This window comes from Pituophis catenifer, unplaced genomic scaffold (assembly GCF_029215685.1).
Source record: "Pituophis catenifer annectens isolate HBS135680 unplaced genomic scaffold, rPitCat1.0.hap2 SCAF_13, whole genome shotgun sequence".
NCBI lineage: Eukaryota > Metazoa > Chordata > Lepidosauria > Squamata > Colubridae > Pituophis > Pituophis catenifer.
In genome coordinates, this window is record NW_027256893.1 from 7475845 (window position 1) to 7532787 (window position 56943).

The following is a 56943-nucleotide window of genomic DNA, read 5'->3' on the forward strand; positions in this document are numbered from 1 at the left end:
AATTTCCTTGGTGAAGCTGGACAAGCTGCCAGTGTAATACTGGTGTGAATAAACCACTGGTATTTATTTATTGGCAGATATAAAATATTTACCCAGCATCTGCTTATATAGATGCAAACAGAAAGAGTGCACTCGTGCAAGCAAGCATGCCTTTAAGTTTCAACAGCAAAGCTTTCATTCCCGAAATAGCAGCAGTGGAACAAAACTTAATAGTTGTGTTTACATCTGCAAAGGAAAACTGTAACATCTGGACCCACAGCTGCACAAACAGAATCGGCAGCCCCTAATGCGATTCGCATTACTGAATTTCCATTCCAAGGTCTACAATCCTAACTATTTCGTTTCAGTACATCCAATGGAGGGTATTGTATAGAGTTACCCACACCCACTTCAACAGCCTCGGTATGCTCAAAAATGTCATCGTTTTACTGGCACAATTCTAGAAAAGTGGACAAGTCTATCAAAGTGAAGGATCTTGGAGGCAAGGGGCATGATAACTGTCTTCCAGTACTTGAGGGGCTGTCACAGAGACGAGGGGATTGACTTATTCTCCAAAGCTCCTGAGGGCAAGACAAGAAGTAATGGGTGAAAGATCATTAAAGATAAATCCAACCTAGGAGTAGGGAGACGTCTTCGGACAGCGCTGGCTCTTCGGCTTTGAAACAGAGATGAGCACCGCCCCCTAGAGTCGGGAACGACTAGCACATATGTGCGAGGGGAACCTTTACCTTTACTTTTAACCCATTCAAGGAGGAGGAAAACTCTTAATTCTGCTAAAAATTCTTATTCCTTGTCTCAAAATCCTTACTTTCTAAAATTAATCAAAGTAAGTTAAGGTGAAACTTTGCCTCACAGTTTGCAAAAAAGAAGTGGGCAAAGAATGAGGGTATTGCAAGAGAACTTCTAAGGTTCTCATGCAAAGTGCTTTTACTCTCCTGGAGTATTAAGAATGGAAGGGGATGGATGGCAATTGGAAGCAAAGAGAGGAGGACACAATCTGGCGAGCCACAAACAGTCTTGGTACCGGTAGTCCTCGCTTAGCGGCTGCCTCATTACTGACCGTTCGGTTTATGACAACGATGAAAAATAACTTCGCAACCAATCTAATAATAATAAATAATAATTTTATTTCTATACCGCCCTTCTCCCGAAGGACTCAGGGCGGTGTACAGCCTATTTAAAAACACAAGACAAAACAGCAATTTAAAATTTAAAATGATTAAATAATTTGGCTCAATTAAAACCCCAGAAATTTAAAATACCCCAATTTAAAACTAACTAAAAAATCTGTGCATTTATGAACTTTGCAGATCCGTAACGCAAAGGAAACCTGAAGGAAGATGGTAAGCACAGTCATGGTTTCACTTAGCCACTGTTTCACTTAACAACCAAGTTGCTGGGCCCAATTGTGGTAACAACTGGAGGTCTACTGTAGTAGAAACCAGTTGCTTTCAGTTTGCATTTTGTAATCTCTACCTCCATCTAGTGTTGGCTTTGAGTATCTGTCACTGACTGCAGATCCTGAAGATGAAACTCAAATACTTTGGCTACCTAATGAGAAGGAAGGACTCACTGGAGAAGAGCCTAAAGCTGGGAAAGATTGAGGGCAAAAGAAGAAGGGGACGGCAGAGAACGAGGTGGCTGGATGGAGTCACTGAAGCAGTAGGCGTGAGCTTAAATGGACTCCAGAGGATGGTAGAGGACAGGAAGGCCTGGAGGAACGTTGTCCATGGGTTCATGATGGGTCGGACACAACTTCGCAACTAACAACAACACTGACTGCATTGCTTTGGTCCAGCTAGTTCTTCATGAATACAGTCAATGATGCATTTATAAGAAGAAGATGTGCAAAGGGAAGAGAAGAAAGATGAAGACCTATATAAATTTATAAATTATTCTATATGTATATCATTATATTATTTATATCACATGCAAATTACAAGGATGAGGAGGTCAACCTATTCTTGCTGTGGCCCTCCAGCAGCCGAATCAGAGGAGTGGGGGGGAGGAGGCTTGGGAGTCAGGATCAGCATCAGGGCAATAGGGGGGAAGAAGGAATGGAGCTGTCAGAGGGAGGGAGGGAGGGAGAGAGAGAGAGAGAGAGAGAGAGAGAGGGAGGGAGGGAGGGAGGAGGGAGGGAGAGAGAGAGAGAGAGAGAGAGAGAGAGAGAGAGAGGCGGAGCCTGTCTGTCTGTCAACCCACAGATGGAGAGTCAACAGCCCCCAGGTCTGGAGGTGGCTAATGAGGAAGAGGAGGAGCAGCTGGGTCCAGTGCCTGATGCGAGGATATTCAGAAGGCAGAGGAGAGGAGAGCAGTGGAAATCTATGGGCTGGTCCTTGGGATGGAAGAGCCACCACTGCTAGCAAAGCCCCACCCTAGCTCTGGGGATAAAAGGCAGGGGGCGAAGATGAATAGGCAACTCTTCATCTTCCAGGTGGACGGACTTGTTAGCCTGCGGTGAGAGAGAAACTTTTGCCGGGGCTGCCGTCACTCCTCATTAAACTTCAGAGGGTTTGTCGTGTTTGGGGAGCTGGATCAGAACAATTCTCCAAAGCACCAGAAGGCAGGATAAGAAACAACGGATGGAAACTAATCAAGGAGAGAAGCAACCTAGAACTAAGGAGAAATTCCACTGTTACTCCCTTCCTTCCAAACACTAACCCCCCCGCCCCGTCTCCTTGCTCATTTTCCTTTTACATCAATTAATCAGAGGGTGAGGTTCCTACTTTAATAGATTTCACCCAAGAAGCAATCAAAGGAGGGCCCTTGTTATTTTTTTTCCTTTTTTTTTAATTCAGGTAAAACTGACAAGAGTTCAGCCACTTTCTTATCTCTTCATTGACCAATGAAACTTATAAGCCCCACCCTCCCCACCTCCCATACACACACATCTTGAAAAGTAAGACATCCTTGATAAAGCTTCTCCTTCCCCAATTTAACACGGTTGTCTGTGAAAACACCGCTGCAAAGAATGGAAGAAGGCCAAACATCGCTGTATATTTTCAGGACTCGATAACATGCAATTAAACTGGTCAAAGGGATAAGATTTTTTTGTATCCCATGTCAGAAAAATACCCTTAATCTCTTCTAATCGGATGATCCAGAAGGGCTAAACTTGAAAAGCAAGGCAGTTAAGCTGATGAGAGGGAGGGAGGGAGGGAGGGAGGGAGGGAGGAAGGAAGGAAGGAAGGAAGGAAGGAAGGAAGGAAGGAAGGAAGGAAGGAAGGAAGGAAGGAAGGAAGAAGGAAGGAAGGAAGAGATGGTGGCATCTTTTTCTAGAAAGAGAAAAGGGAAAAATATCCAATTACCGTATTTTTCGGAGTATAAGATGCACCTTTTTTTCCCCTAAAAGGGGGTGAAAATTTAGGTGCGTCTTATACACCGAATGTAGCCCCGCCCACCCACTGACCCCCACTCTTTGGCCTCTGCCTCCCAGTAGTTTATCTCCTTGCAGCAAGCAGCAAAAAGAAACAGCTTCAGCACAGCCTAATTAGGACAAATTGATTGGATCGGCCTCCCCACTCTCAACTGTTTTGTTCTCAGCTCTTTTGCGCAGGCCTCTGCAAGGAGGTAAATTGCTGGGAGCAGATTTTTTTTTTTCTTGTGCTAATCAAGCTATGCTGAAAACGAAAATGAAAGTAAAGCAGGCTGTTTGCTGTTTGCTGAAACGAGGCAAAATTGCTGGGAGGCAGAGGGAGATTTTTTTTCTTGTTTTCCTCATCAAAAAAGGTAAGTGCGTCTTATAGTCCGGTGCGTCTTATACTCTGAAAAATATGGTAGTCCAATCTCTCTGTATAGGGACTATGACTATCCCTAAGTGTTGTGCCTTATGATTCTTGATGAATGTATCTTTTCTTTTTATGTACACTGAGAGCATCTGCACCAAAGACAAATTCCTTGTGTGTCCAATCACACTTGGCCAATAAAGAATTCTATTCTATTCTATTCTAAAATTCAGAAGATGGAGCAACAGATTGTCTAGACGACCAGATTTAATAATGTGGGGAGTCAGGCCTTGGTGGTCTCTGAGTTCGCTGAGACAAATATATTCATCCAGACATTTCATTACCTGACTAGGTAACATCTTCAATGCTAGAAGAAACTGAAGTTTCCTCTCTGTTGATATACATTTTCTCCTTGGTAGTTCCTTGATTAGGCTGTTGTTTCCTGCTCAATTATTTATCTAGGTTGGTAGTTTCCTTGATTAGGGTATTGTTTTCTTCTTGATTGTCTGGTGTCAATCCTCACTTATCTGGGTGTCGATTGTTTAAGTTGTGTGGACATGCTGTCTGGGGAATTTTGGGAGTAGAAGTCCACACATCTTCAAGTTGTTGGGGTTAAGAAACACTGGTCTAATAATTCAGAAACCAAATTCAGAAGTTCAAGATGGTTGAGAAATAACTGCTATCAAATAGCTTCCATATCCCGATGGTACATTATGGGACAGTAAAGAACGGACAAAATCTGACAAATGCCTGATGAAATTTACTGAGACTGGTGCTAGCTAGTATCCCTATTTACCGCCACAAGTCAAGCCATGAGTGAGAAAACTGAAAATGTGGGAAAGGCCCTGGGCAGTAAGGAGAGACATCTGTCAATTTCAATTTTTCTCTATTTCGCCTTTCAGCAAGCTGTCAACTTTAGCCTGTCAAGCTTGCAAAAAAAACCAAAAAAGCATATTAAAACATTTGCACTACTAAATTTTTAATGTACTTTGCTATGCAGTTCTTGGAGCGCGAGCGCGTTTGTCTAACATACCTGAATTTTGCAAACAATTTTGCCTAATGCAATGTTTTGTTCAGTCTCTTGTTGAGAATTTCCTTTCTGATATAGACTCCCTAGGAGGCATATTTTATTGATAGATGTGCCACAAATACCAGAGAGGAGGTCTATTTCTTGAAAAGGCAAGATGACGTATTCTGGTTTTCAAGAGAAATGTCAAGCTATAAATATAGAACGTAGAACATGGAATAATAAGAGTTGGAAGGGGCCTTGGAGATTTTCTAGTCGAACCCTTTGCTCAAGCTGGAGATTCTATACCGTTTCAGACAAATGGTTGTCCAATCTCTTCTTAAAAGCCACCAGTGATGGAGCATCCACAACTTCTGGAGGCAAGTGGTTCCATTGCTTAATTGCTCTCACCGTTAGGAAATTTCTCCTTAGTTCTAGATTGCTTCTCTCCCTGGTTAGTTTCTATCCATTGTTTCTTGTCTTGCCTTTTGCTGCTTTGGAAAATAGTTTGACCCCTTCATCTTTGTAGGAGCCCCTCAAATATTGGAAGACTGCTATCATGTCTCTCTTAGTCCTTCTTGTCATTAGACTGGACATACCTAGTTCCTGCATCCATTCTTTACAGTATATGATTTAGCTTCCAGTCAAGGGGTGCTGTTCAGCAGGTTCTGACAGGTTCTGGAGAACCGGTAGCGGAAATTTTGAGCAGTTCGGAGAACAGGCAAATACCCCCTCTGGCTGCCCCCAGAATGGGGTAGAAATGGAGATTTTGCAGTATCCTTCCCCTGGAGTGGGGTGGGAATGGGATTTTGCAGTATCCTTCCCCTGGAGTGGGGTGGGAATGGAGATTTTGCAGTATCCATCCCTGCCATGCCCACCAAGCCACACCTACCAAGCCAAGCCCACAGAACCGGTAGTAAAAAAAAAAAAAACCTGAATTTCACCATTGCTCCAGCCCCTCTAATCATTCTTGTTGCTCTTCTCTGCACTCTTTCCAGAGTCTCAACATCTCAAAGGTATGATACATTTCAAAATATGATTTATAAAAAAATACAATTTGTAGTAAACGTCAAAAGTGCCGGGATGAACCTCACACTACTCATGTCACAAATGAACAGCACATGTTCAAAAAGTTGGCCAAGAACGATGTTTTTTAACTGACAATTTGGCGGGAGAAAGATGGCGGCCACAGCCATGCCATCAAAGCCCCACCCTTTTATGCATCCGCATTTAAAAGGGGAGGGACTTCGGTCACATAGTTGTGGTGGTCATAATAACTATTTTTTAAGCCTTCCCCTCCCACTCCCCTCCTCCTAGGGGACACCCTATTCAAATCTGTGAGCAACCTAAAAATCAGGGGCTCAGATCCCATTTAGAAATAGGAGATTTTTAAATAGGATTCAGAATACAGTGCGGTGTGGGATAAATGGTACAGGTGGATTAATAACCGAAATAAAAATAAATGACTAGAAGAAAGTTAAAGATGTGTGTGTGTGTGTGTGTGTGTGTGTGTGTGTGTGTGTGTCTATATACATACATACATACATACATACATACATACATACATACATACATATATATATATATATATATATATGTTTTCTGAGGTTTTCACGGGTATTTGTATGTAGGTCTTTGGTTATTCGGGTTTTTTCCCGCGTAAAATTGGAAGTGTCTTGGCAATGTTTCGACGAAGTCTCATTCGTCATCTTCAGGCTGGTGTTTTCGGCTTCGTGCTTCTAGGAGCAATGTGAGATCGCAGCTGTTTCTTCCTTTGAACCAGCTGCGATCTCACATTGCTCCTAGAAGCACGAAGCTGAAAACATCATATATATATATATATATATATATATATATATATATATATATATATATATATATATAATTTATATTTCACTGATAAATTTGGTATAAAATGGTTTATTGCGAATGCAACTGCTTGAGGGCTTCTGGATTGGAGCTGAAAGGCGAAAGGGAAGCAGGACGCTCCCTCCCACATGCTGCGGTAGACCAGGTGTCTCGATAGAAAAACACTTTATACATACACACACACACACACACACACACACACACACACACACACACACACACACACACACATATATATATATATATATATATATATATATATATATATATATATATATATATATATATATATATATAAAAAGAAAACCATAATAAAAATATACCAAAAAAATAGGAGATTTACCTGATCTTTTTTTTAAAAAAACAACCACTTAAATTTAATGAAGTAAAATCACTGAATTAATTAACTGGGTCGGATAGAGAATTTATAGAGAGGTGAAGGGAGAATCACCTAGTTCCCCCTTCCCATCCAGTTACAGGTCAAATATATTCCTTTTGCGGACTTTCCTTTTGAGATTAAATTTAGCCATTGAATACACAAATTAGTATGCAGGTGTCTCCTGTTTTAAAAATACTTCAAAGCCAAGCCCCATTATGATCAGTCTCAGAGACAGTCGTTGTTTCTATAGCGATCTGCCAAAAATCTTTAATTAAAAAAAATTGGTGTATGCGTTGATTGGCCCTGGAGATCAGAAATTAACATATCTAATCCTGCTTTTGATCCACATTTGCAGATGCTTTGAAATTTTAAAAGAAAAATGCTTCTCTATTTAGCTAGAATAGGCAAGTGGCTGACATGTCACAAAATGTTTTTTCATCTGTACTATACATGTATATGAATATGTATATGTATATGTATATGTATGTGTATGTGTATATATATATATATATATATATATATATATATATATATATATATATATATATATATATATATATATATATACCTTAGGCGCCCCCGACCCGAGTGACATCAAGCTGGCCATGCCTCCTGGCCACGCCAACCTGTCCCCCCCAAGATCAAACACAACCCTCAATGAAATCAAGGCTGACACCCCTTGACTAGAAGGTCCTTCCAACCCTATGATACCATGGTCTGTGTTCTATAATAGTCCTAGCTCTATCTTAATTGTAAGGTGTAAGGATCGCCTCTCCTTCCAACTTAAGAAAGTACGAACTCTTGAAACGTAGTTGTTCAAAAGGATTGTTTTATTAAGCAGAAGTGAAAACCATCCAGCTAAAGCACAATCTGAATGCCCTTAGGCAAAGCAGTAGGATTAAAGTGGTAGAGACCCCTCCCTTTAGGTCAGAATGCAGATTTCAGCCAATACACAAGTGTGAAGATGTTTTCTTTACTATTTCCTTTGAGAACCTGAACAAACATGCATTCCCACCACTTCCCTTTAAAGTGAGACAACCCACATGGCTATCATATAAATTCCTGCAGGTAAAAGGAATCTCAGGCTTGCTTGGCGCCAGGATATAGGTTGTAAAATATCTGATGACACAGGCCATGCTAGTAAATCGAATCCACGTCCCCCCTTCCTTCACTTGAATGGCAGTATCACTTTTAGGGATCTGACATAAGGTTACATTAACAGAATCTTGCAAGTCTGAAATTACATCCTTCTCTCTTTGCCGTTACATTTCAAGAAATTAGGCAAAGTCCCTTCTCGGACATTTGCCAAGCCCCACAAGCTCCTTCGGTGGATTCAGCTGCCACTTGCCTGACGTTTGTCTAATCTGCAGTTCTTCCTCCTGTCTCCCAAGGTCACCCCCACATACCATTAAGCATCCAGAGCCATCGTCTTTTTTTATCTTTTCTGCAGAACGGTTAACATTCATTGACCAGGTTTGCTCTGAGCACGATCAAAATCCAAGAAGATAGGAGCTGTCAGATCTGGGCTGCAGAAAGCCCAACTTTCCTTGGTATTTAATTAATCCTTTGAAGAAGTCAGGTCAAAAAACAAGCCCAGCGGAGTTTACAAGGAATTTCTTTCCCAGTGAAAGGTAGAATAACAGAATCTGAAAAGCCTGTTTTGAGTTTCTCTCTGCCCCATCTTCTGCTAAACAAAATCAAAGTGAGGTTCTTTTGTATGCCTTTCTCACAATTCTTTCTTTTTTTTAGGACTGGGTAATCTTTTCTCCCTTTAATGGCTCTCTCCTTCCTTTCCTTTATCTATATATTTTGAGCTAGGGAACAGTAAGACTGGGGAATAAAGAAGCAATGGGAGATGCATATTGTGGCCCGCCAGCAGCCAGCAGAGCTGGCAGCAGATTCGGACAGTGAGGAGGTTGGGGAGGAACATGGGCCAGTCCTGGAGTCTGGGGAAGGCTCGGATGAGGGCGCTGAATCGGAGGCAGAGAGGGGCCAAGGCCATCTGGTAGTTCTTTGCTGCCTCCAGAGTCTCCGGAGTCTGACATCAGTGAGGCAGAAGAACAGCGGGAGCCTGTTCCCACTGTGCGCATGCACAGAGCTTCCAGAAGACAAGAACAATTAAGAAAACAGGGTCGACTTGGGGTTAAGGCTTGGAGATGATTGTCCCCTCCCATAAGACATAAAAGAGGAACGAACAGGACATGAGCTTTTGCAGGAAGCAATTAGTTCATCTGGTCGATTCAAGTTTTGGAAAGTTCTGTTTGACTCTGTGCTAAGTTTGGCCGTGCCCTGCGTTTGGCAATTAGTTCTCTGGCAGCATTCCAAGGAAGATAAGGTGGGTGTTTATAAACATTCCCCTGAAAGACTGTTTCAGACTGTGAATGACAATAATTCACAGCCATATGAATAAAAGAGGTTTGCCAGGACTAAGATTGTGCTGTATGCTTTCTAAGGAAGCCTAGGTCAGAACAATGCATCAGCTCTACCAGCAAGTCCTCTAGAAGGAAATGATGGAAGTTCTCTCTTGCAGAAGAGAAGGTGGAGAAGGGACATGTGTCAGGGCATATACATGAAGATCCAGTTAAACTGATTTATTGCGCAGCACCGGCTTGGAGTTAGATAAGAGTCAAGGGAATTCAAGGGAAGCTAGACTTTGTTCGCTTGTGGCTACTTAGGGATTCTAGGCTGATCCCTCTTTTAATTCCGCCCCCAGCTTCTGCCACTCCTTCTCCTACGACATTATAGTGGTCTTCAAATACCTGAAGGCTGTCACCCTCTACAGCAATGTTTCTCAATCTTGCCAAACTGAAAATGAATTAACTTCAACTCCCAGAATTCTCTGCAATGGCTATGCTGCTGTGGGATTCCAGGAGCTTGAAGTCTATGTACCTGGAAATTGCCACGGTTATGAAACCTTATTCTAGAGGGTTTGAAAATTTCTTACTTGCTCGAGAGGTAAGTCTAGGACAAATGGGAGGAAACTTCAATAATGTTGATGCAGATGAAACAATTCCTGACCCCACCCCACAGCCTGTTTTTGGGCCCAGGAGGCTGCAGGGAGGCCTGCTAGGCCAAAAATGGGGGTAGGGGGGTCAAGGGTGCATGCACGGGGAGAGCAGGGGGGTCACATGTGCATGCACAGGGGAGTGGGGGTGTTTCATGCACACATGCGCAGGAGGGGCACGCATTGCATGATGAGTGCTGGCACACACGACAGCATGTGCGTTTTTGGCACACGATGAGAAAAAGGTCACTGGTATAGGATCTCCTACTTTAGTTTAGTTTAGTTTAGTTTAGTTTATTTGATTTATATACCGCCCTACTCCCGAAGGACTCAGGGCGGTGAACAGCCAAACAATAAAATACATAAATACAAAAAATTTAAAAACCAGTTAAAATCAAATTAAATCATTTTGGCCCAGACAAATTAAAACACCCCAATAATTTAAAAACAGATTAAAATTTACATATTAAAAGAGGGAGGAGATTAGGCCAAGCCTGCTTGATGGAATAAAAAAGTCTTCACAGCGCGGCGGAAGGTACGCAGATCCGGGATCCTCCGTATCTCTGGGGGGAGCTCATTCCAGATGGTTGGTGCCCCCACAGAGAAGGCTCTCCCCCTAGGGGTCACCAGCCGACATTGTTTGGCTGACGGCACCCGGAGGAGTCCCTCTCTATGAGAGCGTACTGGCCGGTGGGAGGCTATTGGTGGTAGTAGGCGGTCCCGTAGATAACCAGGTCCTAAGCCATGGAGCGCTTTAAAGGTGGTAACCAAAACCTTGAAGCGCACCCGGAAGACCACCGGGAGCCAGTGCAGCTCACGCAGGAGAGGTGTCACATGGGAGCGCCATGACGCTCCCATTACCACCCGCGCGGCCGCACTCTGCAAGGAGTTCAACTAGAAGACCTTCAAGTTCTCTCCAAACTCTGTTATTCTGTATTCTAGTCTATCCTGAAGTTGGAGTTCACTTGTCGCTCATCCTTTCGTCCCAGAGGAATGTATCACATATAGGAAGCTGGATACCCGAAAACGAAGAAAAGAGCTGGGGCGCCCCAATACTTCGTGCAACTAAAATATCTTGGCAAGTTAGAGATCAGCAAATCTCTTGGCAACCAAGATAGGGCAATTAAGAAAGGAGAAAGGGTTGTGTAACGGCCAAGAAACAAAAATGAATATGCTGTGTTTAACAGCCAAAAACAAAATGGTTATGCCGTGTTTAACAGCCAAGAAATAAAAATGGTTGGTTTAACAATAAAGATAAAGATAAAGATGCTGGGTTGTATAGCAAAAATAAAATGAGATGGGATAGCCAAAATAAGGAGGAGTATGTTGAGATTAATAGTTAAAATGAAATGAATAAGTTAGGTTTAATAACAAAAATAAAGATTATAAATGTTGAGCTCAATAATAAGAATAAAATGATTATGTTGGAATTCAATATTTATTTATTTATTTATTTGTTTCAATTTCTATACCGCCCTTCTCCAAATAGGACTCAGGGCGGTGAACAGCCAAAGTAAAAAACAGGACATACAAAATTTAAAAACAGTTTAAAATAATTAGATATTTTGGCCGTAAATTAAAACTATAATATAAACTATAATAACTAAATATATTATGAGGGTTTATTATAATTGTATGATTTATATTTTAAAAATATATCCATCTAAGCAAATGAAAGAGAAAAAGGGAATGATAATTGGTCAAGATTTAAGATTTAAGTAACGGGTTTTTGGGGATAACGGCATAGTTAAATAATAGATTTGAGGGAAATAACTGAGTAAAACATTAAGTTGTATTAATTGAAAATTAAGATTTGTTAGTGATTTGTATGAATTTGTGACCAGATCAAGAGCTTTGTTTTGAAAAGATGTGTTTTATGTTTATGTTTTAAAATAATAAAAAACTTTAAAAAAAAAAGAAAGGAGAAAGGGGAGAATCATCCCTCTTGTCCTGCTGCAATGTCACCTTTGTTTCGCTATTTTGTTTTCGTTTTCTTTAAGCTCCAGAGATTCATTAGCAAGGTGTTTTTGCTTGCGCTGTTTCCCCGGCAGCCTCTTTAGCGCAAACGGCCTTTTGGAGCAAACTGTCAGAGCGCTGGAAATGCAAAAAGAGTGAGAAAAGAGAGACAGGGAGGAGAGAAAGAGAGAGAGAGAGAGGGAGATGCAAGGGGAGAACTATTTGTGATAAAAATAATTGCCTTCGCAGCCCGTGCAAATGTCATCTGTTTCGCTCAGTGAAGCATGACTCACACCGTCTTCGCTTACCAGCAAAATAAAATAATGATAATAAAAGATAAAAAAATGGCCTTGTACATATTCTCTTCCCCCTGTTGCACTTTTAATTAACTTAAATCTTCCTGCGAGATGGGCCTGACAGGAGCGTCTGGAAAGGGAGCAGCTGAGGACATTTAAACCTCTCTCGCAAACCCTTGTTGGGGTGGCACTGTGGAAATCCAGCAGGCCGCTGACTGGAGCTACTGTAGTGATAAACGTAGAGGGGGAAAATTAATATTTTTTTTCCCCTCCGAATCAGGAGAGAATCAAGTTCTTTCCTTATCAATTAAATGAAGCTTCTCCTCAAACTTCCTTCAAGAGCAACTTATCACAGAAGCCAGCTTGACAAACAGCAGCCATCAATCAATGAAACAGCAGAAACGGTGACAGAGCAAATACAGGGATTTTTTTTTCACCCAAGATGAAAAGTTGTCAAATCTGGGGTGTGTAAAACAGGACAACCAATAGGAGGGGCAACCAAACATGACCCAAAATCTAAACCTTTGCTCCCATCTAGTGGTGGAATTTTGTAGTACATATATGTCCCCGACAGCATTTTCCTTTCTTTTCTTTTCCTTTCCTTCTTTCCTTTCCTTTCCTTTCCTTTCCTTTCCTTTCCTTTCCTTTCCTTTCCCTCTGTTTTCTTTTCCTTTCCTTTCCTTTCCTTTCCTTTCCTTTCCTTTCCTTTCCTTCCCTTCCCTTCCATCTTCCTTTCCCCCCTTTCCCTTCCCTTCCCTTTTATTTTCCTTTCCCTCTCCTTTCCCTTCCTCTTCTCTTCCCTTTTATCTTCCTTTCCTTCCCTTCCCTTCCCTTTCTTCTCATTTCCATCTCCTTCCTTCCTTCTCACCTTCCTCCTTTCCTTTCCTTCCTTTCTTCTCATTTCCATCTCCTTCCTTCTCTCCTTCCTCCTTTCTTTTCCTTCCTTTCTTCTCATTTCTATCTCCTTCCTTCTTTCTCTCCTTCCTTCTTTCCTTTCCTTTCCTTTTTCCTTTCCTTTCCTTTCTTTCTTCTCATTTCCATCTCCTTCCTTCTTTCTCTCCTTCCTCCTTTCCTCTTCCTTTCTTCTCATTTCCATCTTCTTCCTTCCTTCTCACCTTCCTCTTTTCCTCTCCTCTCCTTTCCTTCCTTTCCTCTTTCCTTTCCTCTCTTCCTCTTTTCCTTTCTCACTCTTCCCCTTCTGTTCCTTTCCCTTTTCCTCTTCTTGAATTTTCCAATTTCTTTCCAAATTTTGACCACATGACTGCACAGAAGCTGTGACAGTTGTAACTGCGGAGACCACTCATAAGTCACGTTTTTCATTGCCATTGTAACTTTGAACAGTCATTAAATGAATACTGAGAAATCAAGGACTGCCTGTAAATCCATTCTTAAAAGGCACATTTTGCATTTAAATCAATTCAATTTATTTTGGTCAAAGACTAGAATGGGGAGGGAAAAAAAACAATCACCTACCTGTTTAAAAGTAGGACATGTATAAAATGTAATGAAATGGGATAGAACAGAAGATTACCACAACTTTTACAATATAAAGTATCCCTCTAAAGCTGCAAAATAAAAGGTGATTTCTTTTAAGTACATGACATAAACTAAGATTCGAAGACGGGAGTAGGCAAAAAGTATTATCTATCTATAAGTAACAGTTTTGCTCTAGAAATGTTCTTTGATTTAAAGTCAGACACTTAAGAAAGGATTGTTTAATGATAGCCTGGGCAAAAAACTTTGGACATTCAATTGAATTGGATAAATGGCAACAATTATGGGAAAGAAATTATGAATTAACAATGTCCACTGCATATAAGGAAAATCTATATAAAATGTTTTATAGATGGCATATGCCCCCTGAGAAACTGGCAAAAATGTTTAAAGATAAATCAGCTAAATGTTAGAAATGCCACCAGTTACCAGGTTCATATTAGCACATGTGGTGGACATGTCCTGAAGTGAAAAACTATTGGAATAAAATTAAGTTATGGGTGGAGGAAATGATACAGCAATGTATAGATTTAAAACCAGAGCTATTCCTATTGGGTATTTTACCAGAGAAAACTAGTAAAGATAGTATATATTTGATTATACATGTAATAACAGCAGCAAGGATTGTTTATGCACAAAAGTGGAAAGCAGAGAATATACCTTCGGAGGGAGAAGTAATTAAAAAATTTTTAGATTGTGCAGAAATAGATTAACTATGATGATAAAGGAAAGAGAAGATACAGAATATTTTAAGACATGGAATAAATTTTACTATTGGTTAGAAAAGAGATACAAATGTTTTTTAAAGAGATTTTTTAAAAAAATTTGGTGGTAATTAGAATAATATATTAGTAGAAAATCTTTGTAATGGATTTGGTGAGCTTGAAGACAGAAGAGAAGAAACTTTTGAAGATAACACCGAAATGTCATATGGAAAAAATGAATGATGTACTAAATGTTTGTTTGTCTTAAAAAATAAAATAAAATAAAAAAGAGGAAAAGATTGTTTAGGGTTTAACCTTATTCCTTGATGATAAGATACCAGAGTGTGACCCCAGAAAAACTAGTTTGGAATTCAAAAGATCATTATGATAGGATGATCTGTGCTTTTCAGATCTTCATATAATCACTGAAATGTGATGGCCATTGCTAAACGCAAGTGTGTGTTTATTTTAAGCTCTATCTGCGGTTAACACAGATGTTCTGCCCTCCAACAATATATGGAGAGAACACTAACCCTAACCCATCTTCTGAGGATTGTCATGCATGATCTCAGGATCCATGTATGAAAGGTATTTTATATTCTGGTACACATTTTTATGTGCTGTTGTTCTGAGTTTTCTGCATTCGTGCTGTTTTCTGTTTTGCCATATGAAATAATAATAATCTGAATAAATATTAGCTTCTGGACTGGAGTGGGACGGTTTTGAGAGAGAGAGAGAGAGGGGGGGGAAAGAGAGAAGGAAGGAAGGAAGGAAGGAAGGAAGGAAGGAAGGAAGGAAGGAAGGAAAGAGAAAGAAAGAGAGAAAGAAAGAAGGAAGGAAGGAAGGAAGGAAGGAAGGAAGGAAGGAAGGAAGGAAAGAGAGAAAGAAAGAGAGAGAGAGAAGGAAGGAAGGAAGGAAGGAAAGAGAGAAAGAAAGAGAGAAAGAAAGAGAGAGAGAAGGAAGGAAGGAAGGAAGGAAAAAGAAAGGAAAAAGAAAGAAAGAGAGAGAGAAAGAAGGAAGGAAAGAAAGAAGAAAGAGGGAGAGAAAGAGAGAGAGAAAGAAAGGAAGGAAAGGAAGGAAGGGAGGGAGGAAGGAAGGAAAGAAAGAAAGAAAGAAAGAAAGAAAGAAAGAAAGAAAGAAAGAAAGAAAGAAAGAAAGAAAGAAAGAAAGAAAGACAGACAGTTGTGGCCTTTCCAATGTGTTTGGAGCCGATTGTGGGCGTACAAATATGCCTCCATCTCCTTTTGTCTCTTGAAAAAGGAAGGCTATGAAATATGTTGCTCAGTCATAATTTTTTTAGCCTTCTGACATGCTGGGTTTTTTGCCAATGTTTGATTTTACACTTTGTCAGAATCACTGAGCCAGAAGGAGCAGAAACAGAAACTGATTGGAAGAGAAACTTCCCGGAGGACCAGCCCTCCTGGTTGGTCTGTTGGACTACGTAACGTTTGCCTTTTGTAGCAGTTTTATTTTTAAAAAATACCCCTGAGCTGTAAAAAAAAAAAAAAATAAATAAAAACAGGTTTGGTTTTGTTTTTTTCACAAGAAAAATGCTGGAGGGCTGCGATCTGGTGCTTTCTGGGAAACGTCGCCCATTTTCCTAGAAGAAAAGTCCAAAAATAAACTGGAATAACTGTGGACATTGTAGAGTCCTAGGCGCCCTCTGATCTCGGTTGTTTGCTTGCAGTTCGTTACCCAACTGGGTATCATCTTCATCTTTGTTTACCCTAGTTGAGTAATGGAATGTCTGCAAGAGAACCAAGGACTCCACAGTTCAACCCTGAGTTAACATCAAGATCGCGAGAAAGCTCTAGTACCGGCTACTGAGACTACGCTCGAAATACTCCATCCCAAAATGAGGATGATCCAGATTGTTAGGGGGAATACACGGACTCTGTAAACTGCTTAGAGAGGGCTGTAAAGGACTGTGAAGCAGTATATAAGTCTAAGTGCTATTGCTAAGAGAAATTTGGAAGAAATTATTAAACACACTGAGAATATGGATAGGCTGAGAGGGAAGGACGCCCCCAAAAAATCAGCTTCCATGGTTGAGCATTGAATCTGAGTCTCTGCGGCCCCAGTTCAACACTTTAACCCTTAGGCAACATCTGCTGTTACCTAGTGTGCAAATTCAGGAAATCAGTAAGAAATTAGGCTTTTAAAAAAAACACACACACACACAAAGGATCTGAAAGCAAAACTATTGAGTTCAAGATAATCCTTGATTTACGACCATTTGTTTGGTGAATGTCAGGGGTGGGCTCCTACGGGTTCGGCAAAGTTTGGGGGATCCGCTAACCAAGGATCGCTAGGGTTCAGCGAACCCCCAAATGCCACCCCTGGCTAGCCACACCCACCCCACCCCTCCCACCCCACCCCTCCCAGGAGTCTCCAAGCAGCCTGTTTACATTCCAGGTAAGTGCAAGGGCCGCGTGGAGGGTCTGGGAGAGTGAAAAATGGGCCTCCAAAGGTTCCGGAAGTCCAGAAACGGGCCTGTTTCTGGCCTCCGGAGGGCCTCCAGACCCCGGGGGAAGGAGTTTTCGCCCTTCCGGAGGCTTGAGGAAAGCCTCCAGAGCCTGGCGAGGCTGAAAAACACCCCCTTCCGCCATGGTGCAGCCGGCCGACTAGGCCACGCCCACTATGGCCACACCCACCAAGCAACAGGGCAGCAAACCCATTGCTAAAGGATCTGAAGCCCATCCTGGTGAACCTTCAAGTTTACAATGGTACTAAAAATAGGTCCAGTCTTACGACCAGTCTTGGCACATATGACTGTTGCAAAGTTGTTGCAAGCAAAGTTAGCAGGTGGATTCGCTTAACGACAGTGGCAAAAAAAAAAAAGTTGTAAAATTGAATACGGTTATGTGATGATTTATTTAACAACCTCATCACTTAAAGTGTTGGAAGTTCTAGGCCCAATTGCAGTTATAAGTCGAGCGCTATCTGTACAAAGAACATTTATGGAACATTTGTGTCTTTCAGTTAGCTGAAAGCCTTTATTGATCTTTAATTTTTTAAAACAACAAGATAAATATATATATATATATGAAGATTGGCTTTTTGTATTCTAGAATTTGGAATCTAGGATTTTTCTTTCTTGTGGTTTCTCTTATGGGGCATTCTTTCTGAAAGGGCATGTCTACAGTTGAGGCATGCATTTATTAATTTTTGGACAGAAGAAAGAGGTAGGCACAACATAGATAATATAAGCAGTAATCTTGACACTTTTCACAGCTGAAGGTTGAAAAAGTGAGTTGTTTGGATAGCAAACATTCCAGGAGAAGCCCTGCCCTCTGCTGGCTAGAGAAGGAAATTCATTTTAGCTACTGATTAAACCAAGTTTAATTCTCTCTGTTTATTTCCAGAAGGGAAAAAAAAATCCCAGATCAAATATAGCTCTTTAGGATCAGAGCTATGATCACATCTTCGTGGTCATGTGGCCGGCATGACTCAGCACCAAAGGCGTATGGAACGCGCTTACCTTCCCACCAAAGGTGGTCCCTATTTTTCTACTTGCATTTTTTACGTGCTTTCGAACTGCTAGGTTGGCAGAAGCTGGGACAAATAACGGGAGCTCACCCCATTAAGCGGCATTAAGGATTCGAACCGCTGAACTGCCGACCTTTCGATCGACAATCTCAGTGTCTTAGCCACTGAGCCACCACGTCCCTGCACTTTCAGATTAGTTCCTGCCATTATTGTTAGTAGGAAAGAGGGCATATTTCCTCTTCTTTTGTGATGCATAAGAAGTCACTGTTGTTATTGTTGCACAACCAGGTGTCGAGTGTGAATCCAAAGAGATTTCAGCCGATCAAAAACTGTAATCTCCTCTTGGAGAGGTTCCTAAGAAACAGGAGAGTGTAACACAAGCTTGACATACCCCAGAAGAAAGTGAGAACATTGCATAAAACAATTATGGATGTTGGGCAGGTGGTGTTGTGGCCCGTCAGTGGCCTGTGCAGTTTGTAACTGAATCTGACAACAAGGAGGCTGGTGTGGTGCTGTGCCAGCAGCCTGTGCAGCTGGCACTCAAGTCAGACAATGAGGAGGCTGGAGAAGATGTGGTGCCAGAGGCGGGGATTCAGCCAGGGCCTTCAGAACCTCCAGAAGCTCCTTTAAGTGAAGAGGATGAAGAGGAGCCGCTTCTCAATGCACGGGCGCGCAGAGCTGCCAAAAGGCAGGAGTGGCTCCTCAGGAGGAGGTCTCCTCGAGAGTAAGGCTTGGGGCCAATTGGCCACTCCCTTAGCCTATTTAAGGAGGAATGCCGACTGAAGCAATTTGTAGGGAACAACTTTAGTTCAATCTCCTTCGTGTCTGGATTCTCTGCAAATTGCTTCTGGGCTTTCTGCCAACCATAGTAAGATTGTGATTACTTTATCTTTGGTTTCTTGTAGGCTGTTAAGAAAGTTTATTAACAGCCTTTGTTTGAAAAAGACTGAATTATTTTAGTAAATTAAGTTTTATACAGACTTTGTGTGTGCTGTGTTCTTTGGGGTCCGTAGCTGGGGCAGAACAGGTGTTGTGAGGTTCTTGCAAGATTTCCCCACTTTACATAGATGCCACATTGATGTCTGGAATCATGCAGATTTGTCACACTAAGCCAGAGAAGATCTTTAGCTGGATTGAGGTTCTACTCAAGTCCTTGTGTCTAATCGAAGAACTTCATGTCTACCAATTTCAGTGAATTACACACACAAACCCTTTATTTGGCCAACCCAGGGGAGGTCCACATGGGTGCTTATCTCATCTGAAATCTGATTTTAGTTGTTTATCACAGGTCAATCCTCTACTACACCCAGGCCCTCCATATTCACTTTACATCCAAACACAAGAAAGCCATAGCGAGTTATCATCCTTGAAAATCAAAACACATTGGTGTAATCCGTAGCACTTCAACTTTTATTAAGTTATTAAAATACGACAAATGTGGAAAAAAGAAATCTACTCGTTCATACACAAAAAGAAACGGTTTATAAAAACAAGGAGCCTTGGCAGACAGCGTTCTGTACAAAATACTGTTAAACCGAAGAGCAACGTGGTTACTCTGCTTCTGAAACTCTCGAGTGTCTCAACACACCCAACACAAACAAGCTTAATAGCAAGAACTCTCTCAATTTGCACTTATTGCTTCTTACACGGAGTGACCTCTGAACTTTGCTGCAGCAACACCTTAAGTGAGGGATCAACTCCCATTTAGCATCTGCACAGTTATGGTATATACCAGTGATGACTAACCTTTTTGCCGTCACGTGCCAAAAGCGGGGGTAGCACCGGGGGGGGTCACGCGTGAGTGTGCCCACCCCAATAATTCAATGCGCCCACCCCCTGCACCTGCGTGTGCAACCCCACCCCCCCCCGCGCTCCCACCATTTTTGGCATGTGATGGCACAGTGGGCCTGGTAGGCCTGTTTTTCGCTCTCGAAGTGGGGCGGGGAAGGCGGAAACGGCCCTCCCCACTCCCCCGGAGGCCCTCCAGAGGCCAGAAACAGCCTGTTTCCCAACTTCCGGTGGGCCCAAAAGGCCCAAAAATCAGCTGGCTGGCACGCGCATGCACACTGGAGCTGACCTAGGGTAACACTCACGTGCCCACAGATATGGCTCTGTGTGCCACCTGTAGCATGCGTGCCATAGGTTCACCATCATGGGTATATACATTCATACATCTACATACATACATGTGGGTATATGTACATATATATATATACATACATACATACAAATGTACACATACATATACACACAAATATATACATATACACACACACACACACACACACACACACACACATATATATATATATACCAGGAGTGGGATTCAGCTGTTTCGGGCAAACCGTTAGTGCCAATGATCAGCTGAGAACGAACCGGCTCACTCCAATGATCAGCTGGACCTGCCACCTGCCCCTGCGTTATACTGACCTATATTTCCTTTGTTTGAAGCCCAGCTGATAGGCGTGGCAGAGCGGATTTCCACGCCTCAGCTGTTTTACTCACCGGGGCTGCAGTAAAAGATAAGTGTTAAAGCTGTTTCCAAACATACTGCGCGCGCGCGGAGTGTGTGTTTGGCGCGCGTGCTTAGCGAACCAGTTTTTGCACCGGTTGAATCCCACCATTGATATATTCATATATATATATATCTATAAACACACATACACATTCGTTCATTCACACACACATACAGATGCTGGATTATATATATAATCTCAGTACTATATTTGGTCCTCAGAAAGTATTTGGGTTTTCAAAAAGCCAAATATCTGTGTGGATTAAAAACTGTTTATAAGCACTTGTGATTTGCAAGACACACCTTGAGCCTAGCGAGGGAACCCAACCCTCAGATGCTCTTGGTAACTAATAAAACCAAGAAATACATCCTAGGGCGGGGCCTGCAACCAAAATCATCTTTAGCCAGTGAAAAACATGATTCTTGAGTACTTAATTCCATAAGCTATTAAAAAAGCCATTGTGGCTGTTAACACTTGGTTCGGAAAAGCAAGTTTTGCACAACTAATCCGCTACTTGAGGTTCATTTGTGGCCGTGAGTCACGGATAAATTAAGACACGGGGCAAGCTGGAATCTACTTAGAGGTTACAAGCCAACATAATTCTCAATATTAAGTGGTAAGGACAAACACTTTTTCATTGATCCTGGATGGCCACATGTATAAACTGTGGGTTGTCAGAGTAAGAAAGACCACATAAATGGCCCAAAGATGAATTTTCAGAGGATGACACCAAAAAGGCACCACATTGACAAGAGTAAAATTTCTTGAAAGAACAAAAAAAAAAAAAACCCAACAACAAACATTTATAGAAGCACCAACAAGATAGCTAAGGAAGTTTTGCCTAATCGTATTTGACAGCTAGCAGTGGATACAAACATTGATATGAAAACTGTCACTTACCTGGCAGGGAAGGGCCCAACCTTGGCCACTTTCAAAACCTGTGGACTTTCAACTTCCAAAATTCCACAGCCAGCATGTTGGGAAATTCTGGGAGTTGAAGTCCATAGGTCTTAAAGTGGCCAAGGTTGAACAGCTCTAGCCTATATGGATCAAGGATCAGAGGGGAAAATTCTGACAGCACAATGAAATTGGATTGAGGCACGCACAGAAGTCTCGCTTGGTCTACCGAGCAACCGATTCCTCTATGGACATGTGTGCAATCACTGGATTAATATTAGGATTTAAGTATCAACTGAGATTAGCGGTGGGCATCTGCACATTTGGGGAGGGAGAGCCACTTAGATGCCCGCTTCCTGCGCCATGCATCTTGTAAACAGTGTCAAGAGAGGCAAACACTGAAGGAAATTTCGCATCCTTCTGCCAAGCATGGAGTTTCATATCCCATTCTCGGCACCAACGAGCTCAGCAGAATTTGCTATCGAGGCCAAATGAAGGATCTACCCTTAAAAGGAGCTTAGAAAAGTGCATTTTTTTTGGCCCCAGTGCTTCACCTACCACTTAATGGTACCTTGAGGCTTTAAATGTAGGCTAGACAAGATGCAATGATTCCTATGAAACATTTCACTCTCTAATCAAGGCCACGGGAAGGTGGCTTTTCAGGTTAAAGGGCCACTGTGATCCCAAAGAACCGGCAATTGTAACTATATTAAAAAAAGAGAAATTTCCTGACAATGTGGAGAGGCGTGGCTTCGCAGAGTTCTCCTCACAGAAGAAAGTGGTGGAAAGTTCGAGAAGTTGTAAACCCGTTCGCCGCGATGCTCAGCAACCTTTCAACAAAGTACGGGCATGATTGAACAAAGAAACCAACACCGATTCGATGCTAAAAATGCTTTTCTCGACTTGGATAATAGGATGGGTTATAAACCCTGATCCCCTTTTGCAGGCAATCGGCTTGCGAGTCTGTCCTTAAAACATAATGAACTGAACAGCGCAAAATTTTACAATCTAGGAAAAAAAGGCAGAAACATATTACATGTTAGTGACAGAGCAGATGTTTTGTGCCAATTCCATGGGTGTGTTTTCTCAGGCCCCGCAGGCCAAGGTCTTAGAATCAGGAACAATAATACCATTTGCTCAAGGAGTCTTCAAGTGGTGCTCCGCATTCCGGTCAGAGAAGGCCTGATTTGAAATCACGACGTGGAAACATTACAGATTTGTTCTGATATTCCAGCTGGGAGGTTTGGCACAGATCTCAAGGTTTTTTGTTTTGTTTTTTTTGCATTCAAAGCATTCGATGAAACCACCAATTTGGAAAAGGTCCAATTTATCATTCAAACGTCCGCAACTACATTCAACAGACAGGAAGTCTGGGTGGAATAGGACAATGCAAGCTGAAACCAGCAATGAGCTTGCATTCCTCTAAAGTAGGAATTCAACTTCGGCAGTTTGTGGACTTCCAGCCCCTAGAATTCCCCAACTAGCACTGCCGGCTGAAGAATTCTGGAAGTTGAAGTATACAGGTCTACCAAAGTTGGACGCCCCTGTTGTATAAAGAGACTCGGGTTATTTGCTATCAATCAGATGACTACAGATGACTACAGCTACAAATACCAAATGGCAGCCTTTGAAACATTCGTCTTCTCCAGCCCCAGATAATTTTAGGTGTCGTTTCTTCAAAGGACTTCCTCGCAAGCGCTTGCTGCAGATCCGAGGGATGCCCTTCAATTTTATTTTATTTTATTTGGGCTTTATGCAAGACGATACGATCAAAGGAATAGGCTGGAGAATTGACACCACCAGGAGAAACACCAGAAGAAGAAAAAACATGTGTATCGAGTGTACATCTGGATTTGAGGAGCTGACCCCAGTAGCAATATGTGCAACAGCAAAAAAATAGTGGGATTAGTATCTCACTTCAAAAAAAACAAACAAACACAAAATGGGTTGTTAAGAGAATCCCTCCAGATCTCAAAAGCGAAAGGCATCTGGCTAAAATAATTCTTATCTGAACACTGGCCCTTTGTGACCATATTGACGCCGTCAAAAAGTATTGAAGTCGCAGCTCCTGTAATTGATGATCTAGATCACCGGCTTAAAATATAACGTGAAAGTCATTGATGGCGAGCAACTTTGGCCTTCCTCTTGTCAAGTAGGAATCAAATGAATACGCTCGTCTCATTTTAGGAAACCTTGTTAAGCTCCTGCGTTGTCTTCAAGAACGGTTCACATTTGGGCTGGTGAGGCCAATCTAAGGTTAAACCCATGCCTGTCTAGTCAAACACCCTTTGCAGGGGTGGGGGGGGCTTCACAATTCCCAGGTTTATACTGGCAACAACGACCCAGCATTGGTGACCTTTTGACGAGGACATCCTAAGGCCCTGTCCGTGACATTCTAGCTCAATAAATATAGAAAGAGGAACGTTGTTCTCTGCATCCCAGAGAAGTGGCACACCGCCTTCATACAGATGGGCACCGAGACGTGGCACCTTGTGCATTTTGTCAGGCCTGTTACCAAAGTTACTCTAAAAAAACAAGTAACCCTTAACTGATTTCCAACAAGATTCGATAAGCTCGGGGGAAAAGAAAAAAAGAAAAAGAAACAGCAGCAGCTTTAAAAATAGAATTCCAAAACATTCTTTTGTGCTTCCCCGTTGGAAAAGGAAAAAAAAAAGGGGGGGGGGGAAAGAGTCTTCAATCCTCTTGGAGGAAAAAGTGAAACTCTTACTGCATCACGAGCCGAAAAGAACTTTTTTAACGTAGGAAATGGTTAAGTTATTATAGAGCATCTCGATATGTTCACTTCCTGGCAGCTCGTAAAGCATCACCTTTTGTTCCTGCTGATCTATCCACTTCTGGCACTGTAAGGCACTTTCTAAGTTTACTGTTCCGTCTCCGTTCCCGTAAAAGATCTTCGGCTCTTTATCTGGTAAGCTGTCGTAGAAAAACGAGTCTGGGGTATTGACCCCAGTGCCGTAAAGGCAGTGCGTGCGTACGCCCGGGGGATTCATGCTGTAAATCAACGCTTCCGTAGCTTTTCTCATCAGCCAACCATCTTCGAAACCGATGTCCGTATAAAACTTCTGGAAATCCCGAATTGTGTAGTTTGCGGAAGGTGTGCTGACGAAGATCTTCCCCGGGGACCAGGTGTAATTGTAAGGAAGCAACCAGTTGGTGGAAACGGCGGATCTCTGCTGGTCCCTGATCTTGAAGGAGCTGATCACGGGGATCCGGTTGTTGTCCCCTGTAACATTAAAGCAAGGACTCGTTAGGAATTCAACTGATCATATAAACACGTTAATTCCAGTTTAAGCAACCAGAAAAGAGAAGGAAAAAAAAAAAGCACAACTTGGAACTTAAGAGTATTTTCTAAGAAATTACATAAGGACCCTTTTCCTCAACAAATAATGTGGAGAGGAGTACTCATATTGCAAAAGTTGGAAATAACAGCTTGAAGCATGTTAAGAAAAGCTGCTCTCCTTCAGTAACAGAGTTGGAAGGGACCTTGGAGGTCATCAAATCCAACCCCCTGCTCACGCGGGAGACCTGTACTAGGGATTCGAACCACCGAACTGCCCACCTTTCTGATCGACAAACTCAGAGAGATTATATCAGATGAGTTTTGAAGATATTGTTTGATAGCGTTTTATTGAGACCATTTCTCAACATGGACAGGGCAAGCCATTAGTACATAAAATGAGAGGGAAACCCCACCCCCTTCTAGTACTGATGATGTTGCCTAGTGTGCTAATAAAACGTCTGCAAGAAAACAACCAACTCAGAGAGCCCCAAGGATCCCGCATGATGTTACCTGTGTTTCCTAATCTCTTAAGATTAGGAAAAGCACCAATGGACCTTTAATTATCAGTCAACTTCTCACAATTACGGAATCCATCAAGAAAAACTCAAAAGCATTTTTGTTCTCTTGAGATCTATTCATTCTTTTTATGGGTGTTTCTGGGCAGTCATGGAAGTTGCTTTTTCGTACACAGCTAATTTCCATCTCTGAGGTACAGATAGTTCTCAATTTACAACAGTTCATTTAGTGACTGTTTGAAATGGTGGCTTCCATTTTCAGTACATGAAACACTATTCCAGGCACAGGACGTTCTGGTTTAATTCTGAATCATACTTATGTTCTGGTGGTACTCCACACGTCAATTTACCGTATTTTTCGGAGTATAAGACGCACCTTCCCCCCCTCCAACCCAAAAGAGGCTGAAAATTTGGGTGCGTCTTATACTCCGAATGTAGCTTTTTCGAAGCTTTTTTTTCCAGCCCTAACGAGGCGCTAGAGTGAAGTGATCTCCATGCTTTGCTCCGACTCTCAGCTGTTCTTTAGAAGCTTTTTTTCAGCCCTAACTAGGCGCTAGCTGAGTGAAGCGATCTCCCTGTGCTTTGCCTGCTTTTCTCATTGCTGCTTCCTCTCAGCTGTGCCTTAGAAACTGTTTTTTTTATCCCCAAGAAGGGGATAAAAAACCAGCAAACTAATGTGCTGAAGCTGACCAGATTAAGGATGCTAGCCAGATGAATACCTGGTAGGCAGATTTTTTCCCATTTTCCTCCTCAAAAACTAAGCTGCGTTTTATACTCCGGTGCGTCTTACACTCCGAAAAATACGATACTTGGCTAGGAAGATTTCTGTCCCATTTCAGACTTCATCCTCAACCGCACTGAATTTTCCCAGGCTTGGTGTTTTGCACACAATGACATACAACTAAATGTATGTTTTCCAAGGCTACAGTGTGTAGTATTAACCTCATGGTGAGAACAAAACACCCTTCATTCTAAATGCAGATTGTCTGGAGTATTTAAATCCCACCATTATTATTTGGATAACTAACTCGAGTTGGTGTATATACTGAATAGTCCCCTCCTCCTGTTTTCCCCACAACAACTCTGTGAATTGTGTTGGGCTGAGAAAGAGAGCAAGAGCAAGAGCAAGACAAGACAGACTGGCCCCAATTCACCCAGGCTTTCATGGCTAAAACGGGACTAGAACTCCCAGTCTCCTGGTAATTGACCCAAAGTCAACCAGCTGGCTTTCATGCCTAAGGTGGGACTAGAATTCCCAGTCTCCTGGTAATTGACCCAAAGTCAACCAATTGGCTTTCATGCCTAAAGTGGGACTAGAATTCCCAGTCTCCTGGTAATTGACCCAAAGTCAACCAATTGGCTTTCATGCCTAAGGTGGGACTAGAATTCCCAGTCTCCTGGTAATTGACCCAAAATCAACCAATTGGCTTTCATGCCTAAACTGGGACTAGAATTCGCAGTCTCCTGGTAATTGACCCAAAGTCAACCAATTGGCTTTCATGGCTAAGGCGAGACTATAACTCCTAGTCTCCTGGTAATTGACCCAAAGTCAACCAATTGGCTTTCATGCCTAAAGTGGGACTAGAATTCCCAGTCTCCTGGTAATTGACCCAAAGTCAACCAATTGGCTTTCATGCCTAAGGTGGGACTAGAATTCCCAGTCTCCTGGTAATTGACCCAAAATCAACCAATTGGCTTTCATGCCTAAACTGGGACTAGAATTCGCAGTCTCCTGGTAATTGACCCAAAGTCAACCAATTGGCTTTCATGGCTAAGGCGAGACTATAACTCCTAGTCTCCTGGTAATTGACTCAAAGTCAACCAATGGGCTTTCATGCCTAAGGTGGGACTAGAACTAACCATCTCCTAGTGATTGGTCCAAAGTCATCCCAGTCTCGTGATGATTAGCCCAAAGCCACCCAATGGGCTTTCATGCCTAAGGTGGCATCTCCAGGTGATTGTCCCAAAGTCACCCAGCCAGCTTTTTAAAGGCAGGACTAGAGCTCCCAGTCTCCTGATAATTGGCCAAAAAGTCCCCCAGCTGTCTCCTGATTTCTAACCTGGTGCCTTCATCACCAAACAAGAATTATAGTATTGCCCAAATTACTCTTTGAGGCTCAAAGTATGCTGAACATATCCAGCTGTACCATAGTCCCTCATATCCCTCTAAACCCACCTACCTGATGCCAACACTCGGAAAGCTTTAGCTACTCCTCCCCACGGAGCCCCCAAGGAGACGAAGTCCCTGATGTATTTGTCTTTCCATTCCTGGGGCTGACGGCTGAGGAAGTACAGAGAATACATGTTCCCCATGCTGTGGGCAATTAGGACCACCGGTTCGCCATACTCTTCGTACATGATCTCAATCAGCTTCTGGAGAGCTTCAAAATAGTCGCTATTCTCATCTGCAAGGATGAAGACACAGGAGTTATTCAGCGGAAAGAAAGAAGTCATTGCCTTCGTTCAGTTGACCTGTCAATAGATTACTAACTTTCAGATTGGCTATTGCACAAGCTGAAACTGCCAGGGAAAGGATGCAAGAATTATTAATAGAGTAATGATTTATTTCGGGGTAGCTTTATACGTTAACGAACAGGCTCTGCCCAAGGAAATGTAAGAAAGGTGAACGGTTTAATCAATCAATCAATCAATCAATCAATCAATCAATCAATCACAAACACTTCCGAGGGATGTTGCTCAAGTTCTGAATTGGTTATTTGCTAAGTAATTCCTTTTAATTAGGGAGATGTCTTTACCTGAGGTTCAAGATAAAGGTAAAGATTCCCTTGCACATATGTGCTAGTCGTTCCCGACTCTAGGGGGCAGTGCTCATCTCCATTTCAAAGCCGAAGAGCCAGATCAGCTATTTTCAGAGTAGTTATGGACAAACCAAGGAGATATAGCCACAGATTTAAATGGTATTAACCAACAGAATAGAATATTTTATTGGCCGAGCGTGATAGACACACAAGGAATTTGTCTCGTAGTGTACATGCAAAACAACAAAGTAATAATAATTATAATAATGATATCAATAAGAGAAGGCAGTGGAACAGATGAGAAGGATAAAAGTAATACAGCCATAAGATAAAGGTAAAAGTACAGTGTTCTGTCCCCGTCTCCACACACACACACACACACAGCCAGCCGAGGGTTAAAGGAAGCACTTGGCACGCACAGTTTGTTATCAGAAACTTGGCAGCAATACGAGCACCGACTGCCAAGTGCTTTTACTTAATATCCCTTCACCAGATAAACAGAAATACACACAGTTTGCAAATAGTCCAGTTCAAAACAAGAAACCTTCGGCAGATTTAGGCATTGTTCAAAGTGACTAGCCAGAGTTAGTTTTTGTCCGTCACAGAGTCTTAAATGGCCACCACACTCTCTTATATAATCTCTGGGGTGTGGTCCAGTGACTCAGCCTAATCCCTGGCACGCCTCCTCAACTGCTGCAACCGTTTATCATGCCTTCGTTGGCGTGGATCCAGGAACGACAGATCGCCTCCATCGCTATCATCGGAGACACCTGGCTCCTGGCTAATCTCCTCTTCCTCGGCCGGCACCTGAGACAGTGCCAGAGAGGAGGGGCCTGGAGAGGGAGGCCTGGCCGACTCCTCTCCTTCATGTTCGGAGCCTTCTCCCTCCGATAAGATAGGCTCGGAGGACGGAGCCACAACATACAGGTAAAGGTTCCCCTCGCACACATGTGCTCGTCGTTCCCAACTATAGGGGGCAGTGCACATCTCCGTTTCAAAGCCAAAGAGCCAGCACTGTCCGAAGACGTCTCCGTGGTCATGTGGCCAGCATGATTCAACGCCAAAGGCGCACGGAACGCTGTGACCTTCCCACCAAAGGTGGTCCCTATTTTTCTACTTGCATTTTTTTTTTAATGTGCTTTCGAACTGCTAGGTTGACAGAAGCTGGGACAAGTAACGGGAGCTCACCCCATTGTGCGGCACTAGGGATTCAAACCGCTGAGCTGCCGACCTTTCGATCGACAAGCTCAGCATCTTAGCCACTGAGCCACTCCATCCCTCAAGAAAGGGATGAGGCTCAAGAAATCCCATTTAATTATCATTCGAAGAAATGTGTTGGAAGTTTAAAAGATCCCCTAAATCAGGGGTGTCCAACTTTAAACTTGTCAACTTTAAGCTTTGTGGACCTCAACTCCCAGAATTCTCCAGCCAGCATGGGGAATTTTGGGAGCATGTTGGCTGGGGAATTCCGGGAGTTGAAGTCCACAGCTCTTAAAAGTTGCCACGGTGGGACACCCCTATCCTAAATGAAGGAATCCTTTCCTCCTGTGTCTCACACTTTTGAAAGGACCCAAATATTCCTAGGGTAGATCCCATGATCTGAGAGTAAGATGTTGCAACTGCAAATGATATAATAACTGCAACACACCCAGAAAATACATATATATATTTACACAATGATTTTATGAAGGATATGCACTCTGGCACATTTTCAGGGAGGCCCTAAAGTTAATCTTGATTTCAACAATATTTATAAAACTATGAAGACATACTTGCATTTCAACTTCTGATATAATCACAGAATAAGGACTAAGTCTGGCTAAGACTTCAGTGCTGTCCTTATTTTCTGACACTCCTTCAGCGAATAACAATCACAGAAGTGAAACCTGACATTTCTGATGAAAACTAATTTTGAAAATTCTTTTTTAGAACTGCAAAATTTTTATTCTTTACATGACCGCCTTTAACCAATTTAGCATTAAAGCCCAACAGTTTGAGTTCAGTGTTGAACATCTATTTTAAAAAGAACGATATTTATATACCTTGTAGATGATTTATTTAGTTTTGTGTTTAAAAAAAAACCTTGTCCTTGCTTGTTGTGCGATATTTTAAAGCAGGAATTACCATATTTTTCAGAGTATAAGACACACCTTTTTTCCCCCCAAAAAGAGGGTGAAAATCTGGGTGCATCTTATACTCCGAATGTAGCCCCACCCGGCTTCTCAAACGGAGGTTTCAGAGGCTGAAAAAAGCGTCAGAAAAAAAGCTTCAGAAAAAAAGCCCCCAAACAGAGTTTTAGAGGCCATTTTTCTGAAGCTGTTTTGGAGGCTTTCAGAGGCAGGAAAAAAAGTTTTTTCTGAAACTCTGTTTCAGAAATTTCAGAGGCAGAAAAAAAAGCAAAAAAAAAAAAAAGCAAGGCACAGAGCTCACAACCAAGGAACCTATTGCTAAAATTCACCTCTGGGAACAGCTGATTGGGGATATTCCAGGAGGCTGATCCACCTACCAATCAGCTTTTTTCTTATTTTCCTCCCCAAAAACTAAGGTGCGTCTTATACTCCGAAAAATACGGTATCCATCTTTTTGTTAGTAGCACTGCACATTCTTTTCATTATTTCTATTATTGCAGTGTGTTTGTTTAAAACTGTAACAGTTTACACCAAAAAAACTGACAGGAGTTTTGTCAATGGACTCAGTTTTCTAAAAGTTTCTGCCTGAAGTTCATAAATCCAAGTAAAAACTCATGTAGCAAGATAAAATATATTCTGGGCTTCGGTTAAAAAAAGTCTTGGTCTTCCAAATAAAGGGAAACCAACTTCTATAATCTGTCATAAACAAACAGCCAAAAGCACGATTTGGATCAAACGCTTGCAAACTCCATATGTAAGATCAGCAACAGACTGGGTAAAATAGAGAGGAGCGTTACTTTCCACTGTTGGGATGATTTTTTTTTTCAGCTGTTTTTATGTTTTTATCAGACTCTCTCTCTCTAATATTTTATCGGCTTTGGCTTTCCTGCAGCATCCGATCAGTGAGGCGAGAAGACTGATTGGCAAACAGTCTCGTGACATTCGGTTGCATCAGAGGCTAAACTGCTCAAGGATATTTGCATGCAGTTCTTAGGCTCTCAAATTCCTAAGGTTGCTTAAGTACAGATTAGGCGAAACCTGGTTCAAAAACAATAACTGTGAAAGGGACCTTGGAAACTTAAGTGGACAATCACTTAGACATGAGTCAGCAGTGTGCGGTAGCAGCCGCCAAAAAAGCAAATACAATCCTCGGTTGTATGAATAGAGGCATAGAATCAAAATCACGTGAAGTCTTAGTTGTGAAGTTTCCGAAAGATGCCCTAATTAATTCATGAGCCATGAGCCGAACTTCAAAAGAAATACAGTCATTTATTAAGAGCACCATTTCGGCAATATTCGGATGCAGTTAGAACTAATCCCACGTAGATTTACGTTCCCCTATGACCCTGTCTTTCCCCTCCTCTCTGACCATGTCATAAATCACATTCTCCGATTAACCACTTTGGCTGGCTGTGAAATCCAACACCCTCCTTCTGATTGCGGTCAGGAAGAATGTATGGAATGCACTTCAGTTAGGGAAATCAATCAGCTCTATCAGTTCTCCCTCCGTCCTGCTCATGGCAACTTGAAAGCTTTGCAAGTTGACATTAGTACTGTTTTATAAAGCCTTAGTAAGGCCACACTTGGAATCCTGCATCCACTTTTGGTCACCACATTACAAAAAAGATGCGGAGACTTTGGAAAAAGTGCAAAGAAGAGCAACTAAGATGATTAAAGGCGTGGAGACTGAAACATATGAAGAATGGTTGCAGGATTTGGGTTTGGCTAATCTAGAGAAAAGAAGGACTAAGGGCAGTGTTTCTCAACCTTGGAAGATTGAAGATGGGTGGACTTCAACTCCTAGAATCCCCCAGCCAGCAGCGCTGGCTGGGGGATTCTGGGAATTGAAGTCCACCCATCTTCAAGCTACCAAGGTTGAGAAACACTGACTAAGGGGGACATGATAGCATTATTCCAGTATTTGAGAGGCTGCCACAAAGAAGAGGGGATCAATTTATTTTCCAAAGCACCAGAGCATAGGACAAAGAAACGATGGATGGAAACTAATCAAGGGGAGAAGCAACCTGGAATTAAGGAGAAACTTCCTAACAGTGAGGACAATTAACCAGTGGAATAGCTTTCCTTCAGACCTAGTGGGTGTTTCATCACTGGGGGGGGGGGTGTTAAGACGACACTGGACAGAAGACAGAAGAAGCCACTTTTCTGAAATGGCAGAGGTCAGTGATGACTAACCTTTTTGTCGTCGCGTGCCAAAAGCGAGGGGAGCACAGAGGGGTCTGGCGCAGATGTGCCCACACCCATAATTCAATGCACCCCACCCTCCCATGCCTGCACATGCGACCCCCCCCCCCTGCGCTCCCACTTCTTTTGGCACGCGATGGCACAGTGAACCCAGTAGGCCCGTTTTTCGCTCTCCCCAGGCTCCAGGGGCTTTCTAGGAGCCTGGGGAGGGTAAAAACAGCCTTCCCCACCCACCCGGAGGCCCTCCGGAGGTTGGAAACAGCCTGTTTCCTGACTTCCAGTGGGCCCGGAAGGCCAGAAAATCAGCTGGCTGGCACGCACAATGGCACTAGAGTTGAGCTAGGGCAACGCTTGTGTGCCCACAGATATGATTCCGTGTGCCACATGTGCAATAGGTTCTCCATCATGGGTATAGGTTCTTCTGCTTGAGCAGGAGGCTGGACTAGAAGACCTCCATGGTCCCTTCCAGCTCATTCTGATTCTTAAAAGCAAATGCAAAAGCAGACATGAATTATCCCTAAAGAGTTTCAGGCATTTTATTTACAGGTATTCAGAAAAGCCACTGGAGAGAATAAACTCCGCTCTATTCTAATTCTGAGGTTTTTAAGCACAAGCAGCAGTATGAACCGGTCAGAAACATGCAGGGTGGATTAAAATCAATGATTTTTTTAAAAAAAAATCAAAAAAATCAGCTTTTTTTTATTTAAATCAGATTTTTTTTGATTTTTATCGAATTTATTTTAATAAAAAACTTTTGGGGTAAAAATCTATCGTAAGATAGTTTTCTATTTAAGATACATAAATAATTTAGTTTATTCAGCATGAAATGGAGCTTAGTTGTGTAGCATGAGGCTGTGTATTCTGCAACACTGGGACTATCGGTGAGTCAACAGTGGGTCAAAGGAGTAGCAGAGATGACAGTTGCTCTTTAAAAATTATGATTTAAATCGAGTTGATTTAAATCAAGCCTTTTTACTAGTGATTTAAATCATGATTTAAATCAAATCCACCCTGGAAACATGTGATATTTTTATTAGGCATTTTACCAGAAATATATAACAAAGAACTGCAGTATTTAATTGTGAATCTTCTAACAGCAGCTAGAATTGTATTTGCTAAAAATTGGAAAGAAGAAATGATACCTACGGATGAAGAAATTATTAGGAAAATGTTGGACTGTGCCGAAATGTGTAAACTGACATTTGAAATAAGAGAGCAGGAAGAAAAACAATATTATTTGATATGGGATCTATTTTACCATTAGGTAGATAATAAAAAATGGTGATATGTAAGTAAATGTTGAAATACTTTAAATGATGATACAACCGATATATATTATATAAGAATAAATTTTGGATATGTAGTGATATTGTGAAGAGAGGAGAGGGCACTAGGGATGCAAACCGACCAATGTACTGTCTGTCCTTGATTGAATGAGTGATGTTTATATGTTTTCTTTTTTTCTTTTTTTTTTTGTTTTAAAATAAAAAATGATTTGGCAAAAAAAAGAAATAAAATAAAATAAAAAAAGAAACGTGTGATTGCCTGAATCCCTTGTCAGACTAGCAGATTAAATGTCTCGCACAGCAACAGAAATATTGGGCTCAATCGTGGTCATAAGTTGAGGACTACCTGTACTCTAGTCCTCTTTTATGTTTTTGGCTACCGTATATTAACAAGGAAATTCTTTTCCTCCTGAACAAGTTGGAAAGCTTCCACGCAGCATATCCAACGTTCCAAATTCTTATGAAATCTAACCCTCACGATCTTGTTTTGCAAAGATAGGTAAAGGAAGCAGCACTTTGCAAGAATGAAAGGAAGGTTCTCTCCTACACACACACACACACACACACACACACACACACACACACACTGGGGAAGTTGTTGGGGTTTTTTTTTAATTTATTTTTTATGTTTTGCTCTTTAGCGGTTGAAAATAAAACCTGACAGGCGAGGCAACAAAATTACAATCTCAAATGCAGCTGCCAAATGCCGAAGAAGGAACACAACCAGCAAAAATAGCATCACATCATGTGCCAAAGGGACATCTTTCACAATGGGCTGGGATTGGTTTTTGGGAGACAAATCGCAGAAGCTTCCAAACAGGGGCGGGAGAAGAGATGAGCAACGCAGCAGAAAACATCCTAGATCAGTGTTGGTGAACCTTTTCGGCACCGAGTGCCGAAACTGGAGCGTGCACATGCCGGAAACTGGAAGAGCAGCCGCCCGGCACACACATGCGTATCGAGCCGCTGTGCTTCCATTTTCCGGCATGCATACACGCATGAAGACCAGATGGCCAGCGTGCATGAGCACACTGGAACGCAAAAGAGCAACTGCCGACAGCGCATGTGACCAGAGAGAGATGGCTCTGCGTGCCACTTCCGGCACATGTGCCGTAAGTTCCCCATCACTGTCATAGATCAATGGTAAAAAGCAAAATTTCTTAGGACAGAAAGCGGACAAAGTTTAATTCATGATGTTCAGGGGGCTTAATTATACCACCAAAAAAAAAAAAAGATGGAATTTCAGTTGCACCATAATGATTTTTTTGGAGAATAACCTGAGAACACCTGGTCACTGTATACAAACAGAATAACAAAGCTGGAAGGGACCTTGAAGGTCATCTAGTCCAACCCCCTGCTTAGGCAGGAAACCCTACCACCACTTCCGACAAATGGTTATCCAATCTCTTCTTAAAAACTTCCACTGTTGGAGCATTCACAACTTCTGGAGGCAAGTTGTTCCACTGATGAATTGTTCTAACTGTCAGAAAATTTCTCCTTAGTTCTAAGTTGCTTCTCTCCTTGATTAGTTTCCATCCATTGTCCTGTCCTCAGGTGCTTTGGAGAATAGTTTGGAGAATAATACCCTCTTCTTTGTGGCAGCCCCTGAGATATTGGAAGTCTGCTATCATGTCTCCCCTAGTCCTTCTTTTCATTAAACTAGACACACCCAATTCCTGCAACTGTTCTTTATATGTTTTAGCCTCCAGTCCCCTAATCATCTTGTAATCATTATCCTTTTTTTTTCCTCCCCATTTATGCATTTGAAAATTTAAAGTCAAAAGGACCGGGTGATTCATCCATTGAGAAAATAACTGCCAGGGGAGATAAAACCCCACATCAAAAACAGAGTTTTTAAGTACCAACAACATTCTGATTCTATGTCTTCTTACCTGCACAGGCTACATATGCTACTCTGCCTGCTGACATGTGACCATTTGAGGGGGACATGGGACATTTCACAACGAAGTGCCAGGTTGCCCATCATCTCGGTGGCGCAGTGGTTAGAGTGCAGTACTGCAGGCTACTCCTGTGGACTGCCGGCAGTTTGAATCTCACTAGGCTCAAGGTTGACTCAGCCTTCCATCCTTCCAAGGTGGGTAAAATGAGGACCCAAATTGTTGGGGGCAATAGGCTGACTCTGTAAACCGCTTAGAGAGGGCTGCAAAAGCACTGTGAAGCGGTATATAAGTCTAAGTGCTATTGATACTGCCCTTCGTGCGTTCGTCCTCCCTCCCTCTCCTTCACCTTCCTTTCCTTGGTGATGCTGGGGTTAGAATGCAGTAATGCAGGCTAACTCTGCCCACTGCCAGGAGTTTGATCCTGACAGGGTTCAGGATTGACTCAGCCTCCCATCCTTCCGTGGTGGGTAAAATGAGGACCCAAATTGTTGGGGGGCAATAGACTGACTCTGTAAACCAGTTAGAGAGGGCTATAAAAGCACTGTGAAGCAGGATTTAAGTCTAAGTGCTATTGCTATCTTGCTTTTTAATTGTTTAACCTACCTTAGAAAGGATGGAAGGCTGAGTCAACCTTGAGCCTGGTGAGATTCGAACTTACAGTAATTGCAGACAGCTGGTGTTAATCACAATGCTTTTAGTCTGCAAAGCCCCCAGGCCCCTGGTGGCTGCTTGAAAATAACTCTGGAGAGAACAGGATAGCATAGGACAGGCTTCTGTGGGGCAAGGCTGAGGGAGAGAAGAGAATAGGATAGGGGAGGCTTCTGTGGGGCAAGGCTGAGGGAGAGAAGGGGATAGGATAGGGGAGGCTGTGGGGCAAGACTGAGGGAGAGAAGGGAATAGGATAGGGGAGGCTTCTGTGGGGCAAGGCTGAGGGAGAGAAGGGGATAGGATAGGGGAGGTTTCTGTGGGGCAAGGCTGAGGGAGAGAAGGGGATAGGATAGGGGAGGCTGTGGGGCAAGACTGAGGGAGAGAAGGGAATAGGATAGGGGAGGCTTCTGTGGGGCAAGGCTGAGGGAGAGAAGGGGAGAGGATGGGGAGGCTTCTGTGGGGCAAGGCCGAGGGAGAGAAGGGAATAGGATAGGGGAGGCTTCTGTGGGGCAAGGCTGAGGGAAAGATGAGGATAGGATAGGGGAGGCTTCTGTGGGGCAAGGCTAAGGGAGAGAAGGGGAGAGGAGAGGCTGATCGTAACTACTAATTAAGTTTCAAGCTGTAAGTGTCAATTTATCAAGCCCCATCACATAGTTTTGTAGCGAAGCACGGGTATTCAGCTAGTAAATAAATAACCTTAATTTTCTGAGTAAAATTATCTACGAATACTTGAAGTCCAGAAGCAACCTTGGTGGGGGGGGAGAGAACCCATTATTTAAAAGGTGGCCTTTTGCTTGATAGCACGGTAGTTTTCTTATTAAAACAAACTTTTAATAATCTTATTATCCAAAGATTTAAGAGCCCAAATCCTTATAATAATGAATGTCATACTTGGTGCCTTCCGCCAATCGTAAGGGGCGCCTCTGATGCTTTCATCTCGCTCATAGCCCAGGTCTACCAGTTTTTGCACCAGTGTGTAGAAGTATGTGCCTGAAGATAAAGAGAATTTGTGAGTCAGCAAAAGTTCAATCAACAAATCTTCCTTTTGCACAGAGCGAGCTTAGATCAGGGATTCTTCTGCAACCAATTCTCGTGCCTTGCTTTTCAAGGGGGCCATGGACTGAATGAGCTATTATGTGTAGAAATACATTCCTACTCACTTTGAAGCTTTTCCCTTTTTATTACTAATTTAAATTAACAAAATGTACTTATTTTTAATTTAAAAATATTCTTTTAAAAAAAAATACTCAATTTCTGCAAATGTCCACACCAGGTTGCATTATCTTTCAGTTTAATGTTTCCTTAGTTGCTGAAGGCAGGGGAGGAGGGGGCGCGATGGCTCAGTGGATAAAGATGCTGAGCTTGCCAGCTGGAAAGCTGACAGTCAGGGCTCGAGTTCCGAGTGCTGCGTATATGATGGGGTGAGTTCCCGTTACTTGCTCCAGCTCCTGCCCACCTAGCAATTCAAAAACATGCAAATGCGAGTAGAACGAATTGTTTCCTACAAAAGCCCCCTCCCCGTTCACTCCTCTTTTGTTTCCTATGGGAGGGGCCAATCATCTTCAAGGTGTGGCTTTACTCCCAAGTTGACCCTGCTTTCTGAGTTGTTCTTGTCTTCTGGCAGCTCTGCGCATGCGCACACTGGTAACGGGCTCCAGCTGTTCCTCTGCCTCACTGCTGTCTATCTCCCTCTCTGCTTCCAACTCAGAGCCCTCGTCCGAGTTTTCTCCAGCCCCCAGGACTGGCCCATGTTCCTCCCCAACCTCCTCACTGTCCGACTCTGCTGCCAGCTCTCCTGGCCGCAGGCGGGCCAAAACCATACCTTGATGAAAACAGATTACGTACCAACACTTCTTTTACTAGGATCAAGGAACTCCAATGCAAAGGTCTTCCCAAATCCAGGGACTTTGATATTGACCCCATCCGGGGGAGCAGTAGCGCCGCTAGTTCGATTGTACACTAGCCTGGAGAGAAAAATCAGCATTAACTCAAACAGGAACAGAATCGTATCTCGTCGTGTATTGTAGCCTATTTTCATCCTCCGTGCCAATCTTTCTGGAAGTTTATTAGCTGGTAGCCGTCAGCATGGACTTTATGGACCTATTTTTCTGGATCTAAGTCGTTTAAAAAAAAGGGGGGGAGCCTGTTTGAGTTCTAGTGATCAAAATACTCAGAATATATTGAATTTTGTTGAAAAGAAGGTAGCCAACTCGTAAGGTTCTAGTGGGTTGCTTTGTTCTGAGCTGAAAATAAATTGTTTGAAATTAACCATATTCTATTTAATACTTACACATCGTAGCTATCAGGTAAATAAAAATCTACATCTTAAATGGAATTTGGTGAACTTGTTTCTTCAATATCGGTTTTCAGTATCATTGCATACCATTGCAGGGCAAAAAAAAAATAAGTCTAGGGAGTGATTGCCTTCCTTTTAATAATTTACTGGTAAATTGAATGTGCCGTAAACATTAGCCTGCATTTTGGCACATTCCACTTAAGAGTTGGGACGCTGTCAGTCCGCTTTGAGTAGTTTAATGAAGTTCTTCAAGAAGACTTAATACAGCCTAAGAAATTCACTTACTCACTTAACGCTGCAAGTCCAAAAAATTAAAATTTAATTGTTACAAAAGAATCCTGAGAATGACACTGTTAGTTCACCTTTCCCAATCAAAGGGGTACTGGGCTATACAGCTCTCAGAATTCAAAATCACCATGGATAGGCAACAGGCCCTAGAGATCAGAATTCTGGGAATTATCATTCCAACGCATTAGTTAATTAAGACACATTCGTTAGTTTTAAGCAAACTAATTAGGTTAAAACTTAATTGCCAGTTGGTTTTTCTTAGCCAGTGGTGTTCTCCACACCACACCTTTATAATCAAGATCAATAGAAGCATGGATGACCTACCAATCCTGAAATCTCACCGTTTTAACGGTTTCACTTAATTTTGCAAATGATATAACTAATGACTGCAAATGGCCATTCTGACCAGTAAATGAACAAATGCCTTTGTCAACGAGAGATTTATTAACTTGCTTCTACTTTCCAGTTTGGAGAAAGTAGAAGGAAAGGGGGGGGGGAGATTACATCATCTGTACTGTTTGTTCTTTTTGAAGTACTGCACATGTATGTGACAACTAAATTGATCATTAATTCACAGCTAACATGCAAAGAAGACAAGGTAATCAGATGCTTGAAAAGTGACTTGACCACTATTTATTCGTAGTAATGTCACAAGATTTAAACCTTAAGCCTTCCTATGTCTAGTGCCACAGCCTTTGGGGGTACCTTGCTCCCAGGAGATTCATCCACCCACCCTGGCCCTATTTAAAAGATAAAGGTTCCCCTCGCACATATGTGCTAGTCATTCCCGACTCTAGGGGGCGGTGCCCATCTCAGTTTCAAAGCCAAAGAGCCAGCACTGTCCGAAGTCGTCTCCGTGGTCATGTGGCCGGCATGACTCAACGCCAAAGGCGCACGGAACGCTGTTACCTTCCCACCAAAGGTGGTCCCTATTTTTCTACTTGCATTTTTTACGTGCTTTCGAACTGCTAGGTTGGCAGAAGCTGGGACAAGTAATGGGAGCTCCCCCCGTTATGCGGCACTAGGGATCCGAACCGCTGAACTGCCGACTTTTCAATCGACAAGCTCAGCGTCTTAGCCACTGAGCCACTGCATCCCTCTGGCCCTATTTAAATAAGCCTTAAAATTTGGCTCTATCTCCAGGCCCTGAATTGGGGATGATGGGTCCCTTAGTATGGTCTTCTCCAACCCCAGGTCCTGAATTATTGTGGGTAATGAAACCCTTGGTAGGATTTTCTGATCAATGAGTGCTTTTTTTCCAGATTTTGGATGATTTAATTAAGTTATATACCGTATATACTCGAGTATATAAGCCGACTTTTTCAGCACATTTTTTATGCTGAAAAAGCCCCCCCTTATACTCGAGTGAGTAAATAAAACAAATGAAATAAATATTCAAAAACATTTAACCTACTGATGCCTCAATTAATGCTGCTCAATGTAGCTGCTGCATTTCCCACCCTAGGCTTCTACTCGAGTCAATAACTTTTCCCAGTTTTTTGTGGTAAAATTAGGTGCCTCGGCTTATATTAGGGTCAGCTTATACTCGAGTATATACGGTAATTGTTACTCTAGTGCTGACAGTAATATTGCTGTGTGGGGTCCTTGGTGCTCTCTGAGCTGGGTTGTTTTTCTTGCAGGCATTTCACTACCAAACTAGGTAACTTCATCAGTGCTGTAATATTGCTGTACTTGGTTACCCCACCCCACCCCAGACTCATAATCAATCAGGGCAGCCTGTAAATTCAATAATAAATCCATTCAATGGTTGCAGAGCGTTTTTTTTTTCCCCTCTTAATTCGTGATGAGTCTTAATTTCTAGCCAGTCTTTTGACACACACACACAAACACACACAGACACACCCCTCCCACATCCCGGTGTCTGACTGAATGATACAAACAACAGTGCGGCCCACCTGATATTATCTATCCAGCAGTCAATGATAACTGGAAGCAACAATTCTAAATTCAGCCACAATGTAAAATAACTGTCTGTCTTCTTAGAGCAGAGATAGTGCACCACGGATGGTTTGTCCAACTTGGCTTCTAGCTGGTTTCCCAAATCTCCTGGCACTGTAATTATACAAGACAGGAAGACTTACATGAAATTCTGTAAAATTTAATCCAAGCCTTTTTTTTTTTTTCTCTCAGACATTGCCTTCGATCAGGGGTCGGCAACCTTAAACACTCAGAGAGCCACAAAGGTCTTAACCGGAAGCCCCCCGTTCAATTCTGGAGCTGACCGGAAGTCCGGTTCCCCCCACCATAGAGTCTCCTCCTAGCGCGGCATTTTTTTTTTTTCCCCCTCTGCTGACCGGAAGTCCGGTTCCCCCACCATAGAGTCTCCTCCTAGCACGGCATCCTTTTTCCTCTACCAGTCCTAACCGAAGGCCCTATCAATTGTGGAGCTGACCGGGAAACCCGCCTCTTGCCATAGAGTCTCCTCCTGGCACGCCATGCTTCCCCCCCCCCGCCAACCGGAAGCTCCTTTCAAAATTGTGGTGCCGACCGGCGACAGGGAGTTGCAGCAGAAGGATGAAAGAGCCACATACGGCTCCAGAGCCACAGGTTGCTGACTCCTGCCTTAGATGCTTAAGAACACGTCGTATTTTATTTTCCTACGTGAAACTCTTTCTGGTCTCTATGGGCACCGTAGAATTGTTGAAAGATAACAGGACGGCGGCTTCTCAGAAAGCAAATCAGTGAGGTGGATTCCCAGCAACATGGGTAGCCCTCGACTTATGACAGTTCATTTAGTGACTGTTCAAAGTTACAACGGCACTGAAAAAAGTGACTTATGACCATTTTTCACACTTACGACCAACCGTTGCAGCTTCCCCGTGGTTATGTGATCAAAATTCAGGCGCTTGGCAACGGACTCACATTTATGGCGGTTGCCTTGTCCAGGAGAGTTACATGATCCCCTTTTGTGACTTCCTTACAAGCAAAGTCAGTAGGGAAGGTTAAGTGGCTCTGCTTCTTACAAGCAAACTGTTACTCACATAACCACTGTGGGAAGAAAGGTCGTAAAACGGGGCAAAATTTCACTTAATGAAAGTTTCACTTGGCAGCAAAAAATTTTGGGCTCCATTGTGGGCCGTAAGTTGAAGACTACCCGTATTCTTAACCTGTCTGACCCCTTTAAGAAGCCTGGACTTCAACTCCCAGAATTCCCCAGCCAGATTTAGAGTCCCAGTTTAGCATTTTTCTTCCCCTTCCTAATCAGATGGCATACTTAACAATCAAAGAACTAGATCAGCAACAGGGTGGATAAAAATCAATGATTTTTAAAAAAAAAATAAAAAAAATCAGATTTTTTTTATTTAAATTGGATTTTTTTTATTTAAATTGGATTTTTTTTATTTTTATCGAATTTATTTTAATAAAAAACTTTTGGGGTAAAAATCTATCGTAAGATAGTTTTCTATTTAAGATACATAAATAATTTAGTTTATTCAGCATGAAATGGAGCTTAGTTATATAGCATGAGGCTGTATATTCTGCAACACTGGGACTATCGATGAGTCAACAGTGGGTCAAAGAAGTAGCAGAGATGACAGTTGCTCTTTAAAAATTATGATTTAAATCGAGTTGATTTAAATCAAGCCTTTTTACTAGTGATTTAAATCATGATTTTAATTTTGATTTTAAATCAAATCCACCCTGATCAGCAATAACCTCCCATGTTTATTTCCTAAGCAATGTTTGTGGATTTTATTGGGCTCATAGGTTTCCAGCTAGGCAAAGTGGATCATGTTTTATTTGAGCGAAAGAGATCACATCCGCTGCCTTTGGCTAAACAGTTCTGTAAAGATTTTAACAAATATCTAACGGAGTTTCCTAAACTCCTTCATAATATGAAAGGGTTTTTTTCTTAGTGAGCAATGGCCTGGCAAAAATTTCCCACAAAGATCATTAAGACAGTCATTTCCTAAGCATCCTTTTGGTAGTCCTTCGCAGGCAAATATCTCCGACGAAACAGAAAAAACATATCTGCAGAATACCCCATGGTCACGTGATCAGAATTTGGAGGGTTTAGTAATTGGAATCTCTTTATGATTCCAGTTTGGCAGTTCGAATCTCACCAGGCTCAAGGTTAATTCAGCCTTTCATATTTCCGAAGTGAGTAAAATGGGGACTCAGATTGTTGGGGGCAAGAGGCTGACTCCGTAAACCGTTTAAAGAGAGCTGTAAAACACTGTGAAATGCTATATAAGCCTAAGTGCTACTGCTATGATGTTTGCAGTCAGGGTGGATAAAAATTGATGATTTTTTTTAATCTTTTTTTTAAAAATGGATTTTTTAAAATTTAAATTGGATTTTTTTAATTTAAATCAGATTTTTTTTAATTTAAATCAATTTTTTTTTTATTTTTATCAAACTTATTTTAATAAAATGCTTTTGGAGTAAAAAGTCTATCTAAAGAGAATTTTCTATTTAAGATACATTAGCAATTTAGTTTATTCTACATGAAACAGAGCTTAGTTATATAGCATGAGGCTATATATTCTGCAATATTGGGACTGTTGGTGAGTCAATAGCAGGTCAGAGGAGGAGCTGCTGCGGGACAGAGATGACAGTTGCTCTTTAAAAATTATGATTTAAACCGAGTTGATTTAAATCAAGCCTTTTTACTAGTGATTTAAATAATGTCCATCCTGTTTGCAGTGTCCCGAAATTAAATGATCACCAGTTGTGATCGTCCCACTGGACTTCTGACAAGCAATGTCAATGGGGGAGGGGCAATCACGGGACACCCCCCCCCCAGGATACTGAAATCCTATATGCCAGTTGCCAAGTGCCCAAATTCTGATCACATGACTGTAGGGATGCTGCAACAGTCATAAGAGTGAGGTCTGGCCATAAGTCACTTGTTTCAATACCATTGTAACTTCAAATGCTAGCACTTAGCTGCCAGCTGCCTGCAATTAGTGCAAGTTCAAATCTCACCAGGCTCAAGGTTGATTTCAGCCTTCCATCCTTTCGAGGTAGGTAAATTGAGGACCCAGATTGTGGGGTCAATAAGCCGACTTTGTATAGAACAACACCGCTTTGGGGGGGGGGCGAAAGCCCTAATAAGCAGGTATATACAAAAAAGTATGCAGGCTATTGCTATAATGCATTGTAAGCCGCCCTGAGTTTACGGAGAAGGGCGACATATAAATTGGACTAATAATAAATAATAATAAATAAATGGCCACTAAATGAGTGGCCGTTAAGTCAAGTTCTACCTGTACGGCATCATATTGCAGATACTATGTAGTTGTGTTTAAAACTCTCTCTTTCGGTATGTACAAATCACAGAGGTTCTCCTGAATAGGTTTTCACCTACAATAATCTATAGCATTTATCATTTGGCTCCAGTGAATTCAGATTTACTCTAATTAAACCTCATTAATAAAGCAGAAATAATTGTGTGTGGAAACAGGGGAAAAAAAAGAGTTGGATATTGCAATACTATTTTCAAGGAGTATAAACATCATTGTTTTTGAAACAATCTAATGTAACAAGATTTGTAACGATATAACACAAAAAAGGAAAAAAGAGGGGTTTTTTGTAACCTTCCACTAAAAGATAATTTTGTATTCTTATTTATAACTGTTGCAAAAAAAAAAAATCAGAAGTTACTTCCGATTTCTTGCTGCTCTTCTGATTTTTTTCACTTTATATTATTTTGTGTTTCCTTTGATAAAAATTGTGTGTGTGTATGTGTGTATATACACAAAACAAAGTAGAAAGTGGGCAGTTAGTCAACAATTTGTTTCTCTCTGCCACAGAAACATTCCAATGGAAAATCACCGTCTATCATATTTATGGCATGCAGAAAGGGATTAGAAGCCAAAGAATTCTCCCAAGGAGAATTTAGACTTATATACAGTAGTGGCCAAAATTGTGGAAACCTTTTGGGAAAAGTGTACTTTTGAGGTTTGATGGCTAATAACACCACTTTTTGGGGGGAGTTTCAAGATAATCCTATTCTACTGCTGGAATGGCCTGGGAATAGCCCAGACCTTCACCCAATCTATGGAGCCGACTAAAGAAACTTGTTAGTCAGAAGCAACCCAGCAATAAAACCCAGTTAATAGAAGCCATCATTCAATCTTGGTTTCACATTATAACAGCTGCAGAACTAAAAGACTTGGTTCACTCCATGAGAAGACGTTGTAAGGCCGTAATTCATGCTAAAGGTTACCCAGCTAAGTATTCACTGACATGGTGATAATTTTTCTATCTCTCGTTTTTTCTACATTTCACTTTTCTTCTTTATAGTGTAACTGCTATTCTAATAGCAAATCCTTCATAAAAGTTATTGCATTACATTCTTGATTAAAGTATCTTTCCATTGATATATAATTTTATGGTACTACTACTCCAAAAAAAAGTGGTGTTATTAGCTAGTTTTTAAAAAATACACTTTTCCCAAAAGGTTTCCACAATTTTGGCCACTACTGTACTGTTTCTCTTGGCAAATAAATGGTAGTGACAGATTTTATTTTCCTGGGCTCCAAGATCTCCGAAGATGGGGACTGTAGCCAAGAAATTAAAAGATGCTTGCTCCTGGGGAGGAAAGCTATGGCAAATCTAGACAGCATACTAAAAAGCAGAGACATCACCCTGCCAACAAAAGTGCGTATAGTCAAGGCTATGGTTTTCCCAGTTGCAATGAATGGCTGTGAAAGTTGGACCATAAGGAAGGCTGAGCGCCAAAGAATGGAGGCCTTTGAACTCTGGAGCTGGAGAAGACTCCTGCGAGTCCCTTGGAATGCAAGGCGATCCAAATGGTCAATCCTAGAGGAGATCAACCCTGACTGCTCTTTAGAAGGCCAGATCCTGAAAATGAAACTCAAATACTTTGGCCACCTAATGAGAAGGAAGGACTCACTGGAGAAGAGCCGAATGCTGGGAAAGATTGAGGGCAAAAGAAGAAGGGGATGGAAGAGAAGGAGGTGGCTGGATGGAGTCACTGAAGCAGTCGGCGTGAGCTTAAATGGACTCCAGAGGATGGTAGAGGACAGGAAGGCCTGGAGGAACCTTGTCCATGGGGTCGCGATGGGTGGGACATGACTTTGCAACTAACAACCACAACAACTGTACTGCTTCACAGTACTTTATAGCCCTCTAAGCGGTTTACAAATATCAGCCTATTGCCCCCAACAATCTGGGTCCTCATTTTACTGACCTCGGAAGAATGGAAGGCTAAGTCAACCTTGGAAGAAAGGAAGGCTAAGTCAACCGGTGTGGATCGAACTGCTGCGGTCAGCAATGAATTAGCCTGCAATACTGCATTCTAACCACTGCGCCACCAAGGCTCATGAAACATCTAAATGAGATTAGCAGAATAAATAGCCTTCACAAAAGAATTTATGGGTACCCCTGTCATGTTGGGGGGGGGGGGAAGCAAGATTATTGACAGGACAGCAGCAACCACTGGGACTGCCACAACCCTATACCTCTTTTTTGGATTCCCACACAGCTCAATGGGATTTCAACATTGCAGCAACCTACGCAGGATTTGCAGTTTGTATGTGTGCAAAGGGAAAGCAGAAGTGGTGACCGCGGAAAGGCAATTCATCCCTTCCTGTGTGGACTGTAATGTTCCAATCCAGTTTAGAGCTTTATAAATCTCTTGGTGGCCTCCTGTCCATTTAACAAACAAGCCAGATTCCCCTTAGATTTTTTCAAGATTTGGGGCAATGCACATTCAGCTAAACTAAATGAAGAGAAGTTAGGCTTTCTATACCAATAGAAAATGACATTAACGTGTTTTGTTGTGTTAGAGAACATTGCTTCACCATATATTACTATGCAAATGGCAAAGCACCTACACACAACTCATCCTATTGGAAAAAACACTGTTACAAATCTTCCTTAGTAGACTTTTTATACATATTGTCCTAAGGACTACTCTGAAGATTTCTTCTTGTACTTCCAAAAGCTACTAACAGAAGCTTCCCAAAAGTCAGACGATCATAAACAGCCAGTTTAGTGTAGTGGTTAAGGCACCAAACCAGAAAGCAGCAGATGGGGAGTTCTAGTCCCGCCTTAGGCCTGAAAACCATCTGGGTGAATTTCATCCAATCAACAGGAGACAGTGAGTTCTAGTCCCGCCTTAGGCATATAAATCAGCTGGGCGACTCTGGGCCACTCATCAGAAGATGGCAAGTTCTAATTCTGCTGGATGACTTTGGGCCAATCACCAGAAGACAATGAGTTCTAGTCCCACCTTAGGCATGAAAGTCAGCTGGGTGACTTTGGGCCAATCACCAGAAGACAATGAGTTCTAGTCCCACCTTAGGCATGAAAGTCAGCTGGGTGACTTTGGGCCAATCATCAGGAGACGGTGAGTTCTAGTCCCACCTTAGGCATGAAAGTCAGCTGGGTGACTTTGGGCCAATCACCAGAAGACAATGAGTTCTAGTCCCACCTTAGGCATGAAAGTCAGCTGGGTGACTTTGGGCCAATCATCAGGAGACGGTGAGTTCTAGTCCCACCTTAGGCATGAAAGTCAGCTGGGTGACTTTGGGCCAATCATCAGGAGACGGTGAGTTCTAGTCCCACCTTAGGCATGAAAGGCAGCTGGGTGACTTTGGGCCAATCATCAGGAGACGGTGAGTTCTAGTCCCACCTTAGGCATGAAAGTCAGCTGGATGACTTTCCGAACCAGGAGCATTTCACCCCTGAACTAAGGGTAGCCGTGTTCCAGTATTTGAGAGGCCTCCACAAAGAAGAGGTCAATTTATTTTCCAAAGCACCAGAGGACAGGGCAAGAACAAACAATGGATGGAAACTAATTAAGGAGAAGAGCAATCTGGAATTAAGGAGAAACTTCCTAACAGTGAGAACAATTAACCAGTTTAACAGCTTGCCTTCAGAAGATGTGGGTGCTTCATCAGTGCAGGTGTTTAAGAAGAGACTGGACAACCACTTGTCTGGAACGGTATAAGATCTCCTGCTTGAGCAGGGGGCTGGACTAGAAGACCTCCAAGGTCCCTTCCAGCTCTATTCTGATTCTGGTTTTTTTCAAGCAAAAGCAAAGTAGACATGAATTATCCCTGAAGAGTTTTATTTACTGATATTCAGAAAAGCCATTCTATAACTGGAGAGAATAACTAATGAAAACTTATTTTCAGAAAGGCTGGAAAACCTCCAGTGTGGTTAGCCAATTAGAAACATGATACAGATAATTAGAAATTGTAGACAACTATTATCTTGAAACTGATTAAGAATTTAAAGCTCCTGGGATACCTTTGCAAAGTTCAGGACAATATTGTTTTCTCTGTGGTTGTTTTTTCTTTTCCTCTCTTGAAATTTATTCTCCCCTGGAATACTCAAATAAGGTTTACTTATGCAACAAGTCTGTTTTTCCAAGAATTGTGGAACATTGCACCCTTCACTGTCCACCAAGAACAGTTCACAGAACTACGTATGTGAATCAACATATGCTTACTCAGCAGGTTATTATTAGAACTTGGGGACAAGCATATGACATGTAGAAAAAGATATCAACAAGAAACAAAATCTAACTAGAAAGAAAATAGAAGCCCCAGAATAGAAATACCTGTGTTTCAGAATTAGATGGTAGCTGAATAACATCCACGTGGGAATACAATTACATTAAAGCAACCTTAAATTTGTTCAACCATTAATTCATGCTCCCTTCTCAGATGTTCATCCCCAGTGCATGTTGTCCTCGACTTACAACAGTTCTTTTAGTGACCGCTTAAAAGTTACAATGGCACTGGAAAAAAAATTGATTTTCACACTCACCACCTTGGTAGCATCCCCAGGATCATGTGATCAAAATTCAGATGCTTGGGAACTGGCTCGTACTTATGACCGTTGCGGTGTCCCGAGGTCATGCGATCACCTTTTATGCAATCTTCTGACCAGCAAAATTAAAGGAAATCCAGATTCACTCAACAACCGTGTTACTAACTTATCAACTGCGGTGATTCACATAACAACTGTGGCAAGGAAGGTTGTAAAACGGGGCAAAACTCACTTAACAAATGTCTCTTCACAGAGACATTTCTTCTTGCTGGAAGTCGAGGACTACCTGTATTATTATTTTTTTCTCCCCTTTAAGGTCTAAGCAAGCAGAAGAGGGCAACCAAGAAGTGTTCATCGGAGTAAAAAAGAAAAGACAACTTTGTTCCATAAACAGGGATGAACAAAAAAATCAATGGGAAAGCCAACTCCTGCTTTTTCTTCTTGAGAAGCCCCCACACCTGAATGCCCAGCCAGACTCACATTATGCCACAGCTCCCCCTCCACCATAGCACCCACCCAGGACCCCGCCTGCATCCATGTTGTAACACAAACACGGGTGACTCCTGAGCCACTTGTCATGGACTTCCAACTTCCCGCTCGTTTCTCCACTGACTTCGTCGGAAGCCGGCAGGAAATCACACAAGTGGTGGTCATGTCAGGTCTTCACTTAATGACAATGGAGACTTCCTCAGGATTGTTGTCGCTAAGCCATGCTGTTACATGATGCTTTATGACTGTTTTGCTCAGTGACAAACTCGGGTCTCAATTGCCATGGCAACCAGGTTAAAAAGATAAACGGAGTCCCCTACAGATTTTATTCCTCTAGTCGGTGCAAACTTTAGGGGGGGGGGTGCTCATCTCCATTTCAAGGCCATTGAGCCAGCACTGTCCAAAGACATTTCCATGGTCATGTGACCAGCATCACATCTACACAGCGCTGTTATCTTCCCACCAAGGTGGTTAAGGAACGCATGTAGAGCTTCAGCTTAATGTCAGGTGCGCTTCCTTCCAAGTCCAGGAAAGAATGACCCAAACTCCATGATTTATGGAGAAAGGTACTTTTACTAGAAAATGAAGTGAACGCAACCAAGGAAAGCTGAAATTAAAGCAATAGGCGCGAAAATTGCATATAGAAAGCATCCCCTCCCACTGTCCATCGTAAATCATACAATCCAAAGGTCTCCCAGGGGTCAGGTGGAAGCACGTCTGGCAGCATCATCAATTAGGAATGCCACGACGGTTGACCCGATAACAACTTCAAAGATTCAGTTTCGTTTCTTCCAAAGTCCTCCAGCATGCTTCCCCCCCCCAGGCTCCCTAGCTCTCCCCCTCCCGTTTCTTATGGCAGCCAAAGCAGTAAAAGCGGAGGCTGACAGCTTCTAAGACAGCGGTCCCCAAACGCGGCCACTTTAAAGCTTGTGGACTTCAACTTCCAGAATTCTCCAGCCAGCTAAGCAGCCAAGTTTGAAGATCTCTGTTCTAAGAAGTCTCTCATCCCCTTAAAGATACCTCTTTGCTAGAGGGGCCCATGAACAGAAAGGAAGAAAACAGTGTACTCAGAATGAGGGACCCTGCAATCTCTGGCAGCACTGTGGGACCTCCCACTCTAATGAGGATGCTGTCTGGCATTTTCCTTCCCCCAAATCCAGCCTCCTTTTCTTATGAAATCCACACCTTCTTGCAACAGATCAAGTTCATCCTGTTTCTCTTTTTGGGTAGTTCTACCTATTAATGGTAGTTTCTCTTATTTATTTTTTTTCTTCCAATGTTCGGTTGGTTGGAGAAATAAAACACGACTTCCCTAATGAAGCATTTAATTTAAATAAAAATAACATGACTTAAAAAACAACAACAAAGGTTTGTTTTTTTCAGGGCTTACTTAAGCTTTGGACAAAACTCCAGATCTTGAAGTCTTCTGTTTGGGACTTGTACCCAGAACATATTTGCATATACCAACCCTTTCCTGGGCACTCAACTACCAAGTGTTTTCTAACTCAAAAACTTGAGAGAAGAAACTAACACTGTCCCATAAATCAGTGTAAAACTTATATATTTGGATTCTTACAGAAGCCAGTTACTTTTTTTTTAAAAAAAAAAAATCTAACTCATAACAGAATGCTTGGTTACTGAAGTACAGTCCTATCTTGAACATCTGCCTATCACATGATGCATATAATCTTATTTTCACCATTTTCAGCCTCAGATTAAATGCCAGAGCATTTTTTTTCCCATGAAGACAAAACAATAAGGAATAAATAACTGAAGAAAAGGCATCCATATATATATATATATATATTTCTTTTTCATGAATTCAGCAGCTCATAATTTAAATATATAGTTCCTTTTATACCTAGTTTAAGGGAGAAAACAACTCTTTCTGTAAAACATTATATTTAGCAAAAAAACAAACAAACCCCAAAACATCTTAAGTTTTTCTGTTCATCTCTGTACAATAAAGCCTACCAGTGAAATAAAAAAGGTGATTTCTACTTAGAGTCATAGTCTGAAAATCAACAGGCATCACACATTTCTGCAAGGAAAAACTTGTGTGATAGGAATTTCCCAATACAGAGGAGATGTTCTTATAAATCAATCGTTTCTCTTGGAAATATTGGAGCCTGGATGTAGACCGTAAGAGAAGTTAAATAGTTTAGTGGAGCCTAAAAGCAGCCTTTAAACATGACACAGAAGTAACACTGATACCCAGATACCATAGACAGACTGACTTGTGTTTCACATTGCATCAATATTATAGCCATTACCAGAATTACAGACATCCGTCCCTAGCTTCAAAGATAAGCAGATCTTCTTTTTGTTTTATTTTCTGTTTTTTGACTTTAAGCACAAAAGCAAAACCGGCATTTCAAAAAACCAGGGTCAAAATCAGAATGGAGCTGGAAGGGACCTGAACCTGTCCCTTCTAGGATTAATCCTGGCTGCAGGCTTTGTTTGCCAATCAAGAAAGCATCTCATTTTTTCCTCTCTAAAGAATCCATTTCTGGATCCGGAAAGGGTAGAAGCTACTCCCAAGAAGAAATAAATGACTTGTAAAACCTGCAAGGTGTTTGGTAGAGGTAAGTAACCCTGGCTTGTTTCCCTTCCCACTATCACCCCATCTCTCAGCCCAATTGTATACAGACTAACTTGGGTTGCTTCTTGGCTTCTGTTCCTTCCACTCACCCAAAAAAAAAAGTTTAAGCCATAAACCACCAAGAGACACCCATTCTGGTAGATTACACTGAACCAATTTTTTTAAAAATCCATACGCATATTAACTGCTTTCCCACCGACTTTCCTTTAGAAAAGGATGGAGAAACCCCTCCAAGTTCAACTCCCATTAAACTTTAGGTTGCAACCATCGCTGCCCCCAACGTAAGGTAACAGTAACAGAGGTGGAAGGGACCTCAGGAGGTCATCTAATCCAACCCCCTGCTCACGCACTTGTACTAGGGATTCCAACCGCCGAACGGCCGACTTTTCTGATGTTTTTTTTAGCCCCTGAGCCACCTAGTCAGCCCCATCCATCCATCCTTCCAATTACTCTACAACCCCAAATTAGCCAAATCGGCCCCAACGAGTAAAATTTAAGTAGGCAAGGAGAAGAAAACAAAGAGACAAACCCAGATACCTTCACGCCCAGCCTATTTCTAGGCAAGCTGCGGTTGTTGTTCCGAAACTTGCAAAGAGCCGCGGCGTGTTTGCGGTCGGAGCGCGCGTTTCCCACGACTCCCTGCGTGCAGCTTTTTTTTTTTTTGCCCCGAGTCAAGACGGTCTAGTGTTTTCACCATGCACACGCGTGGGGGGGGGGGTTAACCCTGACTTTATTTATTTATTTTTGTGGGGGGTGGGTGTTCTTTCTCACGTCGGGATCCCCCCCCCTTTGCAAAGCAAGCAACCCAATTAAGGTAACAAAGAGTTGGAAGGGACCTCGGGAGGTCATCCAGTCCAACCCCCCCCCCATCTCTGCTCACGCAGGAGACCCTTGTCCTAGGGATTCGAACCGCCGAAACGGCCGACCTTTCTGATGATTTTAAGGCCCTGAGCCCCCTAGGTCGGGACTCATTAGGGGTCGACACGCGTTATTCGCCATCCCCACGACCTGCAAACCCCGCCTGCGCTGACCCACCGGCTTGCAAAAAAAAAAAAAAGACACCCAAAATTGGGATGAGAAGGGAAGGTTGGAGGTCTCCTTGGAGCTACTTCGGGGACCCAGCCCTCCCGCCCCTTACCCAGCACGATGGGGGGCCCCGGGATGCCAGTCCTGCCCCGGGGCGGTCCCGGAGTCACGGCAGGCGGCTGGGAGCAAAGCAGGAGCAGCGTTAGGAAAGCCAGCGGGGCTGACGGCGGTCGCCCCATCGCTTTCGGACTGGCGAGCGCAGCGCTAACGGAAGAGCAACGACGGAGCTCCGCCCGCATCGCCCTCCGGAGACGAACTAAGGCGGAGCGCGCCGAAAGAAGGCGTGTCGCTCCTTAAAAGGAGAGGCGCCAGCCAATCCGCTGCTGCCCCGGCTTTCTCGAAACCAATGAGAAGCAAAAAGGGGCGTTCCGGACGGGGGTGGGGGGGGAGCCTCGCCTCGCCTCGCCTCGCACGCGCCTTCCTCCCGCCTCTTTTTTGGAAGCCCATCCAAGATTGGCGAGTTGAATGCGGATACATCGATGGAAAGTCCCTCCTCTCCTCCCCCCCCCCCCGCCTGTCCGCCCGCAGGGAGGAGGGGGAATCTGGGTCTCTTTGGCCTTCTGTGTGTTACCGCCGAGGCAAACAATCGATCGCCGATCGAGTCGATGCGATTTGACGTCTCTGCAGGGAGATGGGATTCCTATTTTTTTGTTTTGTTTTTCTAGGCGTCCTTAGTGCATTATTATTATTATTGTTATTATTATTATTATTATTATTATTATTATTATTATTATTATTATTATTATTATTATTATTATTATTATTATTATGCCGCGTTAGTTTAATTCTGTGTTGGCTGGGGAAATTCTGGGAGTTGAAAGTCCACCTTTCTTTGCATGGAAATGTAATATGAAATAGGAAATTAAATGTCATAATGAAATATATGAAGCGGTTTTTTATGGGAGATAAGCCATTGTTAAATAACTGTTAGATGAGAATAATAATATAAAGGGATGTAATAAACTGTCAAATAAGAGAAATGAGATAACCTGTAAATTTTGGATATGGGATTAAGCACAAAAGAATTGTAACCGATCGACACACTTTCTGTAATTGTAACGGATGATGTTTTATGTTTTGTTTTGTTTAAAAAATAAAAAGAAATTAAAAAAAAAAAGAAAGAAAATCCACCCTTCTTAAAGTAACCAAGATTGGAAAAACACAAGGTTGTTTTTTTTAAAAAATTGTTTTGCATGCCTTGTTTTCAGGCTATCACGTGCTGGTTTGTTAACCTGTTGTATCCTAGTTGGTGCTTCTCTCTCTCTCTCTCTCTCTCTCTCTCTCTCAACCCCTAAGAGTTTAAAGATGCTCGGGATTGTGACCCTGCATGTGAGTGAATAGATAGAGCTCTGGAATAAACTGTGAATAGGATAGGATAGGATAGGATAGGATAGGATAGGATAGGATAGGATAACAGAGTTGGAAGGGACCTTGGAGGTCTTCTAGTCCAACCCCCTGCTTAGGCAGGAAACCCTAAATACTAAACTAAATATTTAGTTTTTCCTCCTCCTCCTCCCTCTTTCTCCCCTCCCCACCTTACTAATCTTGAAAACTTGCTCACTATGCTGGACATTTTCCGTCAGTCTCCAAATTTTGAAATTCTGGCTCAGGATCTAAGAATGCATTTTGTATTGCATGCATGCAAAATCATTCTTCCCCTGTGACTTTCATTAAGCAGCTAAAAGGAAGACTTCCTGATAAATCCGTCAAAGGGTTCATTCACTCCTTTGAGTTGAGGAAGAGTTCCAAGTATGTGGTTGGACTCAGAACTCAATTATGCTGCAGAAGCCACATGAGACAACCTCATTTCAATTAAAACAATTGGTTGCCCCACGGAGAGAACAGATTTCATGGAATGTTACATGGACAACGATGCAACTGTTCAAGAGATAATTTTTTTCTCCAGCCTAAAAGGTAAAGGTTCCCCTCTCACATATGTGCTAGTCGTTCCCGACTCTAGGGGGCAGTGCTCATCTCCGTTTCAAAGCCGAAGAGCCAGCGCTGTCCGAAGACATCTCCGTGGGTCATGTGGCCAGCATGACTAAATGCCAAAGGCGCACAGAATGCTGTTACCTTCCCACCAAAGGTGGTCCCAATTTTTATTTTTCTACTTGCGTTTTTTACATGCTTTCGAACTGCAAGGTTGGCAGAAGCTGGACATTTGGCTGGTTCACAAATTTAAACAGTGTTTAGTCATTTCAATTAAATTTACAATTTCTATATTTCCTTTTTGCCATATTTATTCCTCATCTATTTTTTTTTAAAAAAAACTAATATTACCCTTCATCCTCATCTCTAATCTTAATCAAATTCAATTTTTCCCTTCTATTCTATATTATACCCCTTCCCATTGTCATCTGTTTTTATATCCATCCTCACATTGGTTAATTATGTAATATTACAATTGTTTAACACAAATTCAACATTTTAATATAAATCAATTAGTTATATAACTATCTTTTTTGTATATTGATCAATATGAACATGAATATTCCAATTATTTCCATGCAATCCAATTTCTTACAAATCAATTAATTATATTTACCAATAATAATAAACCAAATAATTTTCCCCTCTTATGTTACTCATTTTCACATCTTAAACTCTCCCAATAACCCACATAGTTTTGCCCATATAATCCTCCAAATCACAACTTAATCATTTCTACTTTCATCACAATATATAATTAAAAATATTTCAATCATTACAATTTCCCATTGTTTGCACCTACCTTTTTTGGTAAGGAAAAAGAAGAAAAAGAAATCTCCCTCTGCCTAATTTTGCCTGGGTGCAGCAAACAGCAAACAGCCTGCTTTACTTTCAGTTTCGTTTTCAGCATAGCTTGATTAGCACAAGGAAAAAAAATCACCTCCAGCAATTTACCTTTTTGCAACAAGCAGCAGAGACCTGCACAAAACAGCTGAGAGCAAATCAGCTGAGAGTCGGGAGGCCGATCTAATCAACGGGCTAATTAACCTATGCTGAAGCTGAAAGGAGCTGTTTTTTCTTGCTGTTTGCTTGCAAGGAGGTAAGTGCTGCGAGGCACAAGCCAAAGGGTGGGGGCCAGTGGGTGGGCGGAGCTACATTCGGTGTATAAGACGCACCTAAATTTTCACCCCCTTTTTGGGGGTAAAAAGGTGCGTCTTATACTCCGAAAAATACGGTAATTAAAATTGTAAAAAAGTTTTTGCTTCTCATCCAAGAAGCTTCTTCAGTTTTAACTGACTGGTGGGGAATGGAAGGATTTTGTAAACCTGGGTGATTGAGACTCTCCATAGACATACAGGTAGCCCTGTTCTTATGACTACAGTTGACCCCAAAATTTATGTTGTTAAGCGACACATTGGTTAAGTGAGTTTCCCCCCATTTTACAGCCTTTCTTGCCACGGTTGTTAAGTGAATCACTGCAGTTGAGAAGTTAGGAACATGGTTGCTAAGTGAATCTGGCTTCCCCATTCACTTGGATTGTGAGAAGGTCGCAAAAGGTGATCACATGACCTTGGGACACAGCAATGGCAGTGATGGGATTCAGCCGGTTTGCACCACTTCGGGAGAACCGGTTGTTAACTTTCTGAGCAGTTTGGCAAACTGGTTGTTGGAAGAAATCATTAGGGCAGAGAACCGGTTGTTAAATTACTTGAATCCCACTGAGCAATGGTCATAAATATGAATTGCCGAGCATCTGAATTTTGATCACATGATCCTGGGAATGCTGCAAAGGTCATAAGTGTGAAAAACACTCATAAGTCACATTTTTCAGTGCCGTTGTAACTTTGAACGGTCACTAAATGGACTGTTGTAAGTCAGGGACTCCCTGGTATGAGCAGGCATCATCTCCAATGTGTAGGATCAAGGTAGCCAAAGACTATCAGCCAGGCTAAGAAAGGACGATAGGAGTTGTGATCCAATACATGTGAAGCAGTGGTGAAATTCAATTTTTTTTTACTACCGGTTCTGTGGGCATGGCTTGATGGGCGTGGCTTGGACGTGGCAAGGGAAGGATACTGCAAAATCCCCATTCCCTTCCCCACTCCTGGGGGAAGGATATTGCAAAGTCTCCATTCCCACCCCACTCCTGGGGAAGGATATTGCAAAGTCTCCATTCCCACCCCATTCCTGGGGAAGGATACAGCAAAATCTCCATTCCCTCCCCACTCCTGGGGAAAGGATATTGCAAAACCTCCATTCCCACCCCACTCCTGGGGAAGGATATTGCAAAATCTCCATTCCCTCCCCACTCCTGGGGGAAGGATGCTGCAAAATTTCCATTCCCACCCCACTCCTGGGGAAGGATATTGCAAAATCTCCATCCCCACCCCACTCCTTGGGAAGGAT

General features: G+C 42.3%; 1 protein-coding gene across 1 annotated transcript; it reads right to left on the reverse strand.

Annotated features, from left to right (window-relative positions):
- Positions 1 to 21232: 21232 nt before the first annotated feature.
- Positions 21233 to 52847, reverse strand: PLA2G15 (phospholipase A2 group XV). Its single transcript, XM_070952996.1, has 6 exons — positions 52661 to 52847; positions 40577 to 40733; positions 37922 to 38040; positions 36968 to 37066; positions 27332 to 27556; positions 21233 to 24579 (listed from the first exon to the last, which is right to left on the reverse strand). Exons 1-6 carry the CDS (start codon positions 52845 to 52847, stop codon positions 24068 to 24070), a joined length of 1299 nt encoding a protein of 432 aa, XP_070809097.1. The 3' UTR covers positions 21233 to 24067.
- Positions 52848 to 56943: the final 4096 nt, after the last annotated feature.

Excerpts from the sequence above, each read along its gene's own strand:
- PLA2G15 (XM_070952996.1), bottom strand. The coding sequence starts at position 52,847 with ATGCGGGCGGAGCTCCGTCGTTGCTCTTCCGTTAGCGCTGCGCTCGCC. Across the intron at positions 27,557-36,967 it reads CGATTGGCGGAAGGCACCAA|ATGAGAATAGCGACTATTTT; the intron begins GTATGACATTCA and ends TCATCCTTGCAG. Across the intron at positions 24,580-27,331 it reads TTTCCGAGTGTTGGCATCAG|GGGACAACAACCGGATCCCC; the intron begins GTAGGTGGGTTT and ends TTAATGTTACAG.